This window comes from Coregonus clupeaformis, chromosome 6, assembly GCF_020615455.1.
Source record: "Coregonus clupeaformis isolate EN_2021a chromosome 6, ASM2061545v1, whole genome shotgun sequence".
In the NCBI taxonomy this organism is placed as follows: Eukaryota; Metazoa; Chordata; class Actinopteri; order Salmoniformes; family Salmonidae; genus Coregonus; species Coregonus clupeaformis.
The window spans coordinates 38,923,833-38,990,560 of NC_059197.1; the positions used below are offsets into that span (position 1 = coordinate 38,923,833).

Consider the following 66,728-nt stretch of genomic DNA (forward strand, 5'->3'; position numbering starts at 1 on the left):
TTACAGCTGGATGGATGCATTCCATTTGGGGTGAATGAGTGAGTGAGAGACAGACAGAGACAGACGGACACAGACAGATAGACACACACACAGTGTGTGTGTACTGTGTGTTTAATATGGCCTATTGTCGGCATAGTAAAGGACCGGCGCTAGACAGACAGACAGACAGACAGACATGAAACTGTTGACTCTTCAGCTCCAAACAGTCAATATGGATGTAAATGAGGCCTCCATTGATCTACAGACAGACGGCTGAAGTGGAGTCCATCAGAGAAACTAGAGGCCATGTATTCTGATTGAGTCCATCAGAGAAACTAGGGGCCATGTATTCTGGTGGAGTCCATCAGAGATAGAGGCTACTCGTGCCATTATTTATTTTCCACAGGCAGCAATTGGTTTGGTAAAAATACCATACAGATGGCAGACAGACAGGCTTCATACTAGAGCCTGTCCTTTCTGATCTGATTTAAGAGGGTATTTTTGATTGACAGGGAAAGTCATTCTCTGGAGGTAAAAACAGGAACATAAAGGAGTACTCTATTTTGTATGGCAATGTTACAATGCTATACTAAAATTGTACAGTGATTGTGTTGGTAAAAATACAGTGCCTTGCAAAAGTATTCATCCCCCTTGGCGCATGATCTGTCACATGATCTCAGTAAATATACACCTGTTCTGAAAGGCCCCAGAGTCTGAAACACCACTAAGCAAGGGGCACTACCAAGCAAGCGACACCATGAAGACCAAGGAGCTCTCCAAACAGGTCAGGGACAAAGTTGTGGAGAAGTACAGATCAGGGTTGGGTTATAAAAAAAATATCAGAAACTTTGAACATCCCACGGAGCACCATTAAATCCTTATTTAGCACCCCAACAAACCTGCCAAGAGAGAGCCACCCACCAAAACTCACGGACAAGGCAAGGAGGGCATTAATCAGAGAGGCAACAAAGAGACCAAAATTAACCCTGAAGGAGCTGCAAAGCTCCACAGCGGAGATTGGAGTATCTGTCCATAGGACCACTTTAAGACAGAGCTGGGCTTTACGGAAGAGTGGCCAGAAAAAAACCATTGCTTAAAGAAAGAAATATGCATCACCCCCGAAAACACCATCCCCACAGTGAAGCATGGTGGTGGCAGCATCATGCTGTGGGGATGTTTTTCATCGGCAGGGACTGGGAAACTGGTCAGAATTGAAGGAATGATGGATGCCGCTAAATACAGGGAAATTCTTGAGGGAAACCTGTTTCAGTCTTCCAGAGATTTGAGACTGGGACGGAGGTTCACCTTCCAGCAGGACAATGACCCTAAGCATACTGCTAAAGCAACACTTGAGTGGTTTAAGGGGAAACATTTAAATGTATTGGAATGGCCTAGTCAAAGCCCAGACCTCAATCCAATTGAGAATCTGTGGTATGACTTAAAGATTGCTGTACACCAGGGAAACCCATCCAACTTGAAGGAGCTGGAGCAGTTTTGCCTTGAAGAATGGGCAAAAATCCCAGTGGCTAGATGTGCCAAGCTTATAGAGACATACCCCAAGAGACTTATAGCTGTAATTGCTGCAAAAGGTGGCTCTACAAAGTATTGACTTTGGCGGGTGAATAGTTATGCACGGCCAAGTTCTGTTTTTTTGTCTTATTTCTTGTTTGTTTCACAATTTTTTTTTATTTTGCATCTTCAAAGTGGTAGGCATGTTGTGTAAATCAAATGATACAAAAAACCCAAAAATCCATTTTAATTCCAGGTCGTAAGGCAACAAAATAGGAAAAATGCCAAGGGGGTGAATACTTTCGCAAGCCACTGTATCTAACAAATGGCAGACAGTCTTCATACCAGAGCTTGCCCTTTCTCATCTATTTGTACTGCATCACTACTGACAATACACTTCACTAAAAGCCTGCACCTAAACCCTCTGAGGCCTATGGCAGGCGTGTCTTTAAAAACCTCTCCTTTTTGAGAGATGAAGCAAACCTAAAAAGGCTTTTGGCAAAGTAACAATATAGAGACATTTATTTTTGTAAACACACCATCTGGTCACAGATTCCACATTTCAGATAAATATCTGTAGCCTAGAATAAAAAATAGCTTGCAACAGCTATCTTACCAGCAGCAAGTGAGGCGAGTTCTTGTACAGAATAGAATAACTTTATTAATCCCGGAGGGGATATTAGTCGTTTATAAAAGTCACAGTAAAACTCAGGCTCTAATACCATTTGTCACATATTCCTCAATACCAGGTACAATTCCTAAACACGTCAGCTTCTACAGGTTTTGTTTGAGCTCTTGAGTAAATTGTTTTTGTGTCTCAAAGGAGTCGTGGAGTCTCTGCTGTAGCTGTTTATGATGTGTGATGCGTTAGCCCGCTAATGTGTCATAGCCGATAGCGAGGATGCAGTCCAGACACCAGGTGCCCTTGACTGTGTCCCAAATGGGACCATATTCACTATATGGTGTACAGTACTACTTTTCACCAAGGCCCATAGGCTCTGGTAAAAAGTAGTGCACTATATAGGGTATAGGCTGCCATTTGGGTCACAATCTGTGTCTCTGACAGCCAAATGAAAAAACTGCCCAATCCTGATTCAATAACAATACACTGATAAGTGAATCTAGCCTGGTCACAGATCTGTTTATGACGTACAATTAGCCAACTCCTATGGTCACTGTCATGTACAAAAACAGATCTGGGACCAACTAAAATTAACCTGGACTGAACTCTGCACAGTATGCTGTGTTCTGACTGCCAATAAGAGAGAGAGCGAGAAATAGGCCTTATTAGTGTATTAATATATTCATATTAAGATTCATTTTAGGAAACTTGCTTTCAGGATTTTAAAGAGAAGCGAATTGTATAGTGCAGAGTCAGGTAATATGGCTACCAAATCCTAGGTGCCTTATAGATTATGAATAATGAAAACTGGCATACAAAATTACTGCTTGGAGACATTTCATTCATGATAATAAGGATACATTCCAAACATATATGTCTTACACACTAGCACCACCTGGTGGGAGAAATAACAGGGGTTTGACGATACTTCACATGTAAGACTTTATTCTGTGCTTCCTTCAATACCTCTAGTATATACTGAACAAAAGAAAAACGTAACATGTAAAGTGTTGGTCCCATGTTTCATGAGCTGAAATAAAAGAACCCAGAAAATTTCCATAAGCACAAAAAGCTTATTTCTCTCAACTGTTGTGTACACATATGTTTACCTCCCTGTTAGTGAGCATTTCTCCTTTGCCAAGATAATCCATCCACGTGACAGGTGAAGCATATCAAGAAGGTGATTAAACAGCATGATCATTGCTAAACATTGACTACAGCTCAACGTTCAACACCATAGTGCCCTCACAGCTCATCACTAAGCTAAGGACCCTGGGACTAAACACCCCTCTCTGCAACTGGATCCTGGACTTCCTGACGGGCCGCCCCTAGGTGGTAAGAGTAGGTAACAACACATCCGCCACGCTGATGCTCAACATGGGGGCCCCTCAGGGGTGCGTGCTTAGTCCCCTCGTGTACTCCCTGTTCACTCATGACTGCATGGCCAGGCACGACTCCAACACCATCATTAAGTTTGCAGATGACACAACAGTGGTAGGCCTGATCACCAACAACAACGAGACAGCCTGTAGGGAGGACGTCAGAGACCTGGCCGTGTGGTGCCAGGACAACAACCTCTCCCTCAACGTGATCAAGACAAAGGAGATGATTGTGGACTACAGGAAAAAGAAGAGGACCGAGCATGCCCCCATTCTCATCGACGGGGCTGTAGTGGAGCAGGTTGAGAGCTTCAAGTTCCTTGGTGTCCACATCACCAACAAACTAACATGGTCCAAGCACACCAACACAGTCGTGAAGAGGGCACGACAAAACCTATTCCCCCTAAGGAGACTGAAAAGATTTGGCATGGGTCCTCAGATCCTCAAAAGGTTATACAGCTGCACCATCGAGAGCATCCTGACTGGTTGCATCACTGCCTGGTATGGCAACTGCTCGGCCTCTGACCACAAGGCAATACAGAGGGTAGTGTGTACGGCCCAGTATATCACCGGGGCCAAGCTTCCTGCCATCCAGGACCTCTATACACCAGGCGGTGTCAGAGGAAGGCCCTAAAAATTGTCAAAGACTCCAGCCACCCTAGTCATAGACTGTTCTCTCTGCTACCGCACGGCAAGCGGTACCGGAGCGCCAAGTCTAGGTCCAAGAGGCTTCTAAACAGCTTCTACCCCCAAGCCATAAGACTCCTGAACATCTAATCAAATGGCTACCCAGACTATTTGCATTGCCCCCCCCCTTTTACGCTGCTGCTACTCTCTGTTTATTATCTATGCACCCCCTGTATATAGCCTCGCTATTGTTATTTTACTGCTGCTCTTTAAAAAAAAATTTTTTTATTTAATTTATTTAAATTTTTTTTTTTTTGGTATTCTTTCTTAAAACTGCATTGTTGGTTAAGGGCTTGTAAATAAGCATTTCACTGCATGTGACAAATAAAATGTGATATGATTACACAGGTGCACCTTGTGCTGGGGACAATAAAAGGCCACTCTAAAATGTGCAGTTTTGTCACACAACACAATGCCACAGATGTCTCAAGTTTTGAGGGTGCATGCAGTTGGCATGCTGATTGCAGGAATGTCCACCAGAGCTGTTGCCAGAGAATTTAATGTTCATTTCTCTACCATAAGACGCTTAAACGTCATTTTAGAGAATTTGGCAGTACGTCCAACCGGCCTCACAACCACAGACCACATGTAACTACACCACAGAAATCATACATACATACAGTGGGGAAAAAAAGTATTTAGTCAGCCACCAATTGTGCAAGTTCTCGCACTTAAAAAGATGAGAGAGGCCTGTAATTTTCATCATAGGTACACGTCAACTTTGACAGACATAATGAGAAAAAATTTTCCAGAAAATCACATTGTAGGATTTTTTATGAATTTATTTGCATATTATGGTGGAAAATAAGTATTTGGTCAATAACAAAAGTTTCTCAATACTTTGTTATATACCCTTTGTTGGCAATGACACAGGTCAAACGTTTTCTGTAAGTCTTCACAAGGTTTTCACACACTGTTGCTGGTATTTTGGCCCATTCCTCCATGCAGATCTCCTCTAGAGCAGTGATGTTTTGGGGCTGTCGCTGGGCAACACGGACTTTCAACTCCCTCCAAAGATTTTCTATGGGGTTGAGATCTGGAGACTGGCTAGGCCACTCCAGGACCTTGAAATGCTTCTTACAAAGCCACTCCTTCGTTGCCCGGGCGGTGTGTTTGGGATCATTGTCATGCTGAAAGACCCAGCCACGTTTCATCTTCAATGCCCTTGCTGATGGAAGGAGGTTTTCACTCAAAATCTCACGATACATGGCCCCATTCATTCTTTCCTTTACACGGATCAGTCGTCCTGGTCCCTTTGCAGAAAAACAGCCCCAAAGCATGATGTTTCCACCCCCATGCTTCACAGTAGGTATGGTGTTCTTTGGATGCAACTCAGCATTCTTTGTCCTCCAAACACGACGAGTTGAGTTTTTACCAAAAAGTTCTATTTTGGTTTAATCTGACCATATGACATTCTCCCAATCCTCTTCTGGATCATCCAAATGCACTCTAGCAAACTTCAGACGGGCCTGGACATGTACTGGCTTAAGCAGGGGGACACGTCTGCAGGATTTGAGTCCCTGGCGGCGTAGTGTGTTACTGATGGTAGGCTTTGTTACTTTGGTCCCAGCTCTCTGCAGGTCATTCACTAGGTCCTCCCGTGTGGTTCTGGGATATTTGCTCACCGTTCTTGTGATCATTTTGACCCCACGGGGTGAGATCTTGCGTGGAGCCCCAGATAGAGGGAGATTATCAGTGGTCTTGTATGTCTTCCATTTCCTAATAATTGCTCCCACAGTTGATTTCCTCAAACCAAGCTGCTTACCTATTGCAGATTCAGTCTTCCCAGCCTGGTGCAGGTCTACAATTTTGTTTCTGGTGTCCTTTGACAGCTCTTGTGTCTTGGCCATAGTGGAGTTTGGAGTGTGACTGTTTGAGGTTGTGGACAGGTGTCTTTTATACTGATAACAAGTTCAAACAGGTAACATTAATACAGGTAACGAGTGGAGGACAGAGGAGCCTCTTAAAGAAGAAGTTACAGGTCTGTGAGAGACAGAAATCTTGCTTGTTTGTAGGTGACCAAATACTTATTTTCCACCATAATTTGCAAATAAATTCATTAAAAATCCTACAATGTGATTTTCTGATTTTTTTTTCTCAATTTGTCTGTCATAGTTGACGTGTACCTATGATGAAAATTACAGGCCTCTCTCATCTTTTTAAGTGGGAGAACTTGCACAATTGGTGGCTGACTAAATACTTTTTTTCCCCACTGTATAGCTTCAGAGTCTTCTTTAGGGGACAACTTTCAGATAGAATAATACTATAGTATCCCTGTCTGGTGTCTACTGTATCACACATTCAATAGTCAGTCCTCTGGATACTGTAACAGACAGATACATTTTGGCCCCTCAGAGGGGGGAGTGGGAGGGGCCTGACTAGTCCTTGGGCATTGTCCTTTGTGCTTCCCTTGTGTTCCTGGACCATTTGCAATGCAACTCCAGGTCTCAGAGAGCAAAATAAATTAGGGCCGAGCCTCCAAGGTGCTGTATATATAAAAATTACATTTCATGTAGGTTTTGTATTTTATAATGATATTTTCATGGTTAGATATTTTTCACACTCACAAAAAGTAGTCACAGGTTGTTGTTTTTTTTATACATAAAATGTGCAAGTTAGCAAACAGATAATTTCTCGTGGACAGAGTACGTAAATTGGACTATCCAATGTTGGACTATCCCATTTTGGATTCTCAGACCTGACAGTCTTCAATTTGGAACCCTCCAACTTGGAACCCTCTGAATTGGGACTCTCCGATTTAGCACCATCCAATTTGGCTTTCTTACTGCCATAAACCATCACCTCTTGCAACCTACTCCTCCTCTATTCACAGCTCTCCTCATAGGGGCACATCCTACACTTTCAAGCCTCTTCTATATCCTCAAAATCCACTCCATGGGGCTCCCTCTCCCCCTCCAGAAGCCCAGGTAGCCCCTGAGTTTAACGCTTAGCTGGGTCTCCTCAAACTCTACCTCCCTGGTTCCTATGAGGCCTCCGGAGCTCTGGTGTCTGTATTCCAGGTGTAGCTTGTCAATGGGCTGGAGGTTGGAGAAATATAGCACAACCAACAGGTGGTAGACGAGCTCTCCGAAGGAGACCGCAAGGAGGCCCAATTTCTGGGCATAGCTCTGGAGCTCTGACACAAAGGCCTGGTGGGGATGGATCTTGAGGTAGTGGAGGAGCTGATCCCTCTTCATAGAACCCTGGAGTCAAACAGGAGTTTATATAGACCCACCTGAGAGAGAATCCAGTGAGAGAGACAGAGATCAGAGAGAGAGAGAGATCAGAGAGAGGGGGGAAAGAGAGATCCGAGAGATCATAGAGGGGTCAAAGAGACCAGAGGGAGAGATAAATGTGAGACCAGAGAGAAAGTGAAAGGTCAGAGAGATACCAAAGAGGTTAGAAAAACATCAGAGAGAATTGGTGTGTGTCTGGGTGTGGTAGTGTAGCCAGGGCCGGCCCTAGCCTTTTGGGGGAAGATAATGGACCCTAACATATATGCATGTAGTTGGTGCTGTATATTAACTAATATGCAGTGCATTCGGAAAGTATTCAGACCCCTTGACTTTTTCCACATTTTGTTGCGTTACAGCCTTATTCTAAAATGGATTAAATTGTTTTATTCCCCTCATCAGTCTACACACAATACCCCATAATGACAAAGCAAAAACAGGTTTTTAGAAACGTTAGTAAATGTATTAAAAATACAAAACTGAAATATCACAATTACATAAGTATTCAGACCCTTTACTCAGTACTTTGTTGAAGCACCTTTGGCAGCGATTACTGCCTCAAGTCTTCTTGGGTATGACGCTACAAGCTTGGCACACCTGTATTTGGGGAGTTTCTCCCATTCTTCTCTGCAGATCCTCTCAAGCTCTGTCAGGTTGGATGGGGAGCGTCGCTGCACAGCTATTTTCAGGTCCCTCCAGAGATGTTCGATCAGGTTCAAGTCCGGGCTTTGGCTGGGCCACTCAAGGACATTCAGAGACTTGTCCCAAAGCCACTCCTGCGTTGTCTTGGCTGTGTGCTTCAGGTCGTTGTCCTGTTGGAAGGTGAACCTTCACCCCAGTCTGAGGTCCTGAGCGCTATGGAGCAGGTTTTTATCAAGAATCTCTCTGTACTTCTCTCTGTTCATCTTTCCCTCAATCACCCAGTCCCTGCCGCTGAAAAACATCCCCACAGCATTATGCTGCCACCACCATGCTTCACCGTAGGGATGGTGCCAGGTTTCCTCCAGACGTGACGCTTGGCATTCAGGCCAAAGAGATCTTGGTTTCATCAGACCAGAGAATCTTGTTTCTCATGGTCTGAGAGTCCTTTAGGTGCCTTTTGGCAAACTCCAAGCGGTCTGTCATGTCCCTTTTACTGAGGAGTGGCTTCCATCTGGCCACTCTGCCAAAAAGGCTTGATTGGTGGAGTGCTGCAGAGATGGTTGTCCTTCTGGAAGGTTCTCCCATCTCCACAGAGGAACTCTGGAGCTCTGTCAGAGTGACTATCGGGTTCTTGGTCACCTCCCTGACCAAGGCCCTTCTCCCCTGATTGCTCAGTTTGGCCGGGCAGCCAGCTCTAGGAAGAGTCCTGCTGGTTCCAAACTTCTTCCATTTAAGAATGATGGAGGCCACTGTGTTCTTGGGGACCTTCAATGCTGCAGACATTTTTTGGAACCCTTTCCCAGATCTGTGCCTCGACACAATCCTGTCTCGGAGCTCTACGGACAATTCCTTCAACCTCATGGCTTGGTTTTTGCTCTGACATTCACTGTCAACTGTGGGACCTTATATAGACAGGTGTGTGCATTCCCAAATCATGTCCAATCAATTGAATTTATAACAGTTGGACTCCAATCAAGTTATAGAAACATCTCAAGGATGATCAATGGAAACAGGATGCACCTGAGCTCAATTTTGAATCTCAAAGCAAAGGGTCTGAATACTTATGTAAATAGGGTATTTCTGTTTTTCATTTGTAATACATTTGCAAAAATTTCAAAAAACCTGCTTTCGCTTTGTCATTATGGGGTATTGTGTGTAGATTGATGAGGGGGAAAAACTATTTAATCAATTTTAGAATAAGTCTAACGTAACAAAATGTGGAAAAAGTGAAGGGGTCTGAATACTTTCCGAATGCACTATTCTTGAGTGGGTTTACCGTTTCTTAATAAGGCCATTGGTCCTCTCCTCCATCTTGGCAAGGGACTGGCCATCATCGCCCACACACATACCCGGTGTCAGACTGTGTTGATCAGCACCAGAGCTCAAACTGGTACTGGTACCACTAGAAGGAGTCACATTGGTACCATCAGCAGGAATCAGACCAGCGGGAGTCAGATTGGTACCATCACCGGGTGTCAGACTGGTACCATCCCCGGGAGTCAAAATAGTACCACCAGCGGGAGTCAGCCTGGTACCAACTGGGTTGGTCAGGAGGGGCTAGAGTAGATCAAAGATAAAGAAAGATACTGTAGTAGGGGAACTTCAGAGAAGTAACAGTTATACCGTATTTTATGAACTGCATGGATTATTGACCTATGGACAACTGTTTTAAATTAACTGTATAGACTATTGCACTGTATAGCTGTAATGTACATTCAGGCATAGTAAACAGTCCATAATATTCAATAATCCCATTGGGCATGTATCTAATCTAGAAATGCTGTTAGCAAACATTTCAATAAGCAGTCATACTCACCGAGATGCTCCGACTGTATACTAGTAGTAGTTCTGAATGCACCAATGTGTAAGTCGCTCTGGATAAGAGCGTCTGCTAAATGATGTAAATGTAAATGCTTGTATCATCCAAGTCATCTAATAGAGCCTCCCTTGGAGTGGTGTTGGAATTCATTGCTAAAACTGACAGTGCATTACTAGACTAAGACTGATTCTTTAACTCATAACTACGTGTAGTCCAATGTCCAATAATGGTCCGTTATTGTCTGGTATATATCTGGTCCACAGGAGGCTGCTGAGGGGAGGACGACTCATAATAATGACCGGAACGGAGCGAATGGAATGGCATCAATCACATGGAAACGCATCTTCTGATTGGCTCAAACGCATGATGAAAGAAAGAAATTCCACTAATTAACTTTTAACAAGGCATACCTGTTAATTGAAATGCATTCCAGGTGACTACCTCATGAAGCTGGTTGAGAGAATGCCAAGAGTGTGCAAAGCTGTCATCAAGGCAAAGGGGGGCTATTTGAAGAATCTCAAATATAACATATATTTTGATTTGTTTAACACTTCTTTGGTTACTACATGATTCCATATGTGTTTATTTCATAGTTTTGATGTCTTCACTATTATTCTACAATGTAGAAAATAGTAAAAATAAAGAAAAACCCTTGAATGAGTAGGTGTGTCCAAACTTTTGACTGGTACTGTATTTGACACCATTCCACTCCAGCCATTACCACGAGCCCGTTCTTCCCAATTAAGGTGCCACCAACCTCCTGTAGTCTGGTCCAATAATGAACAATTGTACCATGCAGATGTTTTGCCCAGACTTGTTAGAGTGAAGTCACACCCCTAATTGACGTCAGAATTCTTTAGATCGTGTCTCATTGGTTCATGTCTGTGGAGGATCATGAGGACTGTTTTGCTAGCACAGACTGGAATATGTTCCGTGATTCATCCAATGGCATTGAGGAGTATAGCACCTCAGTCACAGGCTTCATCAATAAGTCCATTGACGACGTCGTCCCCACAGTGACCGTACGTACATATCCCAACCAGAAGCCATGGATTACAGGCAACATCTGCATCGAGCTAAAGGCTAGAGCTGCCGCTTTCAAGGAGCAGGACACTAATCCGGACGCTTATAAGAAATCCCGCTATGCCCTCAGACGAACCATCACAGGCAAAGCGTCAATACAGGACTAAGATTGAATCCTACTACACCGGCTCTGATGCTCGTCAGATGTGGCAGGGCTTGCAAACTATTAAGGACTACAAAGGGAAACCCAGCCGCGAGCTGCCCAGTGACGCAAGCCTACCAGACGAGCTAAATGCCTTTTATGCTCGCTTCGAGGCAAGCAACACTGAAGCATGCATGAGAGCACCAGCTGTTCCGGACGACTGTGTGATCACTCTCTCCGTAGCCGATGTGAGCAAGACCTTTAAACAGGTCAACATTCACAAGGACAGATTACCAGGGCGTGTACTCAGAGCATGTGCAGACCAACTGGCAAGTGTCTTTACTGACATTTTCAACCTCTCCCTGACCGAGTCTATAATTCCCACGTTTCAAGCAAACCACCATAGTCCCTGTGCCCAAGAATGCGAAGATAACCTTCCTAAATCACTACCGCCACGTAGCACTCACGTTGGTAATCATGAAGTGCTTTGAAAGGTTGGTCGTGGCTCACAACACCATCATCCCGGAAACCCTACATCCACTCCAATTCGCATACCGCCCCAACAGATCCACAGAAGACGCAATCTCAATCGCACTCCACACTGCCCTTTCCCACATGGACAAAAGGAAGACCTATGTGAGAATGCTGTTCATTGACTACAGCTCAGCGTTCAACACCATAGTGCCCACAAAGCTCATCACTAAGCTAAGGACCCTGGGACTAAACATCTCCCTCTGCAACTGGATCCTGGACTTCCTGACGGGCCGCCCCCAGGTGGTAAGGGTAGGTAACAACACATCTGCCACGCTGATCCTCAACACCGGGGCCCCTCAGGGGTTTGTGCTTAGTCCCCTCCTGTACTCCCTGTTCACCCATGACTGTGTGGCCAAGCACGACTCGAACACCATCATTAAGTTTGCTGATGACACAACAGTGGTAGGCCAGGACAACAACCTCTCCCTCAATGTGAGCAAGACAAAGGAGATGATCGTGGACTACAGGAAAAGGAGGGCCGAACAGGCCCCCATTAACATCTACGGGGCTGTAGTGGAGCGGGTCGATAGTTTCAAGTTCCTTGGTGTCCACATCCCCAACAAACTATCATGGTCCAAACACAACAAGACAGTCGTGAAGAGGGCACGACAACACCTTTTCCCCCTCAGGAGACTGAAAATATTTGGCATGGGTCCCCAGATCCTCAAAAGGTTATACAGCTGCACCATCGATAGCATCCATCACCGCCTGGTATGGCAACTGCTTGGCATCCGACCGTAAGGCGCTACAGAGCGTAGTGCGTACGGCCCAATACATCACTGGGGCCAAGCTTCCTGCCATCCAGGACCTATATACTAGGCGTGTCAGAGGAAGGCCCAAAAAATCGTCAAAGACTCCAGTCACCCAAGTAAGACTGTTCTCTCTGCTACTGCATGGCAAGCGGTACTGGAGCACCAAGTCTAGGTCCAAAAGGCTCCTTAACAGCTTCTACCCCCAAGCTATAAGAGTGCTGAACAATTAATGAAATGGCCACCCTGTCTATTTACATTGACCCCCCCAAATGACACATTGAGTTTTTACACTGCTGCTACTAGCTGTTTATTATCTATGCAGTCACTTTACCCCAACCTACATGTACAAACTACCTCAACTAACCTGTACCCCCACACATTGCCTCGGGACCGGTACCCCCTGTATATAGCCTCGTTATTGTGATGTAATTTTATTGTGTTACTTTTTATTTTATTTTGTAAATATTTAAATAACTCTATTTCTTGAACTGCATTGTTGGTTAAGGGCTTGTAAGTAAGCATTTCACGGTAAGTTCTACACCGGTTGTATTCGGCGCATGTGACAAATACAATTTGATTTGAGTAACCAATGTTGTTCATTGTTGCTACAGTAACCAATTACTGCGACACTTAGTTACTCACGTTCGGAGTGCACACCTTCAAAAGTAGCTGATGAAGTTCTCGTTTTTCAATTCATCACGCCGGTGTAACAGTGTTATAAAGTGTAGGCCTATGTATGCTTCGATATAAAGCAGTTGACACACAATGTATAAACGATCAATAGTTTGATGGTTTATCTAGTTAGCCCAAGCGTCGGCGGTAGAGAATGAACCACAGCAGAAACGTTGATACGGCGGTATGGAGTAAAGATGCTTTGATGTCTACCAACGTGAGCGTTACAAATGACAGCAAGCGAAAGAAAAAGACGAGAAAGCACAAAACAAAAGATAAAAAGAAGAGTAGATCAACGAGAAGAGGACCGAGCTCGCCTTCAAACTCCGATGATGCAGCAGGTTGGTTTGTTTTGGTGATGCTCACAAAATCTAGTTTTAAATGCCTAGCGTAGGCCTATAGGCCTACCCACAACTGTTTTACCATAACGTTATCATAGTAACCCCAACACGGATCCTTTGTTTATGTTTTTGTCATAGATTTTGTTAAAGCTGCAATATATGTAACTTTTTGGTCGACCCAACCAAATTCGCATAGAAGTGTGAGTTATAAATCTGTCATTCTCATTAAAAGCAAGTCTTAGACTCCCTGATAAATTAAAGGTTAAAAAAAATAAAGCAGTAGATCTGTTCTATGTGCGCCATTTCTGTTTTACTTTTAGTTTTGTACACCAGCTTCAAACAGCTGAAATTACAATATTTTTGGTTATTGATATTTCACAGCAGTTTAGATGGACAATGATTATCAACACTATACATTTGTTTTGTCAAACGGAAATTAGGTGAACTTTTAGAATTTAAGTAAAAAGGAAATGGCAGAGCAATTTCTCCATATTGCACCTTTAATAAACAATGAATAGCTTATAGCTTCGTATATTTTTGAAAAGCACTGATGCCTGCCTTGTCGCTAAAAAGGGACAACATGTGAAAGAGAGCCTAAAGTGACCCTTTAATCACCTGCAAGGGGTGAATGTGTTGAGTGATATTGTTGTGAAATCAAAACACTTGGGTATCAAATTAAGATTAACCTGTAATTTATCCCCACTTTGCCGGCCTGCAATCACAGCAGATAAACTCAACACTGAGCAGCAGCAGGTCGTCAAAGGCTCCTCCACATGGTCCAAACCCACCCTGAAGGGCTCCAACGGCAAAAAGACCAAAGCCAGGAGTCTGATCAGCCTCCGCACCAATAAATCCCAGCGAGAGGCAATGAAACACGAGGAAAAAACGTTGACAGGCCCAGACGCTGGTACCCTCCAAGCCCCACTGTCAGGGGACCAGGCCAACCCAGCCAGGGAGAGCCTGAGGTGGGACGGAGTTCTGGAGGATCCGGTGGCCGAGGAAAAGAGGATAGAGGTGTACAAGGCCAACCGGAGGAAACGCTACCTGGCCTCACAGCAGGGGGTGATGGACTACTTGGGCCTGTTCAAGGGACACTTGGAGAGCAGTGGTGTCATTACACACCACATCTAGGTGGGGCTGTTTTCACACTAATAAATCTGTAGTTTTATGTGCAGTTATACAGTATGTGCAGCACCTTCTCTATCCTGCAGGTGGCATAGTTGTCTCAATCTGAGATGGTGGAACATTATAATTGTACTGAAGTTGTAGCTCTACTCCGGTAGTGGCTATTTAAAAAGGCACATCCCTAATTGATAATCAAAATAAAATCCTGATAAGACTACTTTGAATTAACGTATGGATTTGGAGTACATAACATCAAATAATTGTAACACTTCTCAAATCTGATATAAGACAGTTTGTCTTTATTTCAAACAGACACTATAAAAACAGAGCTTTAAAAGCAATATCATTTTACTTCAATAAGGCACTTTGGGTATCTCAAGACAGTTCAGGTCCTCTAGATGTGTATTATTGGAAGATACCTGTGTATTACTAATAGGCTACCAAAAGGAGTTGATGAGCATCAAATAAATACATAACAAAATGAAACCTCTAGAAGCAACCAGAAGAGGAAAGGCGACGATAATGAACCATTGATGGACAGTCCATGAGGTGTTAGTAAAAACAAGACTTCACTATCAGGAAAATGCTAAAACTTTATAACTGAAAACAATAATGACACATTGGATCATCTCTCGCTACTCATTACCAACTAATACCAATTTCCTCAATTCGCAATGATCTGTGGAAAACATGTCCCAACGTTCAACACAGAACTTGCTGTAATTTGCAACTCTTTTACACAATATGAAAAAAGCTGTGGCTTTCTGCTCCATGACCATACTTACAGTAGATGACAATGTTTGTTTAGGCAAGACTAAGTTGGGGTTTGGTGTTACACCAGGATCATACATCTCTATACATGGCTCAGTGTTACACTATCCAGGCTAATATATTCTGCTTGTGGTATGTAACGTTGTGCAACAAATACCCCATAATACCGTGATTTGACGAGACATTTTAAAGCCCAGTCATAGACAGTAATTTGACAACTCCGTGGGCTACGATGCTTTCCAATCTAAACTAATAGACTGTGTAACCTGGGTCCATGGTTGGTGTCAGCCTGGTGGATGGTTGGGCCCCAGGGACCCCTCCCTCAGGCCGTGCCCAGCCTTCCCCTAACCTCACTGGGGTAGCCTACTCCGGTCAGCAGCTTCCAGCTCCACGCTCGACAAGAATCTCCTGGATAGCCGGCGGCTGTCGTAGCTCAGCTCTGTGGTGTAGATGGTGCGAGCGTGCTTGGGGTAGACGATGGTGGTGCTCTGGAAGCGCTGGGCCCGCTGGCGAGGCTGGAGGTCTAGCTGGGTCTTGTAGTGTCTCCAGGTGCTGTGAGGGACAGCCAGGACTGTCTGGCTGCAGTGCTCCAGACCCAGGCCTCTGGGCTGCATGGCCACGTCGTGGATAAAGTGACGCTCTGAATCATAGTGGACAGACGACGTGTATCTAGGAATGACAACGTTTGGGCAAGTGTCATTTCACTACATGTTCAGCTAGATATCGTTTTAGGACTGGAATGTGGCAAGGCTTCAAGCACTGCAAACCTCCAAGAAATAGACACTTGGCTACAGGAGGCATACACACAGGCTGACTACACACAGGCTGACAGAAGTAAAAATAAAATAATAATAAAAAAAGTAACTACTACATTTGATCTGTGGTCCACCACATTTCTTTAATGGTATTTATACCAATAGTGAGGCATATGCAGCACACAGTGGACAGTGCTAAGCCAATTTCAAACCACACAAACATTCACAGCCTAAATGCAGTCATTTAAAACAGCATACCGTATTTCCTTTGGCGGTAGTGGATCAAGTTCTATGCCCTCCCCGTAGGACAACGTGTGCAGCTGAGGAACAGATCCAATCGATAAAATTGGAACCTGCAAGCAAAGTCAGCCGACACAGTCAGCACTCACATAAGGAGACAATATTTGGTGGAGGTGGCGAACGTGATTGGCTTGGGCTACTGACCCAATTTACTATTGACATGACCCAGATTCACAATGGGCCATGCAGGAAAACGTATTCAGAGGCTAAATATTTCGTTAACAATGTTTTAACTTTGCCTTACAGTAAATGCTAACATCCCGTTATGAAATTGTAACAATAGTAGTAAAACGTGCGACAGCCTACGTACCAAGTACGACCCTCTCCTCTCGTCTTCAGACACCGGGTTTATGGCACCTTTATCCCCACAGTCAGGCAGCAGCCAGTGGCTCGGACTGGGGCTGGGTGGTAATCCGGAGTCCGGGCTGTCAAGTCCCCGCTCGGCTTTGCAGCTCATGTCCAATGGCTCGTCGTCACATACATTCAGCAAGTTTAGTCTGCCCACCATTGCTTTACAAAAAAATTCAATAAATAATAAACGACCCCTGCTGCGTGATGAGTTTTCAGAACTGTAGGTAAAATTGATTTCCAATTCGTAGAGGCGTCTTTCCTTGAATACAACGGATCATCCACGTCGGGTAATTTCCCAATGGTCAAGCAAGTCGGCAGACGGCAATTGGCTTGCATTAACTTCTCTTGCTTGGCAATAGGCTACGGTTCACGACTGTCGGTAACCCACAGCGTTTCTAAACAAATTTTACAATATGCTATTTAAATCCTCCATAAGTCAACGAACGAATAAGTCATTTCTCCCCCAAAATGTTTTTGCCCTTCACATTTTTTGGGGGGCGGCTAAGAGATTCAATATAAATCGTTGTTGCTTTGAAGTTGACAAAATAGTGAAATCAAGCTATGTGTCACAGGCACTGAAGTATAAAAGAACACAGGGGAAGGAACTGAGGATTGTCCCGCCTGTCTTCAAATTTCTCTCCCTTCAAAGGGTTTCATTGTTTTTGCAGTGAAATAGAGAAAGGGAAACGGCTTTTAAAACGCACCCTCACCTCTGATTGGAGGGGAAATGAAAGGCAACAAAACGAAACATGGGAACTCTCCTTCTGCCCTCCCACCGAACAAAAACACCCTTGTAAAATGTTAACCTCAACTGGGCCGATTCTGTTGAAAACGTTTCTTAAACGGGAGCGAACTGAAAGAAACAGGGAGGGACCTATCTGAATTTGTCCAATAGAAACACTTTTTGTTTGGACTAATGATTACACCCATGGACTCGGACAGAGAGCGGTGTGTGAGATACAACATTCCGACAAGGAAAACATGGCAAACTTGTATTCGTGTTTTTGACCAGTTACTACTACAGTAGCCTATTACTGACGATACAACGTAACATGTTTTTCTTCTTATGAACTAAAGGCAGGAATATGTAAATCAAAAGCATTATAGCATTAATATATTAATACATACATTTTTCAATTTGCAGGATAATAATGGTTTCCAAGGACGAAATCCAACACCAATCGTTCATGCTCCATAACTGATTTAGAATCGATACTTGACACACTAGACACATTCTTCAGACCCCATCCTTATGATGTTGTGCTACACCACCAAATAATTCATTTCCCTATATGAACCACTTCAAAGGATCACTGATCCAGAATATTTGCTGTTACATGCAATAGGTAATTTATCTGAAGCAAGTAACAGTAGAAATAATTAGCTCAATGACAGTATGAAAAGCAACTATCTGTTCCTTCCGATAATATATTCTTGCTCTCCACTAGCGTCATTGTGCTAACTTCTCAGTGTAATTCCCTGTCTAACAGAGGAACTTATGTTGACTGTTGTGCAAGGATACATTGTACAAAATTATATTGTTCTCTGTTTAAGAATTATTGTCTAAACCTTTTTTATTTTCTGTTGTTATTCCAGGCCTCAGACTGACAGGCCTAGATTACCTGTCAATCATAATGAAAACTTGCCAGACGATACCAACCCTACCATTACACTTGTTTACACTGAGCTGCACTGGGGTCGGAACGCAATCATGGTTACATTAAGACACCGTGGAGCCAGCGCGAGATATGGGTCGGAAAACGTACCTCAATGCAGGGATGGGATATGCCACTGTACTCTAAATTTTACCTCTATCGAATACACTGCTCTATCGAAAAGATTGAAATACCGCTAGTTTTTCCGGAAAACGTCCCTTTTCGTCCTCATGCTAGCTAGCAGTATCCACTGCACCCATTTTGGAATGACAGTGTCAGCCAATTACCTCCTTTGTTGTTCAACGCAACGTGCCATTCCAAAAAATAAAAATGGCTGCGGTGGCTACTGCTAACTAGCATGAGGACGAAAAGGGACATTTTCCGGGAAAACAAGCACTATTTCAATCTTTTCGATAGAGCAGTGTGGATAAAGGTGAAATTTGGAGTACAGTGGCATATCCCATCCCTGCATTGAGGTATGTTTTCCGACCTCTCTCCCGCACTGGCTCCACAGTGTCTTAATGTAACCATGATTGCGTTCCGACCCCAGTGCATCTCAGTGTAAACAAGCGTAACGGTAGGGTCGGTATCTTCTGGCAAGTTTTCATTATGATTGACAGGTAATCTAGGTCAGTGTCAAATACAGGGGCCCGGAATACAGGGGCTTTGACTGGTTCTCATTTCATGGGGGACTTTCAAAAAGCACAGAAACTGGCTCGTGTCTAATTGAGGAGATAGGAAATCCCAAGATCCTCTCTGTCCCAGACCTGGGGGCTTAACCACTGAACCTGGAGACAACAATGCATGGTGGGATGCGGTCCATCAACCCGGAGGGACACTGGAAACATACACAAACTCCTAACTAACTGCATCCTCCCCTTGAACACGGAACCAAGAGAAACACACTAAAAGACATCGGACTGGAGAAGTGGAGAACATTCTGAAAACATTAGAACATTCTGAAAATGTTAGCTTCAAAACGCATTGAAGTTCCTTGTTCTGTCTGGGACTGGGAGGATAGGTGCCAAAGCGGCAGCAAATTGCTCCTAAAGCCGTTTTTAGTTAGTAGCTCAGTCTTTTTAAGTGCAAACACATTTTGCTAAAAGGCATAGTGTGTATGATATAGTCTACATTTAATGACATTTACAAAGCTCGGGTATTTAGTGTCATAAAAAGAGAAGCAGAAAAGAAATACAGAAGTAAATAAGTCGTATGTGCCAACAGCTTACTGCAGCTGAGGACATTTCTTCATAATCTGACAGTTGACTTTGAAATCATGAGGGTCATATTAATGCGCCTAACAAAAATGAGACAATCATGTCTTTACTCTGCCTGCAATTCTCCGTTATGATTGAACAGAGCAGGAAAAAGTATTTGAGATGAATTACTGGAATAATTTGTGTGTGTGGTATGGTGATGTGTGTGAGTGTGTGCACGCTCAGAGTCTCTTCTTGATGAGCTTCTCCAGTTTGCGTATGCGCGAGTTCTCCTGCTCGGGGGTGGGGGTGCTGAAGGAGAGAGAGGGGCCTCCGTCGGCCCCTGATGGTGGAGTGGGTAACCTCTGTCTGAAGAGCTCCAACATGCTGCTCTGCTCACTGCGCTTCAACCCCTACACACACACACACACACACACACACACACACACACACACACACACACACACACACACACACACACACACACACACACACACACACACACACACACACACACACACACACACACACACACACACACACACACCAGTTATTGCCAGAGGAAACAACAAGAGAGAACAAGACAACAGCCAGAGGAAGTAGGAAATAACGGTTGAAAACAGGTGACATCATTGAGAGAAACAAAACACGTGGACCACACCGAAGTGGCCCTTACCTTCATATCCAGAGTTTTCTGGAAGGTCTCTGGGTTCCCATCAGCAAGGAGCTTGATGTAGTTATCCACAAAAACCACGGCGGGTTCATGGGGGGCCATGACCACCTGTGGGGGGGGGTAGACATCAGTGGTTGCTCATACATTCACATCTCAATACTGAAGCGCAGCATGGGGTTTTTAGATCCCCCCCGTTCCCAAGAGCTATGATGGAACGACCAAGATTCATAAACTCTGTGTGTGTGTGCATGTGCATGGTAAGTGTGTGCGGCCCGTAAAAACAAACAGGCCCCAGAGTCAGTCAACTATCAGACCAGACATTGTGCAAGTGGTTAAAGCTGCAAACAAAGCCCCAACATTACACTGACTACATCCAAAATTGCATTCTATTCCCTATATAGTGCACTACTTTTGACAAGAGCCCTATGGGATTTGGTCAAAAGTAGTGCACTATATAGGGAATAGGGAGCCATTTCAGATGCAACCACTGACTCCACTGTTGGGCTATATTACTGAAAGGCTATATTTAGGAGACCCGACCCCTACTCTTTTTACACACCAAGTACTCCATGCATGGGTGGATGGGAATTAGCCTCACTGGTCATTATTTGGGGCTATAATGAGAGATTGAAAGTTTAGGCAAATCGCAATGGGGATTAGTAAAAAAAGAAACTGTGAAATAGGTTAGATTTATTTTTGGCTTTCAAGAGAGAGATAGGGAGAAGGAGAGAAACAAGTGAGAGAGGAAAAGCTGGTTCATATAGCATTGAGACTGATCGTAGTTGCTTGCTACAGAGTGGACAGACAAACATGGTTGACAGATCCCACTGAAAAAATAAATCAAAATCGGGAATTGCACCCCCTCCAACACTCCTTTTCTCCACCCAAAACATATCTCACTCACCAACACACAACCCCTCTCCCTTTCCCTCCCGTCCTCTCTCTGTGCCTAAGGGGTGTGGGCCAGAATACATACAGTGTCTTCGGAAAAAATTCAGACCCCTTGACTTTTTACATTTTGCTACGTTACAGCCTTATTCTAAAATGGTTTAAATAAAATTAAAAAACTCCGCAATCTACACACAATACCCCATAATGACAAAGAGAAAACAGTTTTTTAGAAATATTTGCTAATGTATCAAAAATAAAAAAACAGAAATACCTTACTTACATGATAAGTATTCAGACCCTTTGCTATGAGTCTCGAAATTGAGCTCAGGTGCATCCTATTTCCATTGACCATCCTTGAGATGTTTCTACAACTTGGTTGGAGTCTACCTGTGGTAAATTCAATTGATTGGACATGATGTGGAAAGGCACCCACCTGTCTATATAAGGTCCCACAGTTGACAGTGCATGTCAGAGCAAAAACCAAGCCATGAGGTCGAAGCAATTGTCCGTAGAGCTCCGAAACAGGATTGTGTTGAGGCACAGATCTGGGAAAGGGTTCCAAAAAATGTCTGCAGCATTGAAGGTCCCCAAGAACACAGTGGCCTCCATCATTCTTAAATGGAAGAAGTTTGGAACCACCAAGACTCTTCCTAGAGCTGGCCACCTGGCCAAACTGAGCAATCGGGGGAGAAGGGCCTTGGTCAGGGAGGTGACCAAGAACCCGATAGTCACTCTGACAGAGCTCCAGAGTTCCTCTGTGGAGATGGAAGAACCTTCCAGAAGGACAACAATCTCTGCAGCACTCCACCAATCAAGCCTTTTTGGCAGAGTGGCCAGATGGAAGCCACTCCTCAGTAAAAGGGACATGACAGCCCGCTTGGAGTTTGCCAAAAGGCACCTAAAGACTCTCAAACCACGAGAAACAAGATTTTCTGGTCTGATGAAACCAAGATTGAACTCTTTGGCCTGAATGCCAAGAGTCACTTCTGGAGGAAACCTGGCACCATCCCTTCGGTGAAGCATGGTGGTGGCAGCATCATGCTGTGGGGATGTTTTTCAGCGGCAGGGACTGGGAGACTAGTCAGGATCGAGGGAAAGACGAACTGAGCAAAGTAGAGAGAGATCCTTGATGAAAACCTGATGCAGAGTGCTCAGGACCTCAGACTAGCGAAGTTTCACCTTCCAACAGGACAACGACCCTAAGCACACAGACAAGACAACACAGGAATAGCTTCTGGACAATTCTCTGAATGTCCATGAGTGGCCCAGCCAGAGCCCAGACTTGAACCCGATCTAACATCTCTGGAGAGACCTGAAAATAGTTGTGCAGCTCGCTCTCCATCCAACCTGATTGAGCTTGAGAGGATCTGCAGAGAAGAATGGGTAAACTCCCCAAATACAGGTGTGCCAAGCTTGTAGCGTCATACCCAAGAAGACTCGAGGCTGTAATCGCTGCCCAAGGTGCTTCAACAAAGTACTGAGTAAAGGGTCTGAATACTATTTTTTATTTTTAATACATTTGCAAAAAATTCAAAAATCCTGTTTTTTTGCTTTGTCATTATGGGGTATTGGGGTATTGTGTGTGGATTAATCTATTTAGAATAAGGCTGTAACCTAACAAAATGTGGAAAAAAAGGGGTCTGAATACTTTCCGAAGGCACTGTATAAGAGAGCGAAACCAAAGAGGAGAGACGGGACATGGAATGCTTCGGATTGTCTGGAATTCTTGAGGTTCCTTCCCCTCTGGACTGAGTGATTTACTTAGCAACTGTCCTGGAGGGAGGCCCAGGGAAAGCCTGGAGGGACTGTGTTTTAATTAGCTCGTAAAAACTAGAGAAAGAAAGGGAGGGAGAAGGGGGGGAGAGAGAGAGCGAGAGAATAAAGAAAAAACATCCAGGCTAAAAGGAGGTGGGGTGGAGGGGTGTTGAAGCATTTCCACTCCCCAGAAGAGCGCTCTGGTGGTGGGGGAGAGGGCCGGGGTTGGGTGGGTGGCTAGAGGGCTGAGAGAGTGGAAAACAGCCACGTCTTATGGGGCAAGGAGGACTGCCTGAGCCTGAGAGACAGAAACAACCTACAGACAGAGTCAGACAGACAGACAGACTCACCAGAACAGGTCTACACTTGGAAACTATTATACTCAAACAGTCTAAACTACTTTATCACATAGTAATCATCACCATAACCTTTACTTTTATCATCCATGGACATCGTACAAACATTCGACCAGGAATAGTCCATCCATACTGGCCTGAGGCCCCACACTGACCTACAGTTGCTTGCGAAAGTATTCACCCCCCTTGGCATTTGTCCTATTTTGTTGCCTTACAACCTGGAATTAAAATTGATTTTGGGGGGTTTGTATCATTTGATTTACACAACATGCCTACCACTTTTGACGATGCAAAACACTTTTTATTGTGAAACAAACGAGAAATAAGTAAAAAAAAACGGAACTTGAGCGTTCATAACTATTCACCCACCCAAAGTCAATACTTTGTAGAGCCACCTTTTGCAGCAATTACAGCTGCAAGTCTCTTGGAGTACGTCTCTATAAGCTTGGCACATTTAACCACTGGGATTTTTGCCCATTCTTCAAGGCAAAACTGCTCCAGCTCCTCCAAGTTGGATGGGTTCCGCTGGTGTACAGCAATCTTTAAGTCATACCACAGATTCTCAATTGGATTGAGGTCTGGGCTTTGACTAGGCCATTCCAAGACATGTAAATGTTTCCTCTTAAACCACTCGAGTGTTTCTTTAGCAGTATGCTTAGGGTCATTGTCCTGCTGGAAGGTGAACCTCCGTCCCAGTCTCAAATCTTTGGAAGACTGAAACAGGTTTCCCTCAAGAATTTCCCTATATTTAGCGCCATCCATCATTCCTTCAATTCTGACCAGTTTCCCAGTCCTTGCAGATGAAAAACATCCCCATAGCATGATGCTTCACTGCAGGGACGGTGTTCTCGGGGCGATGAGGTGTTGGGTTTGTACCAGACATAGTTTTCCTTGATGGCCAAAAAACTAAATTTTAGTCTCATCTGACCAGAGTACCTTCTTCCATATGTTTGGGGAGTCTCCCACATGCCTTTAGGCAAACACCAAACGTGTTTGCTTATTTTTTTCTTTAAGCAATGGCTTTTTTTCTGGCCACTCTTCCCAGCTCTGTGGAGTGTACAGCTTAAAGTGGTCCTATGGACAGATACTCCAATCTCCGCTGTGGAGCTTTGCAGCTCCTTCAGGGTTATCTTTGGTCTCTTTGTTGCCTCTCTGATTAATGCCCTCCTTGCCTGGTCCGTGAGATTTGGTGGGCGGCCCTCTCTTGGCAGGTTTGTTGTGGTGCCATATTCTTTAAATCTTTTAATAATGGATTTAATGGTGCTCCGTGGGATGTTCAAAGTTTCAGAGATTTTTTTATAACCCAACCCTGGTCTGTACTTTTCCACAACTTCGTCCCTGACCTGTTTGGAGAGCTCCTTGATCTTCATGGTGCCGCTTGCTTGGTGGTGCCCCTTGCTTAGTGGTGTTGCAGACTCTGGGGCCTTTCAGAACAGGTGTATATATATATACACTGAGATCATGTGACAGATCATGTGACACTTAAATAAAGTCCACCTGTGTGCAATCTAACTAATTATGTGACTTTTTAAGGTAATTGGTTGCACCAGATCTTATTTATTTTTTAGAATTTTTTGATAAGTTATTTTTTTCATTCCACTTCACCAATTTGGACTATTTTGTGTATGTCCATTACATTAAATCCAAATAAAAATCAATTTAAATTAAAAGGTTGTAATGCAACAAAATAGGAAAAACGCCAAGGGGGCTGAATACTTTTGCAAGGCACTGTATGTGTTTGGATTGATAAGGACTAGGGCTCTGGTGAAAAGTGGTGCACTACATAGGAAATATGGTAACATTTGGGACACAGGCTATGATTTTCTCTGGACTTTCAGCATCTGTAGGCCCTGCTTGGCCCAACATGGAAACAATTACCTAAGAGGCACCTAGGTACCACGCAACCTCCAGGGCTGAAATGCTCGCCAGATCGAAGAGAACAACTCTATATGCCTTGTATGTCGGTTCAAGGCCTTCCACACACACACACACACACAGTAATGGGCAGCAGACAAAGGGGAATGTATGTAAACATATTCAAGGCATTCCTCAAGGACGAACGGCCTTGTGTGTTTCACATGTGGAACCATCCATACACCTCCCGGGTGTCGACACTCCAGAGGTGACGACACTGAGGAGAGGCCGCTAAACAGTTTTCAATGTCTGAAGTTGTTTCAAGGAGCTATGGGCGGGCGGTTGGACATTTTAAAGCATGGTCTTTAATGGCTGATAGAAGAAATGTGTGAAGCAAGATGTGTAATTCAGGGCAAATTATTGCTTTGTGGTTTGAAGTTTATCTCACAAGCAGAGAAGAAGGGCCACATATACTGAATGTCTGGTAACTAGAAGTCCCTTTGTATAAAAGCATCTGATATATGACCTTGACAAGAAACACAGAAAGGGAGACGAGGCTATGCTTGTATCTTCAGTAGTCCTAATGGTTGTGGTCAGAATAGATGACGTCCTAATGGCTCTGATGACTGTGGCTGATGTAGCATGATTAGAGCAGGTCCAAGGCTGACCAATAAAACAGATCAGCCTGACCATTAGAGCAGACCCCAGGTTGACCATTAAGACAGACCATTAAGACAGACCATTAAGCCCATTAGACAGACATCAAGGCTGCCTTCCTTCTAGGCAGGCTGTCAAGTGTGTGTGTCAGGAAGACAAGGGGGTGAGGGACATTTCCTCTGGGATTGGGTCACAAGCCTTGGGGGCAGGGTAACTGGACTAGGGTAGGGTGACGGGATAGGCTCTAGGGCAGGTGGGGTTTGTCTGAGAAGACAGGTGCGTGCCATTGTCTTTCTGCATTCTATTGGCCAACCCTGGGGCAAGGTCGACCAATCACAGACTGTTTACTCTGTAGAAGAGACAAGCCAAGGATACATGTGTCTGATGAGTGTGAGCATTCCCGAAAGTGTGTGTGTTTGCTTGCGTGAACATACGCGTGGATGCCTGCATTCCGAGTGGCGCAGCGGTCTAAGGCACTGCGGTCTAAGGCACTGCATCTCAGTGCTTGAGGCGTCATTACAGACCCCCTGGTTCGATTCCAGGCTGTATCACAACCGGACAGATTGGGAGTCCCATAGGGCGGCGCACAATTGGCCCAGCTTCGTCCGGGTTTGGCCGGTGTAGGCCGTCATTGTAAATAAGAATTTGTTCTTAACTGACTTGCCTAGTTAAATAAAGGTAAAATAAAAAATAAAATTCCCTAACCACATACACCTCTCTTGGCTCCAGCAGGTCGACACACTGTGTGTGCGCGTCCGTTCGTGCATGTCCGTGTGTGTGTTTTAAAGTCTGCCTTCCTCTCCTGTCTCTCTCATTAAAACCCAGGGGCACAGCTCAGCTCCTATTCCTCAGCTACTTAATGGGAACTTTGTCATAAAACCCTTTCCTTAGTGGGGTTAAAGAGAAAGAATTAGCCTGTAGACAAGCAGTTATTCAACTAAAATAAAACGTAAATTGATAATCTGGTCAAGTCAGACAATGGTCATACTTGGCTCTGTGGTCAAACCGCACACACTTAGACAATAGCCTGTATTTAGTCTTATTGTTGTTACCTATTGTTTAATGCCAAAACACAGGAATGAACAGTGGTTATAATCATGTTTAGCCAAGCCAGTGTATTTAAAGGGTAGAGGTTAAGACTAGGATTTGCATGGTTTATGGTTAGGATTAACCTTGAGGTGTGGGTTAAGGTTAGGCTTTAGGGTCAATTAAGTGGTAGGATTAGGTAGAGGTGGCTGTAGTGAAACTTTGTTGCGTGGTTGTACAGAAACGGTGTAGCATGGTCGAAGACAAACATTGTAGCATGGTTGTAGTGTAACATTGTAGCATGGTTGTAGTGTAACATTGTAGCATGGTTGTAGTGTAACATTGTAGCATGGTTGTAGTGTAACATTGTAGCATGGTTGTAGTGTAACATTGTAGCATGGTTGTAGTGTAACATTGTAGCATGGTTGTAGTGTAACATTGTAGCATGGTTGTAGTGTAACATTGTAGCATGGTTGTAGTGTAACATTTTTGCATGTCCAAAATGTGTATGTGTACGCATACACCTAGCAGTGTTCTAGAATATTGGACTGTTGGCTTTCATACTTTTCGAATTCTCAGTGCGGCTTATGCAATTTCTCCAACTGTTAACACATTCAAATGAATAGAGGGTTTGTTTTGCGGAGCTGCGTTGGTTGGGAATTTTGGGGAGTTGCGCAGTCGGGCTGTGCATCCCCCGTGGATGGTGGTCTTATCTATGTCACAATGGGACGCCGGACTATCGCGTCTCGGCGTCTGTGGACTCTGAATTACGCTTTAGCGTCACAGGGCTCACCTTGAGGATCATCTCAGCGCGGGTCATCCCCTTCACAACTATCTTGGTGTAGCTGGCTGGGGCCTTGCGGACCACCTGAGACCCTATAGAGGGCAGATCCAACAACACCGTCTTCAGGGAGTGGGTGTCCAGGAGAAGCTGAAGAACAAAGCAGAAGAAAAAAAACTAAGTTACCAATAAAACTAGCTGAATTATCAGCTACAGGCAGCAAACAAACAATTGTCAAAACGTTTGTATTGTTACGAAGACCGTAAGCGTAACTCTACTTAGATAAAGGCTAATGAAATAAAAGGGTAAGTAGGTTTACCTGTTCAGCCCCCACCATGCTGATAGGCTTACACCTGAACAGGTGGTTGATGAATTTAGGAATAAACGAGCTGAGGGGTAAAAAAAAAAATAGAATGTAGCATTTCTGAAAACTGACAATTACCTCTAAAATCTCGAAATCAATTTTCTTGTCAATGGGATTCTCCCTCACACACATTGACGAACAGTGAAGAGGAAAATAACTCACTTGGTGAACTTGATGCAAAACTGGGTGAAGTATTTTCGTGTGGAGGCCAGGTTATCTCTGATGATGGGGACATTCTGTTTGATGTGCATGATGACTGACGTCACGTAGGGACTCTGGTCACCTACATGCTCTACACTCTGCCATGGCATCTAGAGGGAGAGAGACCAAGAGAGACAGTGAGAGAATGGTTGAAAGTGAAAATATTATACGACAGCGTAAGGAAAAGAGGGAGAGAGGAATGCAGTGGGTGTCCCACCTTGCTCATGGCAGTGAGAGCTGGGTCACAGGCAGCATCCAGGTCCTGAACAAGCAACTGGATGCTGTTGGAGATCACACTGATCGACAGAGAGAGAGTTTACATTCATGGACTTCTCATCCAATTATTATTTTGTGTTGGCAGAAGTTGCCCCTAATAGTGAAGGTTAGGATTTGGTGAGTACTTGCTGAAGGTGTCCATCTCTCCAGTCAGGTTGATTCTCTCCACCAGGGTCTTATCCACCTTCTCCTTCAGCTTCTCCTCCAACTGACACACACAGACACAGAATATGTTTAACGTTAAGTGTGTGTGTGTGTGTGTGTGTATGTGTATGTGTATGTGTGTGTGTGTGTGTGTGTGTGTGTGTGTGTGTGTGTGTGTGTTCTAACCTGCTGTGTGGTGGCCAGACAGTACTCTGCAGTACTGAGGATGCTACAGATGAGACACAGCTCCTCTACAGTGAACTTCGCAGCCTCTGAACCCTCCTTCTCCTGCAGCAGACTCTTGATGGTCAGTCCTCCACTATTACTGCTAGTCCTGAGAGACCGAGAGAGAGAGAGTCTCAATAGTTTTAACTAGCTTATTTTTCTCATGAATTAGAGACAGAAGTCTGCTCACATGAGCTCTAAAGGGAAAACTCTGGGACCTAGTGTGAACTGACAAGGAGAAACTCGTGGCCCTAGTTATAGCTTATAATTCAAAGCAAGTTTTGGATCATTGAGACACAGCCAGAGACATAAACACAGACGCAGACAGGGGGGCAGGGTTACCATGGCTAAACCGCCTCCCTCTCACTAATAAAAACGCCACAGCCGAAACTTCTGGGAAAACCACAACACAGCTACAACCCCCAGAAGGGCCACCTTTAAAACTACACAAGACAATACAAACACATCACGCCACACAAGAGGTCTGTGTGTGTGCGTGTGTCTACCAACCACAGTGAATAATAGGGCTTATAATGTGGCCAGCGTTGCCAAAGATGTTTTCGCTCATTAAGTATTAGGCCTCACCGCGATGTAAACATCTCCAGCACCACATGACATGCAAACCCAGAAGATCAAACACAGTGACGACTAAACACATGAATTATCAAACAAACCCCGGAGAATGACGGATCCCTCTTCTGAATTAACAAACTTTGGCAGATTCCTTCATCAAAAGGGAATTGAAGCAGATGACAGCATATATCATCCATAAGAATTTGAATCTTGCTTTGACAGAAGCATTTGTCCCAGTCAGCTCCTAGTAGGCCACAGTTCATACTGGTTGTCATAGTGCCACCTGTGTCAGAATATTTTCCTAGCAAAGCCAGAAACCATCCAAAAAATTAGTACACAGTGACCTTCTGGAACCCGTACTGGGAAGTACTGCAATTTGCCATGCTGGTTCTAGGGCCCAACACAGTATGTGCGCGCCATTAATAAAAAACGCTTACTAAATAATCACTAGACCTACATCATCACAAATAAATCTGATCATCATATCATTAGGCTAGGCTGTAGTAAATTACTTGGGCAGGTTTCCAGACAGTATCTTCCAGGCATACTCTCTGAGGTACTTCTGGAAGATGGTGGTGAGGGCAATCATAGGTTCCCCTGTGCTGAGCTGAGAGCACTGCACCATGCACTTCTTATAGTAGACAAACAGGTCAGCACAGCTGGGCAGCACCGCTCCACCGTCCTCCGTGCCCGCCTTGGGGGGGCCCTGCGCCCGGAAGTCTGACACGAAACGGTCAATCATCTCCCCCAGGTTCCTGAGAATAGTAACACACACAGCTCAGTGATGACCCCCAGTACATACACGCAGTTTGACGTTTATTGTCATGAATCTTGCCCTGGAGGCAGAACTGAGCGATTTACACTAGGCAAAGTCAAAATAATTTAAGGTTAGGGTTTGGCATTAGGGTCAGCAGTGTGGTTAGGGTTAGGTTTTGTGGCTGTACCAGCTAGCGACCCCTCTGCAGAGCTGCCTCCAGAGCAATATTCATGACAAATGCCAACCTGCCACACATGCACCTAAACGAACACACACATCAGTGATGATAAAATAGCAGAGACAGACAGGGTAGGAGATTCTCCCTCTATTGCGGCTGTCTTCACTGTCCTTTGATTTCAATGTCTATACGGCTGTTAATGTCTAGTACTTCACCCCCTGCCCACCCACTGTTACTGTGAAATGAAGCCAAGGACAGAAACTAAATCCACTTTGTATGAACAATCAGGTCACTATTCTCTCTCCTGTTGTATTCCATTGAGACACGCTGCTTTGGAAACACCTGATGTAGAATCGTCTGGCCATGTCTGTTGTGAATGGAGGCCATAGCCAGATCATGTAAGTTCCAGTCAGACTGATGAGCACTAAACACTCCAGAGATCCAATACTAGGGGCCGCCGCGAGACAGACAAGCACCAGAACAGTGCCTTGTTTCTGGGGAGACCCCACGTCTGGGGGAGGGAGGGAGAGGAAAGAGAGAGACAGACAGAGAGAAACAAAGCGGAGAAGGAGTAAAGAGAGAGGGAGGAAGAGAAGGAGAAGAACGACCTGCCGCAGCAGCACTTTTCAATCCCTCTTTCTCAGCGTCTGTGGTCATGCAGCTAATAGCAACTATTTCTGCCTCAGCAGAGAGACAGAAAGAAACACACAGACACAAGAGAAGGAATGAAAGAGAAAGAGGAAGAGTAAGGGGGGGAATGAGAGAGAAAGGAAATGTTCTGGGCACACAAATCTGTGCCAGATCTCCAAGCGCGCGCACACACACACACAAAACCACTCACTTGTCCTGAGACTCGATGTAGACATAGAGGTGAGGCTCGAAGCACTTGGAAATGATGCCATGGAAGGGGTTGTCAGGAGCCTTGTGCTTCTTGGGCTGGGGAACGGAAAATGGTCAACAATGTAGGATGTAGTTACTACTCATGATTTTTGTCTTTGGGGATGAGTATTTTTTCCCCCAAAGTCATCCCTTAAAAAGGTCCTATCGAGATCCTCCTAGAGATATTCCCATCATGAGTCACCATGACACAGGAAATGACCTCAGAAGGTCAGCCTATGCCTATCAAGGTCGAAGTCCAGACAGGTCAAAGGGTCATCTCAAACATGTCTTACCCTATCCAGATCCTCCTCCATCTCTGAAACGTCTTCTCCAACCTCATCCTCCAGGAAAGGGTTGGTGGACTCCAGTGGTGTCTCAGGCTTCTTCACCTGAAAACAACAATACAGTCAGCAATGACGGCCCAATGATGGGGGTGGCTGTGTGTGTGTGTGTGTGTGTGTGTGTGTATGTGTGTGTGCGCGCGTCTAACCCCGGACCAGTCGGTAAGGGTGCACCCAGAGAAGCGCTTGGCGAGCAGCCCCTCGAAGTTGGTGGTCCTCTGAATGGCAAACAGAAGAAGCTTGACCTCAATCTCTTTGGCCCGCGTCCGCATCACTTTGGCCAGCTCCGTCCTGGATGACACACAGACACAGAAAAACACACACACAGACACATAGGGTCATCAACACGTCACATTGCAGCATGAATGATTGTGATAGCAGTTCAGTGCTCATGTAGGCTAATGAAGACTACTGTCTACAGAATAGTGTTGGGATGATAGAGGAGCTATCAAAATAAATAAAGAGAGTCGCACATCCTATATAACCTTGGAAAAAAAAGAAACGTCCCTTTTTCAGGACCCTGTCTTTCAAAGATAATTTGTAAAAATCCAAATAACTTCACAGATCTTCATTGTAAAGGGTTTAAACACTGTTTCCCATGCTTGTTCAATGAACCATAAACAATTAATGAACATGCACCTGTGGAACGGTCGTTAAGACAATAACAGCTTACAGACGGTAGGCAATTAAGGTCACATTAATGAAAACTTAGGACACTAAAGAGGCCTTTCTACTGACTCCAAAAGAAAGATGCCCAGGGTCCCTGCTCATCTGTGTGAACGTGCCTTACGCATGCTGCAAGGAGGCATGAGGACTGCAGATGTGGCCAGGGCAATAAATTGCAATGTCCGTACTGTGAGACGCCTAAGACAGCGCTACAGGGAGACAGGACGGACAGCTGATCGTCCTCGCAGTGGCAGACCACATGTAACAACACCTGCACAGGATCGGTACATCCGAACATCACACCTGCGGGACAGGTACAGGATAGCAACAACAACTGCCCGAGTTACACGAGGAACGCACAATCCCTCCATCAGTGCTCAGACTGTCCGCAATAGGCTGAGAGAGGCTGGACTGAGGGCTTGTAGGTCTGTTGTAAGGCAGGTCCTTACCAGACATCACCGGCAACAACGTCGCCTATGGGGACAAACCCACAGTTGTTGGACCAGACAGGAATGGCAAAAACTGCTCTTCACTGACGAGTCGCGGTTTTGTCTCAACAGGGGTGATGGTCGGATTCGTGTTTATCGTCGAAGGAATGAGCGTTACACCGAGGCCTGTACTCTGGAGCGGGATCGATTTGGAGGTGGAGGGTCCGTCATGGTCTGGGGCGGTGTCACAGCATCATCAGACTGAGCTTGTTGTCATTGCAGGCAGTATCAACGCTGTGCGTTACAGGGAAGACATCCTGACATGACCCTCCAGCATGACAATGCCACCAGCCATACTGCTTGTTCTGTGCGTGATTTCATGCAAGACAGGAATGTCAGTGTTCTGCCATGGCCAGCGAAGAGCCCAGATCTCAATCCCATTGAGCACGACTGGGACCTGTTGGATCGGAGGGTGAGGGCTAGGGTCATTCCCGCCAGAAATATCCGGGAACTTGCAGGTGCCTTGGTGGAAGAGTTGGGTAACATCTCACAGCAAGAACTGGCAAATCTGGTGCAGTCCATGAGGAGGAGATGCACTGCAGTACTTAATGCAGCTGGTGGCCACACCAGATACTGACTGTTACTTTTGATTTTGACCCCCCCTTTGTTCAGGGACACATTATTCCATTTCTGTTAGTCACATGTCTGTGGAACTTGTTCAGTTTATGTCTCAGTTGTTGAATCTTGTTATGTTCATACAAATATTTAAATTTTTAGTCATTTAGCAGACGCTCTTATCCAGAGTGACTTACAGTTAGTGAGTGCATACATTATTTATTTTTATTTTTCATACTGGCCCCCTGTAGGAATCGAACCCACAATCCTGGCGTTGCAAACGCCATGCTCTACCAACTGAGCTACATCCCTGAAGGCCATTCCCTCCCTTACCCTGGACGACGCTGGGCCAATTGTGCGCCGCCCCATGGGTCTCCCGGTCGTGGCCGGCTACGACAGAGCCTGGATTTACACATGTTAAGTTTGCTGAAAATAAACGCAGTTGACGTTTCTTTTTTTGCTGAGTTTATATATAAACTTCCAGTAATAAATAAATAAATAATATATATATATATATATATATATATATATATATATATATATATATATATATATATATATATATATATATATATATATATATACATACATACACACACACACACACTACCAGTCAAAAGTTTGGACACCTACTCATTCAAGGGTTCTTCTTTATTTTTACTATTTTCTACATTGTAGAATAATAGTGAAGACATCAAAACTATGAAATAACACATATGGAGTCATGTAGTAAACAAAAATGTGTTAAACAAATCAAAATATATTTTTATATTCTTCAAATAGCCCCCCTTTGCCTTGATGACAGCTTTGCACACTCTTGGCATTCTCTCAACCAGCTTAATCTGGAATTATTTTCCAACAGTCTTGAAGGAGAGGAGGTGTGTTGGGTCATTGTCCTGTTGAAAAACAAATGATAGTCCCACTAAGCACAAATCAGATGGGATGGCATATCGCTGCAGAATGCTGTGGTAGCCATGCTGGTTAAGTGTTTGAATTCTAAATAAATAATTGACAGTGTCACCAGCAAAGCACCCTCACACCATCACACCTCCTCCTACACGCTTCACGGTGGGAACCACACATGCGGAGATCATCCATTCACCTACTCTGCGTCTCACAAAGACACGGCGGTTGGAACCAAAAATCTCAAATTTGGACTCATCAGACCAAAGGACAGATTTCCACCGGTCTAATGTCCATTGCTCGTGTTTCTTGGCCCAAGCAAGTCTCTTCTCCTTATTGGTGTCCTTTCGTAGTGGTTTCTTTGCAGCAATTTCACCATGAAGGCCTGTTTCACGCAGTCTCCTCTGAACAGTTGATGTTGAGATGTGTCTGTTACTTGAAATCCGTGAAGCATTTATTTGGGCTGCAATCTGAGGTGCAGTTAACTCTTATGAACTTATCCTCTGCAGCAGAGGTAACTCTAGGTCTTCCTTTCCTGTGGCGGTCCAATTGAGAGCCAGTTTCTTCATAGCGCTTGATGGTTTTTGCGACTGCACCTGAAGAAACTTTCAAAGTTCTTGAAATTTTCCAGATTGACTGACCTTCATGTCTTAAAGTAATGATGGACTGTCATTTCTCTTTGTTTATTTGAGCTGTTCTTGCCATAATATGGACTTGGTCTTTTACCAAATAGGGCTACCCCCCCCACCCACCCCAACCTTCTCACAAAACAACTGATTGGCTCAAACGCATTAAGGAGGAAAGAAATTCCACAAATTAACTTTTAACAAGGCACACCTGTTAATTGAAATGCATTCCAGGTGACTACCTCATGAAGCTGGTTGAGAGAATGCCAAGAGTGTGCAAAGCTGTCATCAAGGCAAAGGGTGGCTACTTTGAAGAACCTCAAATATAAAATGTATTTTGATTTGTTTAACACTTTTTTGGTTACTACATGATTCCATATGTGTTCTTTCATAGTTTCGATGTCTTCACTATTATTTTACAATGTATAAAATAGTAAAATTAAAGAAAAACCCTGGAATGAGTAGGTGTGTCCAAACTTTTAACTGGTACTGTGTATATATAGAGTGTGCGACTCTCTTTATTTATTTTTGATAGCTTACATTTTATTAGCCGTTAGTCAGCTCCGCCACACAAAATAATTGTATCTGGGTGTGCTCCAGCTCATACTTTTTATTAGGGGATGATAGAGGAGCACAACTATTACAACAGTTGATAGAATGTGTTGACAGTGAGGCACTGGCTGTCTCATCAGTTTCCAGCACAGAGTGTGTGTGTGTACCTGGTGATGTGGCAGAACTCCACAGCGATGCGTTCGGTCATACACCACTCTTCAGGGAACATGCGTCCGTACTTCTCCTCATAATCCACTAGCTGACGCTTAATCCAGGCGTAGCGCCGGTCAATCTTATCCAGCCAAGCTACCTGAGTCAGGCCAGTGGACATACACACTTACAGGTGGGTGGTCCACATACTGTCACAACACTAGCATTATTAAAGATCAGTCAATGTACATCTCAATCATGATTCACATGATCTACAAAGGAAGAAATACTGGGATGTAAAAAAACAACAACAAAAATGACCATAATCTACAGTATCTTCAACAAAAACGGACGACTGTAACTAAGGCTGGGAATGTCAATACATTCAAATTAGCAAGGGAAATGATCACAAGTCAGTCATAACGTGGCTAATAGGCTAGCGCACGTGTCAAACAAGGCCCGAAGGCCCAATAGGACACACAAGCGAGTATAAATGAGTCAATAATTGCGTCATCTATAGTGCATTGGGAAAGTATTCAGACCCCTTGACTTTTTCCACATTTTGTTACGTTACAGCCTTATTCTAAAATTGATTAAATTGTTATTTTCCCCTCATCAATCTACACACAATACCCCATAAGGTCAAAGCAAACAGGAAATATCACATTTACATAAGTATTCAGACCCTTTCCTCAGTACTTTGTTGAAGTACGTTTGGCAGATTACAACCTCGGGTCTTCCTGGGTATGACGCTACAAGCTTGGCACACCTGTATTTGGGGACTTTCTCCCATTCTTCTCTGCAGATCCTCTCAAGCTCAGGTGTCAGGTTGATGGGGAGCGTCGCTGCGCAGCTATTTTCAGGTCTCTCCAGAGATGTTCGATCGAGTTCAAGTCCGGGCTCTGGCTGGGCCACTCAAGGACATTCAGAGACCTGTCCCGAAGCCAATCATGCATTGTCTTGGCTGTGTGCTTAGGGTCATTATCCTGTTGGAAGTTGAACCGTCGCCCCAGTCTGAGGTCCTGAGCACTCTGGAGCAGGTTTTCATCAAGGATCTCTCAAGTTCCCAATCAGTTGTCAAAACATGAGTTGGAAAAAGCATGCATTGGCAGGCAAGCTGCAGAAGGATGAGCAGGGTACTATTCCCCATCGTTAATCAGTGCAATTTTGACAGCCAACTAGCTAAAAAGTTTGAGAAGGTTTACCTAATGTTCCCTCATTAGATTTTAGCTCATCTCGCTCTGGCTAGCATTAGTTGTTGATCTTGTTGATGTGCATAGGCAACTGAGGTAGAGATAGCCTACCTTTTCGTGGTTGTTTGATCAATAGGATGTGTGAAGTTCCCTAATATAAGAGGACACCCATGGTATTTACACATTTGCAGAAATCTATTCAGGTGTATTTTGTTGCTTTTGGCAAATGCGTTCTAATGATCTGAAGTTGCGCTGTTGCTACACCCTGTAAACACACAGTCCAGTTCAAAGTGAATGTCAGGCCCATGTGGCAAATGGCTTATTTGCATATAGGCCTACTGTAGCTCTGATTGGCTATGGCGCACCGGTATGCATAGACTCCGGTCATGGACAAGACCGATGTTTTTATTAGGTTTTATTTCCTGCAGTGTCTATTAATTGTCCAAACGCACGGCCGCTTTTCCACTCTATACAGTTGAATTCGGAAGTTTACATACACTTAGGTTGGAGTTATTAAAACTCGTTTTTCAACCACTCCACAAATTTCTTGTTGACAAACTGTAATTTTGGCAAGTCAGTTAGGACATTTACTTTGTGCATGACACAAGTAATTTTTCCAACAATTGTTTACAGACAGATTATTTCACTTATAATTCACTGTATCACAATTCCAGTGGGTCAGAAGTTTACATACACTAAGTTGACTGTGCCTTTAAACAGCTCGGAAAATTCCAGAAAATGATGTCATGGCTTTAGAAGCTTCTGATAGGCTAATTGACATAATTCGAGTCAATTGGAGGTGTATCTGTGGATGTATTTCAAGGCCTACCTTCAAACTCAGTGCCTCTTTGCTTGACATCATGGGAAAATCAAAAGAAATCAGCCAAGACCTCAGAAGAGAAATTGTAGACCTCCACAAGTCTGGTTCATCCTTGGGAGCAATTTCCAAACGCCTGAAGGTACCACATTCATCTGTACAAACAATAGTACGCAAGTATCAACACCATGGGACCACGCAGCCGTCATACCGCTCACGAAGGAGACGCGTTCTGTCTCCTAGAGATGAACGTACTTTGGTGCGAAAAGTGCAAATCAATCCCAGAATAACAGCAAAGGACCTTGTGAAGATGCTGGAGGAAACAGGTACAAAAGTATCTATATCCACAGTAAAACGAGTCCTATATCGACATAACCTGAAAGGCCGCTCAGCAAGGAAGAAGCCACTGCTCCAAAACCGCCATAAAAAAACCAGACTATGGTTTGCAACTGCACATAGGGACAAAGATCGTGCTTTTTGGAGAAATGTCCTCTGGTCTGATGAAACCAAAATAGAACTGTTTGGCCATAATGACCATCGTTATGTTTGGAGGAAAAGGGGGGTGCTTGCAAGCCGAAGAACACCATCCCAACCGTGAAGCATGGGGGTGGCAGCATCATGCTGTGGGGGTGCTTTGCTGCAGGAGAGACTGGTGCACTTCACAAAATAGATGTCATCATGAGGAAGGAAAATGATGTGGATATATTGAAGCAACATCTCAAGACATCAGTCAGGAAGTTAAAGCTTGGTCGCAAATGGTCTTCCAAAAGGACAATGACCCCAAGCATACTTCCAAAGTTGTGGCAAAATGGCTTAAGGACAACAAAGTAAAGGTATTGGAGTGGCCATCACAAAGCCCTGACCTCAATCATAGAGAAAATGTGTGGGCAGAACTGAAAAAGCGTGTGCGAGCAAGGAGGCCTACAAACCTGACTCAGTTACACCAGCTCTGTCAGGAGGAATGGGCCAAAATTCACCCAACTTAATGTAGGAAGCTTGTGGAAGGCTAACCGAAACGTTTGACCCAAGTTAAACAATTTAAAGGCAATGCTAGCAAATACTAATTGAGTGTATATAAACTTCTAATCCACTGGGAATGTGCTGAAAGAAATACAAGCTGAAATAAATCATTCTCTCTACTATTATTCTGACATTTCACATTCTTAAAATAAAGTGGTGATCCTAACTGACCTAAGACAGGGAATTTTTACTAGGATTAAATGTCAGGAATTGTGAAAAACTGAGTTTAAATGTATTTGGCTAAGGTGTATGTAAACTTCCGACTTCAACTTTCACAAATGCCTTTCTATACGTCATTCCCAAACATTCTATTAATTTATGAAAACGTGAAAATGACCATATCTAAGTGCTCGCTGGTCAGAAAATTAAATTCTTCCTGGGGGTGTACATGAACAGATTTTAATAAGATTTTGTTGCTAAAACGCTGTCAGTTCTACTTTAATGCTTAGCAGTACAATAAACAAACTTACATCCTGGTTCTCCTGGAAGAGCACCATGTACTCAGAGAGGTGCTGTCTGATGAACTTCTTGATGATCTCCTGTTTGATGCGAGGGTCCAAGACGTTGGCCACCAGACAGGCATCCCTCAGAACATTACTGGGTCCCCCTGCTCTCTGGGGATATAGAGTACACACACAAAATACCTTGGGTTAACACACATACAATTAAAAAATACATTAAATACATTATATAATGTATAGTCATACATATACACATACAATTGTTTAATGGAGCACATATGACAGCACACAAGGCATTCATAGTTCACCTTTGACCCCTGTGTGGGGAAGGCCTCTTCGAAGTCTGCCAGGATCTGAGTCCCCAGCTCGCTTTGGGCCGCTTTCACCCTGTGGATAACACAAACAGTGGAGAAACATTGAGAAAACATTGATCATGAAAGCTGGAGCTGGGTTTAGAGCTGGTGTAGCATAACAGTAGATATTTTCATAATGAAACGGTTTCCCAAATGGTAGCTAGGTTGACAGGGACCCACTGGTAAGTTGTGACTGACTGGTTTCGGGCTGTGGCAAAACTGGCATGACTTGGGCCAGTGGTTTTGTTTACTCATTGGGTCAGAGAAATTCCAGAAGTGTTTATTGGGTCACACAGTACAGCACATAGTTCCATGGTGAGAACTAGAACCACTGGCCTAATGTGAAGAGTGAATCTGGTGGGGCATTTTGAGTCCAATCCTAGAGCAACAAGAAGACCTTCCAGAATAAAACAAGATGGATGCCATGCCACAGGGAAGGCAGTGCCCTGCAGATGCACCTGACAATCAGTCAGACCCACGCTACAGCTGTCCCTCTGTCTGGTCATCCATCCGTATGTTTGTCAATTTCTTCTGAAGACTCTGTGTTCCGTATTTCCCATTTACCCTTTTCCAGATAACAAAGCAGTGTGGTCAGAGAGTGTGTGGGTGGCTTTGATGGACATTGGAAACACACACACAAGTCTGGATAAACATAAAAGTTTATGGAAGAAAAAAACATTAAATGACCCCTCCCACACACACACACACAAACACACTTCCTTACTCTCCTAAATTCTTGTTTTTATCATCCACTCCAAAGCAAACAGAGCAGATAGCCTAGCTAGCTCCCCCGGCCAGAGAGACACAGGGACTAGCTGGGTTGAGGGCTGATCACAGACCTTACTCTGGTATGGGTCTGGACTAGTGCTTAACACACCCCAGAACTGTTCCTGTGAAGGGGAAAGAAGAGGGAGGACAAAGGCCTACTTTTTCAATCACACACACAAGACCACACACGCATACACACACACACAGAAACACTCTCACTCTCTCAAACACACTTTTCCTCTCTGGCACGCCACGCACACACACACACACACACACACACACACACACACACAAAGACACTCTCTCAAACACACCCAGCCGGAGGAAAGCACAGCCCGAGCCCTCAGTGGAAAAAAATGTCTGCATAAAGGAGTTCCTATTCAGTACATTTCTTTCCTGTGTATTTCTGCAGCCTCCTCTCCTCAGTAAATATAAAACAGGATCTGATTCTGATGAGCACAACAGAATACCTCTGGGCTCTACAGGCCTGGGCTGGCTTCAGCCTCTACAGTTTAGGAGAGCACCAAGAAAAAAAACTGGAGTTAGGAATGAATACAATAATGACAGGAAAATTGAGGTCACTGGGAAATACAGTATGAGGCATGCATGCAGTGGTTGGTTTGCAAGTTGGAGCTGTGTTTGTTTGAAATACTGAGTGTTTCCGTACAGTATTACTGGTACAGAGTTATGGTCAGTTCAGAAAGGGAATGTGTTGCCCGTGTTTGAGCATTGTGTGTGTGTGCATGTGCATGTGCGTGCATGTATGGTTACCTCTCTGAGAGCTGTCTGATCTGAGGGATGCCCATGTATTTGTGGAAGTGTTCCAGCACGTTGACCACCCCCTGTAGCAGGTTAGCCACCTCTCCATACTGCCTCTTCCTCGTCATGGCCCTGGGACACACACAGAACACATCACCTGCAGTTCTAGCTTAGAGTTCTGTCTAGTGGCTACACATACAAGTAGCCACTTCAACATTTACATTTAAGTCATTTAGCAGACGCTCTTATCCAGAGCGACTTACAGTTAGTGAGTGCATTCATTTTTTCATACTGTCCCCCCGTGGGAAACGAACCCACAACCCTGGTGTTGCAAGCGCTATGCTCTACCAACTGAGCTACACGGGGCATGTAGTCAATGGTATATGTGCCAAACCCAGCACCTTGGCTTGAGGCAGTAACAGTGCACAATGGTTTCCAATTATCTTTTGTATTCCTTTCTATTTGCCAACTCCTAACTCGAGATGCACATACAGAGCTACATTTTCACACAAATCTTCCATTGACATCAATGCATGTATTACAAGAAAGTCTGAGTCGCCCACAAGTATTTCATTTAGGATTAATCCCTGTATACTTCTAGATTGGTGCTTTTCAAACTATGGGTTGCGGCCCACAGTTTACCCTCTCCTCCACGCCCATAGGTGGCACTGTGAGTACCCACTCTAGAGAGTCCACGCCCCCAGCCAGCATGTGCAGGTGGTTGAGGGTGGTGATGGAGGTGGTCAGGTGACGCTTAGCATGGTCCAGCTGTTTGATGTCCCGCGTTATCTCCTTGACCTGAGAGATAGAGAAAGAGGGAGCGGTGGGTGAGTGGGTGGGTGGGAGAGAGTGAGGAGCGGAGAGGAGGGAGAGAGACCAGGAAGAGAGCGTGAGGAGCGGAGAGGAGGGAGAGAGACCAGGAAGAGAGTGTGAGGAGCAGAGAGGAGGGAGAGAGAGGATGAAGGGACAGAGAAAGGAGATAGAAGGGGGGAGAGGGAGGGCAGACGGGTGTGAGAGACGGAGACGAGGGGTGAGAGAGAGGAGAGGAGAGAGAGAGAGAGAGAAAGAAAGCGAGAGAGAGAAAAGAGAGAGACAGCGAGAGAGAGAGAGAGAGAGAGAAAGAAAGCGAGAGAAAGCGAGAAAGCGAGAGAGAGAAGAGAAGAGAGAGAGACAGCGAGAGAGAGAGACAGACAGAAGGGGGGGGGGCGAGGAGGGGAGATGGAAGAGAAAGAGTAATAAGACACCTGTTTGAGTTGAGACATAATTGCTACAACATACCCATTGAGGGAGGGGTCCTCTCCATTGTTCCTCTCTCCCTCTTTATCCACCCAGCCCAGCGGCCTTCCTGTGACCCCCCGCACGCACATTATGTTCTTCTATCCTCATGGGGACCTAAAATACATTCCCATTCAAAATCCTATTTTCCCTAACCCTAACCTTAACCCAAAACCAAAACCTCTTAACCCTAAACCCTAAGCTTAAAATAGCCTTTGTCCTCAGAGGGAGAATTCTCCTTGTTTTACTATCGGACTTTAGGTCCGCACAAGGATAGAAGAACCAACCCACACACAGCAGGTGCATTACCTCCACTTATAATACCAGCACAGTGTATGTCTCTACAGGATGTCAGAGTCCCCCAGGGGGCACCCTCAGTCATACACACACAAACAAACAGGGGCACCCTCAAGCTTTAGACAGGGTAGACAAGATGGCTCCTGTGGGGGAGTCTGGCTGTGTTTTGTTTGTTTACTCACCATTTGCTCAGATTTCTCAGCCTTGTCCTTAATGTCTTTGATTTTGCCAAAGAGCTGGCCGATGGCTACCTGGGCCTCCTCCAGTGCCTGGGAGGGAGAGAGAGAAAGAAGAGACAGGAGAGACAGGTTTGAAAGAGATAATGTAGGTACCAGCACTCTCTAAACAAGTTTACTTTCTGGCAGACATCTCTTTAGACATTGAGTGGGATGTAGTTGACATCTAGCACTAAGGCCAAGAAGGATTACTTTCAACTTCTCTATCATCCCCTAGCCTTGTCCCGGATCTGTTTGTTTGGCGTGACAATGGCAAGACAGAAAAATAGACCTGGGACCAGGCTATTTAGAGGCTGGTGTTCACGCAAGAATTTGGCTCTGGGTTTCTAGATTACAGGATAATCAACCCCATCACTATATCTTGTTTAGTAGGAAGAACCAGGGACATTCTGGAGTCATGCTATTCTCCTCTCTTCCTCGTCAGGTCGTATTTATAGGCGCCTCAGCAGGGGGATGGAAAACCAAACAAAATGGCATGATGAGAAACCAGAAGGAACGGCGTGGGGATGAGAAACCTCTCCCACAGTTTGCTCTCACATTCCAGTCGGTAAGAAGAGCGGTCTCTCCCTACTGCCAGCAGCTGCACACAGAGAGAGATATCCTACTACCCATTCCCAACCCAATAGCCATGCATTTGAACCCCAACAACCCATGTTATAGACTGACTGACTGGCTAGTGGAATAGCCAGAGGACCTGCTCATGACATGCGTTATAACATCGCTTATGACAGCATCAATGAGACCCATCAGAGAGGGGTGTCAAGCAAAATGTCAAAAAAAGTGCAACTCTGGTCAAAATACACTGCTCAAAAAAATTAAGGGAACACTTAAACAACACAATGTAACTCCAAGTCAATCACACTTCTGTGAAATCAAACTGTCCACTTAGGAAGCAACACTGATTGACAATAAATTTCACATGCTGTTGTGCAAATGGAATAGACAACAGGTGGAAATTATAGGCAATTAGCAAGACACCCCCAATAAAGGACTGGTTTTCTGGTGGTGACCACAGACCACTTCTCAGTTTCTATGCTTCCTGGCTGATGTTTTGGTCACTATTGAATGCTGGCGGTGCTTTCACTCTAGTGGTAGCATGAGACGGAGTCTACAACCCACACAAGTGGCTCAGGTAGTGCAGCTCATCCAGGATGGCACATCAATGCGAGCTGTGGCAAGAAGGTTTGCTGTGTCTGTCAGCGTAGTCTCCAGAGCATGGAGGCGCTACCAGGAGACAGGCCAGTACATCAGGAGACGTGGAGGAGGCCGTAGGAGGGCAACAACCCAGCAGCAGGACTGCTACCTCCGCCTTTGTGCAAGGAGGAGCAGGAGGAGCACTGCCAGAGCCCTGCAAAATGACCTCCAGCAGGCCACAAATGTGCATGTGTCTGCTCAAACAGTCAGAAACAGACTCCATGAGGGTGGTATGAGGGCCCGACGTCCACAGGTTGGGTTTGTGTTTACAGCCCAACACCGTGCAGGACGTTTGGCATTTGCCAGAGAACACCAAGATTGGCAAATTCGCCACTGGCGCCATGTGCTCTTCACAGATGAAAGCAGGTTCACACTGAGCACGTGACAGACGTGACAGAGTCTGGAGACGCCGTGGAGAACGTTCTGCTGCCTGCAACATCCTCCAGCATGACCGGTTTGGCGGTGGGTCAGTCATGGTGTGGGGTGGCACAGCCCTCCATGTGCTCGCCAGAGGTAGCCTGACCGCCATTAGGTACCGAGATGAGATCCTCAGACCCCTTGTGAGACCATATGCTGGTGCGGTTGGCCCTGGGTTCCTCCTAATGCAAGACAATGCTAGACCTCATGTGGCTGGAGTGTGTCAGCAGTTCCTGCAAGAGGAAGGCATTGATGCTATGGACTGGCCCGCCCGTTCCCCAGACCTGAATCCAATTGAGCACATCTGGGACATCATGTCTCGCTCCATCCACCAACGCCACGTTGCACCACAGACTGTCCAGGAGTTGGCGGATGCTTTAGTCCAGGTCTGGGAGGAGATCCCTCAGGAGACCATCCGCCACCTCATCAGGAGCATGCCCAGGCGTTGTAGGGAGGTCATACAGGCACGTGGAGGCCACACACACTACTGAGCCTCATTTTCACTTGTTTTAAGGACATTACATCAAAGTTGGATCACCCTGTAGTGTGGTTTTCCACTTTAATTTTGAGTGTGACTCCAAATCCAGACCTCCATGGGTTGATACATTTGATTTCCATTGATCATTTGTGTGATTTTGTTGTCAGCACATTCAACTATGTAAAGAAAAAAGTATTTAATAAGATTATTTCATTCATTCAGATCTAGGATGTGTTATTTTAGTGTTCCCTTTATTTTTTTGAGCAGTGTATGTATCTCCAACCCTCTCAAAATGTAGGCCTAGTGACTAGTGTTTGGCCACTAATTATTGGAACAATCAGGGTGGAGGTGAGCAGAGTGGTGCTTCTTTCACAAATAAGTAAACTAATTGCTATCTAATGTTTTTAGGCCACTCAGCTGGGCTTTGGCACTGCCATCCGATGCCAGGGTAATTGGGGGTAGCTGGTCCCAACACTGGTCCCAGCGTGGAGTGTCTGTGTGTGCGTGTGGGGGGGCTCTCCTCTCCCTCTCACACAGATGGAATCCTAACAGCCGGCACCAGCTGCCCAAGGAATGTACCACTTTTACAAGGCTCTTCAAAAACACAAGTGGATAGACAGGGCAAACACACACACACACGCTCTCTTACTCATACACTCTCACACACAATCTGCGTTGTTGACAGCGGTGGATTCCTTTTAGTCTCTGCAGGAAGCAGCATCTCTTCTGTTTAGAGGCCTAGCATGATGACAGGGTCACAGAGCCAGACTCAAGGTCACAGGCAGACTTCCTGGGTGTGGACACACACACACTGCTAGACCTCTCAGTTAAACGAGTGGGCATGCAGGGCAGGCTCTGATAGTAACCATGTAGTCTATCTGTTACCAGGAAAAATATAGGAAAGTCAGGGGCAGGAAGCTGAGAACCTTGGTCGATCATGACCTGTTGAGGGTTGCTACTGGCCAGGACCATCAACATACTTTGAATACTTTACAAAATGCTTCCTTTCCGCCTCACTTCCTTGAGCTTACCATTGACTGATCTATACCTGATTGAATAAGTGAAAGCAAGGTCTCAACCATAACTGCTTTCACCAATCCAACCCGCTCAGGTCTGTGATTACCTCAGGGAGGGAGGGAGGGAGGATGTTCTTTTGATTCAAACAGGCCCCTAGAGACAAACTATCTCTAACCACCTTAAGAACCCAACAGAATACTAATTCCAAAGCCCCTCATTCATAACAGCCTGAGGCCCAATCAAACAACCAATACCAAGAACACACACATAACCTACACACATGCCGAGTATTGCCCATAGCCTGAAGACCCTGATAAAGAATTAGACTGGAGAAGCTGCTCGGTGAGCCAGCATGTCTGGCCCCTCTCCTCGTTAATTTCCTGCATTTAGCCTAATCGCCCAAGCGTCTGAGCATTGGGAAGGGAGTGGGGAGACCGCAGCCCAGCACACTTCTGCCTGGCTGAGATCGCTATCTCTCTCTACTACGCCCACATCCATCCCCTGTTCCAACCCAGTCCCAGACGGGGACAGGCCACATTTCAACCCTGCAGAAATAGAGCACTGCCTGCCACACATGTGGACTCCATTTGGGGATTTTTGGAGGAGGAGGGGAAGGCAGGGGGCGGTTAGAGGGGGGGTTTCATTCCACTGACAGATATGAAGAGCTGTGGATGTACCCCACAATGACAAGTCACGCATTCCTCCTATCCATAGACCCTGTAGTTTAGGCCTAGGTTGTACATAGTGAATGAAGACTTTTTGAACATGCAATAAACAGCATACGAGGCATTCTTCATATGTACCAAGCTCTTATCAGACTGAACAATCACACACATTTGTTTATAAATCAAACAGGCCACATGAGGTAGCCTATTCTCTGCACAAAGTACTCCATAATAACAGGGACAGAAATATGTTCTGGTATATTACAGGAGAGGGCAAAGCCATTGAGAATCCAGTATAAACAGCTGGATGCTTGATTTGTATGGGCATGTCCATTCTAGTCATTCTATTTCTGTGGTTGGGTGGGTCACTCATGTGTCCAAATTACATGGTAACCATCACATTAACCCAGTGTTAAAGGATATGTTCATTTTGTTTTGAGGAAAAGGCAACGGCAACACATCAACTGAGACGAACATCAAACAAAGAATGAGAGAGGGAAAGAAAGAGAGAGAGAGAGGAAGAGAGTAATCAAGAGTTTTCCGTACTGCATGTAATATATAGTGTTGTGTTTGTATGCGGAGGTCACAAAATGAATTTCCATGTAAGTAGACAATAAGGTGAGAGACAAAGAAAAGACAGGAAGGGATACACAGCAGATAAAAGAGCAGAGAACCCAACTTGAAGCAGTAAACTTCCCTTCCTGAGTTTAGATTAAACATTTATGTTATGTTTGCTTCTCAAGGAGGTTCCCATTCCGTCTCAGTGTTCCTAATAAGTACATCCAGATGCCAGGAGCTACAGTAAGAAATCTGCAACACACACACGTAAGACATCTGTATGCGCACACATGACATCCGCAGGCATGAGCACACACACACAATAGCTATAACCCATCCACATGCAGGCCGGCCGGATCCCCACCCGCTGCCTCATTGATGACCATAAAGCTCCACAGCTGAACTGACCATGTGGGGACATCCAGCTGCACATGGGAAAGGTACGGTTCATAGCTGAATAATGGCTATGGTGACTGAGCTATGCAAGCGCCCCACCCTCCCCCAACACAGAGCCTCCGCCACTCACTCTCCCATACTGACTCCATGCACCCACAATAAGCTTGTTGAGAACAATGAATCAATTTCCTCAGGGAAGAAATAGTTACCATTTTTATTTTGGCTGCAAAGTTTTATAATCAGGAGAACAACAGTATGTCTGAGAGCGACTTATTAATCACATATAAATGGTTTACTGTGAGACTGTAAAGACTAAAAAGAATGGGGAGGAATGGAAGCAACTAGAGTTTACTTGGGATTCAGGCAGTTTAAACTGCAGTGAGCCAGAGTGAGACATGTTTGGCCTTCTGGTCCATGTTACCATGATGATGGGCTGGACAGACAAACCACTTGTAGCTGCTTTTGACAGATGCTTAGTAGAAGAGCTGGCTAACAACAACAAACCAGTCAGAACTGCTTAGACAAGAAAGAAGAGACTGAATGGAATGAAATGTGTGTGTGCGTGTAATTCATTCAAATCATAAACAACAACATCAAAAGAGCCCCCTCCTAGCTCTAAGACTCATATGCACCCACCCCCACCTACATACACCCAAATTCCCCCATCTGCTACAAATATCCCTGGCATTCTGATTCCATCCACCCCTTCCTTGGGGACTGGGCCTGGGTATCTGAAGCAGACATCTCCATCCCCACCCTGCTCTGCTGATCACTGCCAGTCTGTTGCCCCTACAGACTAAATACAAGGGAAATACTAGCGCTCAATTAAGAAGTGGATTTGGCACCTTCGGACACACTCTACCAAACTAGTGCCCCAGGCGAGCTAAATCAAGTGGCCCCAACCCAACGACTTTTTAAGTCCTTTTCTCTTGCTCTCAGTTTCCATCTCTGGCTGTAATGACCACCTCTCCACATTTCTGTCTCCAGATAGGATTTTCCCTCAGCTCTGTGGGAGATGTGGATGTTTCAGTGGGCCTCAGCTACGAGACCACCAGACCAGAAACCCAATGGTACAGTACAGTATGCTTGCCGTGCCTACCAACCCCAATGTGTTAGTGGATTCTGTCCAGAACACTTCCGATAATTCAGTGGTAACAGAGCAGGACCGGACCACCATCCCAGAAACATGCAACAACAACAACAACAACAACACACACACACACACACAGAAACAGCTCCCCCATCAGGTGTCACGTTCCCCTCAAAACCACAGTTCCCTGACAGAGCGAGAGTCTGCGTTAAATCAAGGGTTTTTCCCGATGCTCTCAGACGAGAAACGGCGGGACACCAAACCACAGGTCCAAATGTAATCCCTGAATAATGAAGGGTAATCTTTTCCTTTAAGACAGCAGTAGTTCTAACAGTAGGGAATGAGATGGTTCTGACTCATCCTGTCCTTTTCCATGGCATTAGTGAAGACAGAAAAACAGAAAAAGGAGCACCGACATATTGGTCCGGGTTAGGAGGAGTAATCCTGGGGAAAAGGTTGCAAAACATCATCTCAATTCACCAGTCTGTTGGAGGGGTGATGTGTGTGTGTGTGTGTGTGTGTGTGTGTGTGCGCGCGATGGCATGTGAGAAACAGCAGGTGTGGTACAGTCAGTGTGAGACTGAGGCAGCAGCAACATGCTACAGTCTTGTTGCCCCAAAGTCAACCCTCTGTGGGGGCCCGCCAGTGTAGACTGACTGGCTGGCTGCCTCTCTCTCTCCACCAAAAGGCCCTACTGGGTCTCACAGTAAGCTGCTACTGCTATTCATCTGTCAAAGCATGCTGTCGCTGAGCCCAGTGCTTAAAGCCAAGCATAACAAAACACTGCCACACACACACACACATTACCCCCACACCCCTTCCAAACATGCACACATGCGCTGACACATGCACACAACTTAGTTCTTAATTAGCTCATCAATAACAAACAACAACCTAAATATTTACACAGAGTCAGGTGCAGTTTCTAGGAAAATTAACCAAGAACAACAGGTTCCCCTCCCTCACCTGTCTGCCATCCTGGCCCACGTTGGTCTGGCCTCTCACCACCGTCCTGATGTTGTCATCCAGACGCCTGAAACACACACACACACAAACAATAATAATATGTCAAACTCATCTAAAAAAAACTTCAACCAAAACACTACAACGTGAGGTCACTCACCGAATCTTCAGACGGATCTTGTTGACCACATCATCTATATTAGCCAGTGACTATGAGGAAACACAGGGGTATCATGATTATGAATTGACCAAAATCTACTCCCCACACAAAACCAAGTTGTATGGACTGATTTGGATGATGAAGGATCCTTTTCTAATGTTACAAAGGTACGCAGGCAGCACCATCTAGTGGGCATGTCAACATGATAATTACTTTCGACTAGATCAATCAGACCTTTGTTTTGCTAGGCCATACACATTTTACTAAATGTTTAATGAATTTCATTTTTTGAAAAGTGTGCTGAGCAAGCAACAAAAGAAAAATAAGTAGACACTTTTTAAAAATACTATAGCATCGTTATTTCGACACTTAGCGACCTAATCAAGAGATTTTAGCATCGTGGGGAGGCTAAAAGAGATAGTTCAGCCATAATCAAAGAGGAAGTTGTGTATCTCTTTACTGGTAGCTTGAGGACATTATCTTTGCTATGATCGTGCAATTTTTCAGATTTTTACATTTGTATGGCCTTTTAAGCCTGGCTGACGAGACTCACGTGGTCCATAGCGAGGGACAGCAGTGACACTGGCCTGTGCACAGAAGTCAGTTTGTTGGTGCCATATTCACACAAGAATTTGTTTGAACCTTGATTGGTTCTCGCAAAAGTTTTTTTCCCCCTAGGGGGGTTGAGACCTGGAGGATTTTCCCTGGGGGGGTGAAAAGAACACAATGCACTGCACCTATCCGGTGTATCTGACAATATATTTGTGTTTTATCTATCATTGTTTGGATTTGAAAATTCAACGGTTGTATTGGAAGGGGTCGGCGATCGGGGCTGTGTGTGGCCGATGTGGCTGTTTTAGTGAGAAAGACACAGAAGAGAACAAATGAGGGGATTTGATTAATACCCCGGGCATGCCATGGGTGAACTGGGTTAGCGTTGATTGCATTCGGTTTGGAACTGGGCTGGCTCCCGGGCATCAGCCAGGTGTCTCATTCTGGCCGACGGCGAAGTCGGCTCAAAACAAAAGTGACATAGGTTAAGCATGTGGCGTAATGAGTAGGATTCTGTGTTTTCACATGTACAGTGGGGAGAACAAGTATTTGATACACTGCCGATTTTGCAGGTTTTCCTACTTACAAAGCATGTAGAGGTCTGTAATTTTTATCATAGGTACACTTCAACTGTGAGAGACTGAATCTAAAACAAAAATCCAGAAAAATCACATTGTATGATTTTTAAGTAATTAATTTGCATTTTATTGCATGACATAAGTATTTGATCACCTACCAACCAGTAAGAATTCCGGCTCTCACAGACCTGTTCGTTTTTCTTTAAGAAGCCCTCCTGTTCTCCACTCATTACCTGTATTAACTGCACCTGTTTGAACTTGTTACCTGTATAAAAGACACCTGTCCACACACTCAAACAGACTCCAACCTCTCCACTATGGCCAAGACCAGAGAGCTGTGTAAGGACATCAGGGATAAAATTGTAGACCTGCACAAGGCTGGGATGGGCTACAGGACAATAGGCAAGCAGCTTGGTGAGAAGGCAACAACTGTTGGCGCAATTATTAGAAAATGGTTCCCCAAGTTCAAGATGACGGTCAATCACCCTCGGTCTGGGGCTCCATGCAAGATCTCACCTCGTGGGGCATCAATGATCATGAGGAAGGTGAGGGAGCAGCCCAGAACTACACGGCAGGACCTGGTCAATGACCTGAAGAGAGCTGGGACCACAGTCTCAAAGAAAACCATTAGTAACACACTAGGCCGTCATGGATTAAAATCCTGCAGCGCACGCAAGGTCCCCCTGCTCAAGCCAGCGCATGTCCAGGCCCGTCTGAAGTTTGTCAATGACCATCTGGATGATCCAGAGGAGGAATGGGAGAAGGTCATGTGGTCTGATGAGACAAAAATAGAGCTTTTTGGTCTAAACTCCACTCGCCGTGTTTGGAGGAAGAAGAAGGATGAGTACAACCCCAAGAACACCATCCCAACCGTGAATCATAGAGGTGGAAACATCATTCTTTGGGGATGCTTTTCTGCAAAGGGGACAGGACAACTGCACCGTATTGAGGGGAGGATGGATGGGGCCATGTATCGCGAGATTTTGGCCAACAACCTCCTTCCCTCAGTAAGAGCATTGAAGATGGGTCATGGCTGGGTCTTCCAGCATGACAACGACCCGAAACATACAGCCAGGGCAACTAAGGAGTGGCTCTGTAAGAAGCATCTCAAGGTCCTGGAGTGGCCTAGCCAGTCTCCAGACCTGAACCCAATAGAAAATCTTTGGAGGGAGCTGAAAGTCCCGAAACCTGTAGGATCTGGAGAAGGTCTGTATGGCCAAAATCCCTGCTGCAGTGTGTGCAAACCTGGTCAAGACCTACAGGAAACACATGATCTCTGTAATTGCCAACAAAGGTTTCTGTACCAAATATTAAGTTCTGCTTTTCTGATGTATCAAATACTTATGTCATGCAATAAAATGCAAATTAATTACTTAAAAATCATACAATGTGATTTTCTGGATTTGTGTTTTAGATTCCGTCTCTCGCAGTTGAAGTGTAACTATGATAAAAATTACAGACCTCTACATGCTTTGTAAGTAGGAAAACCTGCAAAATCGGCAGTGTATCAAATACTTGTTCTCCCCACTGTAAAAGTGATTGCTTTTGATAAAAATGCTTTACCAATGCCTTACCAATGAAAAATAGTTAGAAAATGTGAACATATATTGTATGGAAAAGAGATGTATGTTTCTGAACGATGCATCATGCTGCCTTGTTGACAACATGACAAAAAATGTTTGCTTGTTTGCCTCACTTTTCAAAAATATTAATCTGTTAAACATTTAATAAAATGTGTATGGCCTACCAAAACAAAGGTCTGTTCGATACAAGCAGGGCGCACCTCCCTAAACAGCTTTGCACGGTAACGTGGCAGGCCATAGCCCGGTTCAACACACGCCAGCTTAATCGAATCCCCTCAATCAGTAAATCGATGGATCATGCCTATAACATCAAGGAGCCTTTCCAGATGAGATTCCCTATAAACACGCCACTTCAATACAACTACGACCGTAAGTTACTTTTTCAAAGCAGGTTAGGAGAACTTACGCAGCAGGTTAGGAGAACTTACACAGCAGGTTAGGATAATTAGGTTAAGGTTAGGAAAAGTGTTAGGGAAAATGCTCACCTAACCTGCTAAGAAAAGTCACTTTGTAGCTGTATTTAAGTGGCGTGTTTTTAGGGTCCCTTTACAGACTGAAGTCAGGAAGACTTCGAGTTTGGTGTCAGCCAGCTGCTAGACTATAACTTTTTATCATCATGTAACAACATACGTATGAAATATATAGCTTAGGAACTCCGAATTAATACCCAAGACTAGAGCCTTGGTGTAACATAAAAGGACTTTAGTTTCTGTTAAGTGAAGGACTCCAGTCTTACCTGCTCAGTGGGAAACAATGTATTGATGTATTCCACAGCATTAAAATCTGCTCTGTCCAATGGGTCTTGACTGGGGAAAACCTGAGGCATATAAATATTACTCAATAAATACTTTGTTGGTTCTTCATTGCTTAACAGCTAGCCTATACAGTGGTTAATAGTTAGTTACTATCTATGTAGCTAGCCTAGTAAACAGTGTTCCTAATTAATTAGAATCAACAACCATGACAGCATGTATTTCGTAAAGAAGACTGATTTCATGCATTGCACTAATGACATTTTCAGATAATGTTCTATCGTTACACTGTAACTAGCTAGCTAAGTGTCAGAGTTTCGATGACAGGAAAGGGGGTGGCAACCTGTATGGCTTTTATTAAAGGAGAGGGTGATGTTTTTGTACAAAGCTAAGCTAGCTAGAATTACAAAACTTCACAAAGACAATGATGACTGTTGACATGTATTGAAAAAAACGTATCTAACTATACGCAAAGTTCGCTAAAACAGCTGACAATCCTAATGTAGCTAGCTAGTAGCTAACTAGGATAACACAGCTAACGTTAGGTTAGCTAGCTATCTAGCTCATGCCTGAATACAGCCTATCATTTTCATTGTAGATAAGAAACTATCCTTCTTAGCACATGATTACCTGTTCGATGGCCAACTGCACCTCTGGAGTAAGGTGCAAAATAGCCTCCAAATCCTCCGCAAATTCAAATTCTTCCTCCTCCATCATCATGCACAGCTAGCTAGCTACCGCAGAAAGCCGAGGCAGGTCACTTCCTTCTTCATCTTCTGTGGTTTTACATGACGGTTGGCAACCAACATTAAGGTGCATTACCGCCACCAACTGGACTGGAGTGTGGACCAGAGACAGGGAAGGTCTAAATCCTACCCAATATTCTAATCTTCCTAAGGAAACGAAATACATAATTAAATGCTACATCCCCTGAAGATTTCCCCAGCAGTGCACTTAATCTTGGCTCTTCAACCCCATTACCCCTCAAATCGAATAACAATCGCTCCCTTTCCCTCCCATATTTCTGGCACTGAAATAGAACGTTTTCCACTGTCTCCATCTCCTGCTGACAATGATCGCACCTCCCAGTCGGATGTTTCCCCACCAATTTCAATGTACTATTGAGCCTTGTGTGTCCCAGTCTCAGCCTTGTGACTACACTTTGCTCCCTTCTCTTTCAGCCTGAGGACCTCTCTGCTCCCACCTTTTCCTGAATCTTATACAGGTGTCTTCCCTTTCCCTCCCTGTTCCACAACTCTTGCCATTTGTTTCTAACCAGTGTTTTCATCAACCCCTTGGCTTCTGCTTTACTGATTGACAATTCAATCTCAACATTAGGATGTTTAAGAGCCTGCTTGGCGATAACATCCACCTCCTCATTCCCCTCTAATCCCACGAGCTGGTACCAAGAGGAACATCAGAAAAAAAACATCTATCTCACCAAATACAAGCACTGCAAAACCTCATACATTACATCCTGTCTGCTCCGAGACAGAAATTAATTTAAGCTCATCAGTGCTGCACAGGAGTCAGAGCAGATGACTACCCTGTCTGGCCTCACCTCCTCCAGCCACTCTGCAGCCAAGAGTATGACCAACAACTCCATTGTGTAAACAGATAAATGATCCGTTGCTCTTTTTGTCATTGTCACCTTAAAATCAGGAACACTGAAAGCTGCACCTGTCCTCCCTGTTTTAGGGTCCTTAGATCCATCTGTGAATATATTCAAGAAAGCATAATATTGTGTTCTTAAATGTTCACTTACAACTGAATCTACTCCTTCCTCAACAGCTCTTACCCTCTCAATCAACCCTAGATCTATCACTGGCTGAGGGAGCAACCAAGGTGGGATAGCAGGAAGAACCAAGAGGAGCTAAACTCCCTCCCAAACAACCCCATCTCTCTTGCCATGCCATTGCCTATCCACCCAAAACTTGTATTCCGATTTTGTTCATGTTCCCAGCACTGTAGGAGCACCTTTTTTGTAGGATGTGTAACCCTATGTCCTTGTAGATTTACCCAATATGTCATGGTTAGCTGTTGTCTTCTTAACTTTAACGTCATCTCTCCCAACTTTACCTGCATCGCTGCCACCGGGGAGGTCCTGAGTGCTCCACAACATATTCTTAGGGCTCGGGCCTGAATTACATCTAGCTTTTTTTTTAATGTCTGAGCTGCTGATCTACAGTATATGCTGCTACACTTCCATAATCCAGTGATGACCTTAACAGCGCTATATATAGCATTTTCAACGCCATTCTATCTGCCCCCCACTTCATTCCTAATAGGCAACGCATCACATTCAATATTTTCTTTCCTTTGCTGGTCTCTTCCTGATAGGGCGGATCGGGGCTTCTGGGATACTGGAGGACCTTGATATCCCTAGGCAGCTACTCTTATTTCTCACCACCTGAACCATAGCATATGGGGCATAGTTCTATTGTGTATTGAACAAAGGTGTGATAGACTACCATTATTCCAAATAACTTTACCGTAAAGACATGCCATAGAATAGTCATTTTATTCCTAAGAAGATAGTCAAAAAGCTACAGATCACACAAAACACCTAGTAGTTTTCAATCAGCAAACATTTATGCCTGATACCAACCGTTTATACAGTACTGTGATGAGATTTATAACTGTTAACAAGGTAAATGGCAAATTAATCTATACCAAAGTAAGAGGAATACCAATCAGGACTACCTGAGTAACATCATTCAGAGCACAAGGCATCAGCTGCTTAGAGGAATGAAATGTAGGAATATTTTTAAAATTATATGCTGATTAAAAATAATGATAAGTGCAACATTTAAAAAAACGTTGCATCCCAATAACTGTATTTAAATAAGCCTTGTGCATCAAAGTTCAAGTACAGTATAGGCCTATGGATGTCTTTCCATTCAGTTATGTGCAGGCTATTCAATACTTTGAATATTTGATATTCTAGGAGTGTGCAGAAAGAAGTTTAAAAAATAATTTGAGTAACAATAGAAAATATTGTCAGTTTTCAGAAAAGAGAGCTATCTAACTGTGCACCACAAAAGAAAAACAAATATAAGATAAATACGATGGTTCCTTTAAGATATTATTTCAAATAATATCTTGCTTGGAGGATTCTCTTGCACACATGTAAAAGTTATGGGTAAGAATGCTAAGAACAAACCGTATGAATCAAACCAAATACCATTGCAAATACATATCTTTGAAGGTGTAACAAAAATTAACAAACAGATCATTTGGATTTTTATTATATAGTAATAGTACCATGTTTAACTAACTAGCAGATTACAGTCTTAGTTATTCAGACCATTTAATCCATTGTCCATCTCTCTCAGTCTGTTGTAACAGCAGAGGTCAAGTCTCTACATCTCAAAGCCTGAATTGTTGCCATTTGAGTTAATCTTATTATGCTGTTCCCACTCACTGTCTATTACAGAGTTGTTCTTGCTAATTGATGTGTCATCATCAAAGGGCACACAGGCCAGGTGACCCAATTAAATCAAATAACTCTGTAACCATGGCAACGGTGCCTTGGACAGATCTGAAAGGCCTTTGGTTTGAATGGAAAAATCCACTTTGGCAAGAGAGGAGAGTAAGATAACAAAATATTGTATCTCTTGATTTGATGGTTAAAGGGGGTACTGACCATGGAGTGTTGCAGAAAGAGGACGTTTACATTTGCAACCAACTGAGGTCATCAGATCTACAAAGGAGACATAAACTAAGATTATGTGGGAAATAAAACATTTTGATTAACTTAAATCCATTCTAAGGCTTGAACACACCACCTCATTCTCTCATCTACTTCTGTCACGAATTCAACCGAGGCTGCCCCTCCTCCTTGCTCGGGCAGGCTTCAGCGTTCGTCGTCACCGGAGTACTAGCTGCCACCGATCAATGTTTTCTGTGTTATACTTGTCTTGTCTGTATTGATCACACCTGTTACCCATTATGTTCATTTGTTTCCCTATGGTTACCTCATGGTGTTGTGCGTGATTGTTCGTTGTTTTGCTGTCTTTTGGTGAGCCGGTATTTGCTCTTCCCTGCGTGGTCCAGTAAAGAACTTTGTTATTATAGTTCTGTGTCCTGCGCCTGATTCCATCCTACCGCTACACCCAGACGCATGACAGAATCACGCACCATTGTAATGGAGTCAGCAGGCACGTCCATTCCTTCAAGCTCAGTGGAGGAACGCATCCAGCAGCACTCGACCATGCTACAAACTTTGGGCACAGCTATGGATCGAGTCCTGAACACTGATGTAGTTACCCACTACACACATTGCTAGTGTGACAGAGTCATTGCATGGGGCGCGCTTCTTCACCAAATTGGATCTCAGGAGCACGTACAATCTGGTGCGTATCCGGGAATGGGATGAGTGGAAGACGGCATTTAGTACCACCTCTGGGCACTATGAGTACCTCGTCATGCTGTACGGGTTGATGAATGCTCCCTCAGTCTTCCAATCCTTTGTCGATGAGATTTTCAGGTACCTGCACGGACAGGGTGTAGTGGTGTATATAGATGATATTCTCATATACTCCACTACACGAGCTGAGCATGTGTCCCTGGTGCGCAAGGTGCTTGGTTGACTGTTGAAGCATGACCTTTACGTCAAGGCTGAGAAATGTCTGTTCGTCCAACAGTCCGTCTCCTTCTTAGGACACCGCCTGTCCGAGTCAGGGGTGGAGATGGAGAATGACCGCATTGCAGCCGTGCGTAATTGGCCGACTCCAACCATGGTTAAGGAGGTGCTGCGATTCTTAGGGTTTGCCAACTACTACCGGAGGTTTATCCGGGGCTTCTGTCAGGTAGCGGCTCCCATTACCTCCTTGCTGAAGGGGGGACCGGAGCGCCTGCGGTGGTCAGCGGAGGCGGACAGGGCTTTTTGTCACCTGAAGGCACTGTTCACTTGGGCTCCTGTGCTGGCTCATCCGGATCCCTCCTTGGCATTCATATTCGAGGTGGACGCGTCCGAGGCTGGGATAGGAGCTGTACTGTCTCAGTGCTCGGGTACGCCCACAAAACTCTGCCCCTGTGCTTTTTTCTCAAAGAAGCTCAGCCCGGCGGAGCAAAACTATGATGTGGGGGACCGGGAGCTGTTAGCTGTTATGAAGGCTCTAAAGGCGTGGAGACATTGGCTTGAGGGGGCAAAACACCCTTTTCTCATTTTGACTGACCACCACAATTTGGAGTACATATGGGCGGCGAGGAGACTGAACCCTCGCCAGGCAAGGTAGGCCATGTTTTTCACGCGTTTTGATTTCACCCTATCCTACAGACCAGGTTCCCAGAATGTTAAGGCAGACGCTCTGTCCCGGCTGTATGACACAGAGGAGCGGTCCAGGGAGCCCACTCCCATACTTCCGGCTTCTGGTCTGGTGGCACCGGTGGTATGGGAGGTTGACGCGGACATCGAGCGGGTGTTACGCACTGAGCCCACTCCCCCCCAGTGTCCAGTGGGTCGTGTGTACATTCCGTCTGATGTTCGCGATCGATTGAACTATTGGGCTCCCACGTCACCCTCTTCTGGTCATCCTGGCATTGGTCGGACAGTGCGCTGTCTTAGTGGGAAGTACTGGTGGCCTACCTTAGCTCAGGACGTGACGGTTTATGTTTCCTCCTGTTCGGTGTGCGCTGAGTGCAAGGCACCTAGACACCTGCCCAGAGGGAAATCACAACCTCTCCCCATTCCATAACGGCCGTGGTCACACCTATCGGTGGACTTTGTTACGGACCTCCCCCCGTCACAAGGGAATACCACGATCCTAGTCGTTGTGGATCGGTTTTCTAAGTCCTGTCGTCTCATTCCTTTGCCCGGTCTCCCTACAGCCCTACAGACTGCGGAGGCCCTGTTTACACACGTCTTCCCGGCACTACAGGGTACCTGAGGATATAGTGTCTGATCGGGGTCCCCAGTTCACATCAAGGGTCTGGAAGGCGTTCATGGACCATCTGGGGGTCTCGATCAGCCTGACCTCAGGGTTTCAACCCGAGAGTAATGGGCAGGTGGAGAGAGTAAACCAGGATGTGGGTAGGTTTCTGAGGTCATATTGCCAGGACCGGCCGGGGGATTGGTCAGTTTACATCCCCTGGGCAGAGATGGCACAAAATTCCCTCCACCACTCCTCCACTGACCTGTCTCCCTTTCAGTGTGTACTAGGTTAATCAGCCAGTCCAGGCACCATGGCATCAGAGACAGATCGAGGCACCTGCGGTGGATGAATGGTTTTGGTGCTCGGAGGAGACCTGGAACGCTGCCCATGTACGCCTGCAAAGGGCTATCAGGCGTCAGAAGGTGAGTGCCGACCGCCACCGCAGTGAAGCTCCGGTGTATGCACCGGGGGACCGGGTCTGGCTCTCGCCCCGAAATCTGCCCCTTCGCTTGCCCTGCCGGAAGCTGGGTCGGCGGTTTGTGGGGCCCTTTAAAGTCCTGAGGAGGTTGAACGAGGTTTGTTATAGGTTACAGCTCCCTCCTGATACCATATTAACCCCTCGTTCCATGTGTCTCTCCTCAGGCCGGTGGTAGCTGGTCCGCTCCAGGAGTCTGAGGTGCGGGAGGTTCCTCCGCCCCCATTGGAGATTGAGGGGGCACCGGCGTACTCGGTCCATTCCATTCTGGATTCAAGGCATCGGGTAGGGGGACTGCAGTATCTCATGGAGTGGGAGGGGTACGGTCCAGAGGAACGGAGCTGGGTTCCCAGGAGGGACATCCTTGATCCCTCCCTGTTGAGGGAGTTCCATCGTCATCATCCGACTCGCCCTGCTCTGTATCCTCCTGGCCGTCCCCGAGGTCGGGGTCGGGGTCGGCGCACGGCTGGAGCCGCGCGTCAAGGGGGGGTACTGTACTCCTCCTTGCTCGGGCAGGCTTCGGTGTTCGTCGTCACCGGAGTACTAGCTGCCACCGATCTATGTTTTCTGTGTTACACTTGTCTTGTCTGTATTGATCACACCTGTTACCCATTATGTTAATTTGTTTCCCTATTTTACCCACTGGTTCCCTCATGGTGTTGTGCGTGATTGTTCGTTGTTTTGCTGTCTTTTGGTGAGCCGGTATTTGCTCTTCCCTGCGTGGAGGATTTGCTCTGCTATTTTTGTTCCAATAAAGAACTTTGTTATTATAGTTCTGTGTCCTGCGCCTGATTCCATCCTACCGCTACTCCTAGACGCATGACAATTTCTCTTGCCTATGTAGATATAAAATGGTGGGTAACTCACTGTGCCTGTGCCTTGGTTATGACTAGTCTGTTTGACATCTCTGCCAGCCGAGCGACAGCAGGGTCGAACATCAGACTTGGCTGCTGCCACCACCTGATCATCCCTGGTTATCACATATGTATGCTTTCAGAGTTGTGTTCAGTAGGCAGGATTCAGGAAACATTTTGAAACAGAACTTGTCCTGTCCAATAAGAACACTCATTTTAGTTTCTGTTGCAAAACATTTTGCTATGTTGTGCCCAACTACACACTGTAAGGTTCTGTATTTATTTTTTTAGTTCACCTTGTGTTCTTGAACGTAGAACTGTTTCTTTGTGTTCTTGAACGTAGCCCTGTCTTTCATTTTTGTTCATTGATTTCACCTGTGTTAGTTACTCACCTGGTCTCATCAGCTCCTTATTTAGTTCAGTTCATTCTGTTTGTGCCTTGTGAGGTATTGTTTGTTTTGAGCCTTTTCCTAGCTTGTTTGTGAGAATCAGTTATAGCCTTCAGTCCTAGTTTTGATTCCTGCCTGTTTGCCTACCTGTATATGACCATTGCCTGCCTGTGACCACGATTCCTGCCTTCTGCGAAGGCGAAATAAACACCTGCCGTGCTCGTTGCGTGAATCTCCATGAGTATTCATTACAGAATACCTCACCTAAAAACTGAATGGATTCAGCAGAGCTACAGCGGTGCCTAACCCAGCAAGAGGAGTGTATGGAGGAAATCTGCCATCTTCTCCGACAGCCTATCCCTACTCCTCCGATGCCAGGTATTGTAACCCATAGCCCTCCTTCATTCATATCCATGCCTGGAAGATATGACGGTTCACCTGGGAAATGTCAGGGATTTCTGATGCAATGCAGCAAATACATTGAGCACAACCCCACTAACTTCGCCACCGACAAGAGCAGGGTGGATTTTGTTGTCTCTACTCACAGGCAAAGCCCTGGATTGGGCCACCGCCATATGGACTGCCAACAGCACAGAACTCGGATCCGAGACCCATTTACACACCTTCTTCAAAGAGGTATTCGATCACTCTCCTTCTGGTCGTCCTATAGGAGACCTCCTCCTAGACCTTCAACAAGGACGCAATTCAGCTGCCGAGTATGCCCTCGAGTTCCGCACCATGGCTGCAGGGAGTGGATGGAGTGAGGCTGCTTTACTTAACGTCTATCGAAGAGGGCTTGACAGGGAACTTCAGGCGGAGCTGGCCTGTAGAGGTGACCTTCACGATTTAAATCAATACTTTCATATGTCCATCTCCATCGACCACCTCCTCGCCGACCGCCGAATAACTCTGCCACCCAGGAACCCGACACCTTCTCTTTACATGATTCCGTCATCCTGTCCGAGTCTTCCAGAGCCCATGCAGTTGGGCCATGCTCCTCTCCTGTGTATCGAACGTCAAAGGCGGATCCAAGAAGGGCTCTGCCTATACTGAGGAGGGAACGATCATCTACTCAGCCATTGCCCTGTTCACAACCCCCCCCTTTATGAACAAGGTTTTCCAGGACATGATCAACTGCTTTCTCATTGTCTACATTGATGACATCCTGATTTACTCCCACTCCCTGAAGGAACACATACAGCATGTACAAAAGGTTCTTCAACGGCTTCTTGACCGTAACCTTTTATGTGATGACTGTAAACTTCCTCGGTTTCGTACTGACACCTGGAGGGGTCGGCATGGATGAGAACAAAGTCACCGTCGTCAGTAACTGGCCCAAACCCACCACCGTTAAGGAACTCCAACGTTTCATTGGGTTCTCCAACTACTATCGCCGGTTCATTCGGGACTTCAGTTCTACTGCCCTTACCAGCCAAAAGACTACCCTGACTGCTTTCAACACCTTGAAACGCCTCTTCACCTCATCTCCTGTCCTTCGCCAACCTGATCCGACCCTTCCTTTCACCCTGGAGGTGGATGCCTCCGAAGTAGGAGCCATACTCTCTCTGCGGGTGTGAACACCTCCCAAATCACATCCCTGTGCCTTCTTCTCCAGGAAGTTATCCAGCGCTGAGAGGAATTATGTGGGGAACAGAACTCCTCTCCATCAAGCTGGCCCTCGGAGTGGCGCCACTGGTTGGCGGGCGCAAAACATCCCTTTCTCGTCCTAACAGATCATCGTAATCTGGAATATATCAAAGCGGCCAAGAGGTTAAACTCCAGACAAGCCCGCTAGGCTCTCTTCTTCACACGCTTCCATTTTCATGTTACTTACATCCCTGGAAAGAAAAACGTAAAAGCTGATGCCCTCTAACGCCAGTTTGACCTTCCGACCATTAACTCAGACCCTACACCTGTTCTTCCTTCCTCTTGCATTATGGGACCGGTACAGTGGGAGGTTCACTCTGCCATACAAGAAGCCCTAATTTCAGACCCGGCTCCTCCTGAGACACCAGCTGGGAAGAGTTACGTACCAGCAGTTGTTAGACCCCAACTGATGTAATGGTGTCACACACCCTTGGGTCAGGACATCCGGGCATTACACGAACCACCAAACTTCTAGCCCGTAAATTCTGGTGGTCCTCACTGGCAGCCGACGTAAGGGATTACGTACTCTCCTGTCCAGTCTGCGCCCAAACCAAAAGCCCTCGTCATCTCCCTTCCGGTAAGCTTCAACCTTTGCCAATCCCTCACAAACCCTGGTCCCACATAGCTGTTGACTTCATCAGACATTCCTGAATCCTCTGGTAACACCACCATCCTTGTCATAGTAGACCGTTCTTCAGAAATGTGTCGTCTGGTTCCTCTTCCTCATTTACCAAACGCCATGGAATTGACTGAGTATGTTCCGTCTGTATGGGATTCTGGAGGACATAATCTCTGACCGCTCGGGCCCCAGTTTGTTTCCCGGGTGTGGCGAGCCTTCTGTGACCGACTTGGGGTCTCCCTCAGCCTCTCCTCCAGGTACCATCCCCAGACCAATGGGCAGACGGAACACCTGAACCAAGAAATAGGGAAGTACCTCCGCCAACAATGTTCTGCCTCTCCACACGACTGGAGTCGGTATATGGCCTGGGCTGAATACCCTCAGAACTCACTCATGCATTCATCCCTCCGCCTTACTCCGTTTCAATGTGTACTTGGTTACCAACCCCCCATGTTTCCCTGGGAGGCGGAGCCTGGTACTGTCCCAGCTGTTGACGACTGGTTTCAGCATAGTGAGCGGGTATGGGAGACCACTCACCGGCATCTGCAGGAAGCCTCTAATACCCAGAAATGCTTTGCCGACAGACGCTGCCACTCTATCACCCCGGACAGTGTGTGAGACATCCGGCTCCGCCTCCCCTGCAAAAAGTTCTGTCCTCGCTTCATTGGTCCCTTCAAGATAACCCATCGCATCAACCCTGTCACGTACCGCCTCCAGTTACCCCGTCAGTATAAAATCTCCTCGTCCTTCCATGTGTCTCTGTTAGAACAGGTCACCTACAGTCCTCTTCATCCTCCAGTCTCAACCCGCAGTGCGCCCCCACCATTGGACGTCGGAGGGGAACCTGCCTACGCCATTCAGGCCATCCTTGATTCCAAACGCCAGAGGTCACATCCACTATCTAGTGGACTGGGAAGGTTATGGGTCCCCGACCAGGACATCCTCGACCCAGAGATGATTCAGGCATTCCACTGTAACTGTCCGGATCGTCCCGCTCCCTGGGGGGAGGGGGGTACTGTAAGGTTCTGTATTTACTTTCTTAGTTCAACTTGTGTTCTTGACTGTAGCTCTGTTTCTTTGTGTTCTTGAACGTAGCCCTGTCTTTCATTTTTGTTCATTGATTTCACCTGTGTTAGTTACTCATCAGCTCCTTATTTAGTTCATTCTGTTTGTGCCTTCTGAGGTATTGTTCGTTTTGACTCTACTAAGCCTTTTCCTAGCTCGTTTGTGAGAATCAGTTATAGCCTTCAGTCCAAGTTTTGATTCCTGCCTGTTTGCCTACCTGTGTCTGACCATTGCCTGCCTGAAGACCACGATTCCTGCCTTCTGCGAAGGCGAAATAAACACCTGCCGCGCTCTGCGCGTGAATTTACACTTCTCCCTGAATATTCATTACACACAACTCATCTTAGGCATAGACAAGACATTTACAAAACTACCGACCAAAACAGGGAATTTAAAGCAATGCATTGCCATTTACTTGATATAGAATGCTAGGAACTTCCTCTCCTCAACTTTGCCTTTAAATATGATCTCTGTGTATCCTTCACCGTAGCCTTGGAAACTATAGATACAGTGGGGAAAAAAAGTATTTAGTCAGCCACCAATTGTGCAAGTTCTCCCACTTAAAAAGATGAGAGAGGCCTGTAATTTTCGTCATAGGTACACGTCAACTATGACAGACAAAATGAGAAAAAAAATCCAGAAAATCACATTGTAGGATTTTTAATGAATTTATTTGCAAATTATGGTGGAAAATAAGTATTTGGTCAATAACAAAAGTTTCTCAATACTTTGTTATATACCCTTTGTTGGCAATGACACAGGTCAAACGTTTTCTGTAAGTCTTCACAAGGTTTTCACACACTGTTGCTGGTATTTTGGCCCATTCCTCCATGCAGATCTCCTCTAGAGCAGTGATGTTTTGGGGTTGTCGCTGGGCAACACAGACTTTCAACTCCATCCAAAGATTTTCTATGGGGTTGAGATCTGGAGACTGGCTAGGCCACTCCAGGACCTTAATGCTTCTTACGAAGCCACTCCTTCGTTGCCCAGGCGGTGTGTTTGGGATCATTGTCATGCTGAAAGACCCAGCCACGTTTCATCTTCAATGCCCTTGCTGATGGAAGGAGGTTTTCACTCAAAATCTCACGATACATGGCCCCATTCATTCTTTCCTTTACACGGATCAGTCGTCCTGGTCCCTTTGCAGAAAAACAGCCCCAAAGCATGATGTTTCCACCCCCATGCTTCACAGTAGGTATGGTGTTCTTTGGATGCAACTCAGCATTCTTTGTCCTCCAAACACGATCGAGTAGAGTTTTTACCAAAAAGTTCTATTTTGGTTTCATCTGACCATATGACATTCTCCCAATCCTCTTCTGGATCATCCAAATGCACTCTAGCAAACTTCAGACGGGCCTGGACATGTACTGGCTTAAGTAGGGGGGACACGTCTGGCACTGCAGGATTTGAGTCCCTGGCGGCGTAGTGTGTTACTGATGGTAGGCTTTGTTACTTTGGTCCCAGCTCTCTGCAGGTCATTCACTAGGTCCCCCCGTGTGGTTCTGGGATTTTTGCTCACCGTTATTGTGATCATTTTGACCCCACGGGGTGAGATCTTGCGTGGAGCCCCAGATCGAGGGAGATTATCAGTGGTCTTGTATGTCTTCCATTTCCTAATAATTGCTCCCACAGTTGATTTCTTCAAACCAAGCTGCTTACCTATTGCAGATTCAGTCTTCCCAGCCTGGTGCAGGTCTACAATTTTGTTTCTGGTGTCCTTTGACAGCTCTTTGGTCTTGGCCATAGTGGAGTTTGGAGTGTGACTGTTTGAGGTTGTGGACAGGTGTCTTTTTTATACTGATAACAAGTTCAAACAGGTGCCATTAATACAGGCAATGAGTGGAGGACAGAGGAGCCTCTTAAAGAAGAAGTTACAGGTCTGTGAGAGCCAGAAATCTTGCTTGTTTGTAGGTGACCAAATACTTATTTTCCACCATAATTTGCAAATAAATTCATTAAAAATCCTACAATGTGATTTTCTGGATTTTTTTTCTCAATTTGTCTGTCATAGTTGACGTGTACCTATGATGAAAATTACAGGCCTCTCTCATCTTTTTAAGTGGGAGAACATGCACAATTGGTGGCTGACTAAATACTTTTTCCCCCCACTGTATGAGAGACATATAAGTTAATTGAACAGTGACTGCTTCGTTCTACACTCTAAGAACAAAGGTGCTATCTAGAACCTGAAAGGGTTCTTCGGCTGTCCCCATAGGAGAACCCTTTGAAAAACCCTTTTTGTTTCCAGGTAGAACCTTTTTGGGTTCCATGTTGAACCTTTTCCACAGAGGGTTTTACGTGGGACTCAAGGGTTCTACCGGGAACCATTAAGGGTTATCTTATTAGGAGAGCCGAGGAACCCTTTTTCTAAGTGTGTAGGGGTATCACGATCTCATCTCAGATTATCACCTGCGTAGCGGACACTCTAACCTAGCAGCACTGTCCAGCTCGATCTTAGTCTGCTTCTGTAACATTAAGGGCCGCAACCCTTCCTTCATTAACGAGTGCATCAATGACATCGTCCTCACAGTGACCATACGTACATATCCCAACCAGAAGCCATGGTTTACAGGCAACATCCGCACTGAGCTAAAGGCTAGAGCTGCCGCTTTCAAGGTGCCGAACACTAACCCCGGCGCTTATAAGAAAATGTGTAAAAAGTCAAGGGGTCTGAATACTTTCTGAAGGCACTGTATGTACAGTACATAGCTACATCAATTACCTCGTACCCCTGCACATCGGCAGGCCCGACACGGCTAACGGCTGTATCCAGGCACTCCGCGTTGCGCCTAAGAACAGGTCTTAGCCGTGGTATATTGGCCATACCCCACACCTCCTTGAGCCTTATTGCTTAAGTATAACA

At 45.3% G+C, this 66,728-nt stretch overlaps 3 protein-coding genes across 5 annotated transcripts; 1 reads left to right on the forward strand and 2 right to left on the reverse strand.

The window, feature by feature from the left end:
• The first annotated feature begins 12,950 nt into the window (after positions 1-12,950).
• On the forward strand, positions 12,951-14,502 carry LOC121568375 (protein LIAT1). Its single transcript, XM_041878923.1, has 2 exons — positions 12,951-13,334; positions 14,059-14,502. The coding sequence occupies exons 1-2, from the start codon at positions 13,148-13,150 to the stop codon at positions 14,463-14,465; spliced, it is 594 nt and encodes a 197-aa protein (XP_041734857.1). The 5' UTR covers positions 12,951-13,147; the 3' UTR covers positions 14,466-14,502.
• Positions 14,503-14,738: 236 nt separating this feature from the next.
• rflnb (refilin B) lies at positions 14,739-18,316 on the reverse strand. Of its 2 annotated transcripts, none has more exons than XM_041878271.2 (3): positions 16,596-18,316; positions 16,244-16,338; positions 14,739-15,870 (listed from the first exon to the last, which is right to left on the reverse strand). In XM_041878271.2, the coding sequence occupies exons 1-3, from the start codon at positions 16,791-16,793 to the stop codon at positions 15,603-15,605; spliced, it is 561 nt and encodes a 186-aa protein (XP_041734205.1). In that variant the 5' UTR covers positions 16,794-18,316; the 3' UTR covers positions 14,739-15,602. The 2 variants fall into 2 exon arrangements, with proteins under 2 accessions (XP_041734205.1, XP_041734204.1); XM_041878270.2 differs by having other exon boundaries at positions 14,739-15,899.
• A 1,087-nt stretch (positions 18,317-19,403) lies between these two features.
• Positions 19,404-53,701, reverse strand: LOC121567905 (vacuolar protein sorting-associated protein 53 homolog). 2 transcript variants are annotated; one of them, XM_041878272.2, is made up of 22 exons: positions 53,571-53,701; positions 52,925-53,005; positions 49,476-49,525; positions 49,319-49,385; positions 42,484-42,570; positions 41,412-41,527; positions 40,742-40,861; positions 39,158-39,236; positions 38,859-39,002; positions 35,376-35,518; positions 31,568-31,709; positions 31,371-31,466; positions 31,040-31,134; positions 29,776-30,018; positions 28,652-28,799; positions 28,447-28,529; positions 28,263-28,341; positions 28,007-28,155; positions 27,800-27,869; positions 27,493-27,630; positions 20,164-20,268; positions 19,404-19,900 (listed from the first exon to the last, which is right to left on the reverse strand). In XM_041878272.2, the coding sequence occupies exons 1-22, from the start codon at positions 53,658-53,660 to the stop codon at positions 19,730-19,732; spliced, it is 2,496 nt and encodes an 831-aa protein (XP_041734206.1). In that variant the 5' UTR covers positions 53,661-53,701; the 3' UTR covers positions 19,404-19,729. The 2 variants fall into 2 exon arrangements, with proteins under 2 accessions (XP_041734206.1, XP_041734207.1); XM_041878273.2 differs by lacking the exon at positions 49,476-49,525 and having other exon boundaries at positions 53,571-53,651.
• Between the last annotated feature and the right edge of the window lie 13,027 nt (positions 53,702-66,728).

Excerpts from the sequence above, each read along its gene's own strand:
- LOC121568375 (XM_041878923.1), top strand. The coding sequence starts at position 13,148 with ATGAACCACAGCAGAAACGTTGATACGGCGGTATGGAGTAAAGATGCT. Across the intron at positions 13,335-14,058 it reads AAACTCCGATGATGCAGCAG|CAGATAAACTCAACACTGAG; the intron begins GTTGGTTTGTTT and ends CTGCAATCACAG.
- rflnb (XM_041878270.2), bottom strand. The coding sequence starts at position 16,793 with ATGGTGGGCAGACTAAACTTGCTGAATGTATGTGACGACGAGCCATTG. Across the intron at positions 16,339-16,595 it reads AGAGGAGAGGGTCGTACTTG|GTTCCAATTTTATCGATTGG; the intron begins GTACGTAGGCTG and ends CTTTGCTTGCAG. Across the intron at positions 15,900-16,243 it reads CTACCGCCAAAGGAAATACG|ATACACGTCGTCTGTCCACT; the intron begins GTATGCTGTTTT and ends TGTCATTCCTAG.
- LOC121567905 (XM_041878272.2), bottom strand. The coding sequence starts at position 53,660 with ATGATGATGGAGGAGGAAGAATTTGAATTTGCGGAGGATTTGGAGGCT. Across the intron at positions 28,156-28,262 it reads CTCTCACTGCCATGAGCAAG|ATGCCATGGCAGAGTGTAGA; the intron begins GTGGGACACCCA and ends CTCTCCCTCTAG. Across the intron at positions 27,631-27,799 it reads GCATGGTGGGGGCTGAACAG|CTTCTCCTGGACACCCACTC; the intron begins GTAAACCTACTT and ends TTTGTTCTTCAG.